Below are 72,089 nucleotides of genomic sequence, written 5' to 3' on the forward strand. Positions count from 1 at the left end.
ACAAGCAGGGGGAGCGGCAGAGGGAGAAGGAGAAACAAGCTCTCCACTGATCAGGAAACCCAATGCAGGGCTCCATCCCAGGACCCTGGGATCATTACCTGAGCTGAAGGCAGACTCTTAACCGACTCAGCCACCCAGGTGCCCTATAAGTACTTTTTAAACTTCAGTTAATAGCACAATTTTTAAGACTAGAATGGGATCTATTTGGAATGGTTAAACTCCCATATATCACATTCTACCAGTGTAATATCTTCTGGGTCAAAATAATGGGTAGTACTCAACACCCAAGCCCAAGTGTGTACCAAACCAAACAATTCTGATCCCATAACATTGCAGAGACGCTCTCCCTATCACCACTACCGTCAAGATGACATCCCTCCAGGGTAACATAGGTGAAGGAGTTTCAAATGCTTCAGGTAGAATAGCTTCTGCTCTCTGCAAGCCAGATGGAGCAGGAGTGCTGGGGTTAAAAGGAGGTCAATGTACCTAAGTGGAAAATACTCCCACAAATTCTCATTACCACAAAATACAAGATGCTATGTATAAATGACATTCTTCAATTTCAAGATTAAAAAAAAAAAATCCCCAAATACATTCTATGATGTCCCAAACTTCTCTCTTCTATCCCTCACCTGTCACCTAAAGGAGCTGGAGAAAGAACAAGAAAGAAACCCTAAGCCCAGCAGGAGAAGAGAAATCATAAAGATCAGAGCAGAAATCAATGAAATAGAAACCAAAAAAACAATAGAACAAATCAACGAAACTAGGAGCTGGTTCTTTGAAAGAATTAATAAAATTGATAAACCCCTGGCCCGACTTATCAAAAAGAAAAGAGAAAGGACCCAAATAAATAAAATCATGAATGAAAGAGGAGAGATCACAACTAACACCAAAGAAATACAAACTATTATAAGAACATACTATGAGCAACTCTACGGCAATAAATTTGACAATCTGGAAGAAATGGATGCATTCCTAGAAACATATAAACTACCACAACTGAACCAGGAAGAAATAGAAAGCCTCAACAGACCCATAACCAGTAAGGAGATTGAAACAGTCATTAAAAATCTCCAAACAAACAAAAGCCCAGGGCCAGACGGCTTCCCGGGGGAATTCTACCAAACATTTAAAGAAGAACTAATTCCTATTCTCCTGAAACTGTTCCAAAAAATAGAAATGGAAGGAAAACTTCCAAACTCATTTTATGAGGCCAGCATCACCTTGATCCCAAAACCAGACAAGGATCCCACCAAAAAAGAGAGCTATAGACCGATATCCTTGATGAACACAGATGCGAAAATACTCAACAAAATACTAGCCAATAGGATTCAACAGTACATTAAAAAGATCATTCAACACGACCAAGTGGGATTTATTCCAGGGCTGCAAGGTTGGTTCAACATCCGCAAATCAGTCAATGTGATACAACACATCAATAAAAGAAAGAACAAGAACCATATGATACTCTCAATAGATGCTGAAAAAGCATTTGACAAAGTACAGCATCCCTTCCTGATCAAAACTCTTCAAAGTGTAGGGATAGAGGGCACATACCTCAATATCATCAAAGCCATCTATGAAAAACCCACCGCAAATATCATTTTCAATGGAGAAAAACTGAAAGCTTTTCCACTAAGGTCAGGAACACGGCAAGGATGTCCATTATCACCACTGCTATTCAACATTGTACTAGAGGTCCTAGCCTCAGCAATCAGACAACAAAAGGAAATTAAAGGCATCCAAATTGGCAAAGAAGAAGTCAAATTATCACTCTTCGCAGATGATATGATACTATATGTGGAAAACCCAAAAGACTCCACTCCAAAACTGCTAGAACTTATACAGGAATTCAGTAAAGTGTCAGGATATAAAATCAATGCACAGAAATCAGTTGCATTTCTCTACACCAACAGCAAGACAGAAGAAAGAGATATTAAGGAGTCAATCCCATTTACAATTGCATCCAAAACCATAAGATACCTAGGAATAAACCTAACCAAAGAGACACAGAATCTATACTCAGAAAACTATAAAGTACTCATGAAAGAAATTGAGGAAGACACAAAGAAATGGAAAAATGTTCCATGCTCCTGGATTGGAAGAATAAATATTGTGAAAATGTCTATGCTACCTAAAGCAATCTACACATTTAATGCAATTCCTATCAAAGTACCATCCATCTTTTTCAAAGAAATGGAACAAATAATGCTAAAATTTATATGGAACCAGAAAAGACCTCGAATAGCCAAAGGGATATTGAAAAAGAAAGCCAACGTTGGTGGCATCACAATTCCGGATTTCAAGCTCTATTACAAAGCTGTCATCATCAAGACAGCATGGTACTGGCACAAAAACAGACCCATAGATCAATGGAACAGAATAGAGAGCCCAGAAATAGACCCTCAAATCTATGGTCAACTAATCTTCGACAAAGCAGGAAAGAATGTCCAATGGAAAAAAGACAGCCTCTTCAATAAATGGTGCTGGGAAAATTGGACAGCCACATGCAGAAAAATGAAATTGGACCATTTCCTTACACCACACACAAAAATAGACTCAAAATGGATGAAGGACCTCAATGTGCGAAAGGAATCCATCAAAATCCTTGTGGAGAACACGGGCAGCAACCTCTTCGACCTCTGCCGCAGCAACATCTTCCTAGGAACAACGCAAAAGGCAAGGGAAGCAAAGGAAAAAATGAACTATTGGGATTTCATCAAGATCAAAAGCTTTTGCACAGCAAAGGAAACAGTTAACAAAATCAAAAGACAACTGACAGAATGGGAGAAGATATTTGCAAACGACATATCAGATAAAGGACTAGTGTCCAGAATCTATAAAGAACTTAGCAAACTCAACACCCAAAGAACAAATAATCCAATCAAGAAATGGGCAGAGGACATGAACAGACATTTCTGCAAAGAAGACATCCAGATGGCGAACAGACACATGAAAAAGTGCTCCATATCACTCGGCATCAGGGAAATACAAATCAAAACCACAATGAGATATCACCTCACACCAGTCAGAATGGCTAAAATCAACAAGTCAGGAAATGACAGATGCTGGCGAGGATGCGGAGAAAGGGGAACCCTCCTACACTGTTGGTGGGAATGCAAGCTGGTGCAACCACTCTGGAAAACAGCATGGAGGTTCCTCAAAATGTTGAAAATAGAACTGCCCTATGACCCAGCAATTGCACTATTGGGTATTTACCCTAAAGATACAAATGTAGTGATCCAAAGGGGCACATGCACCCGAATGTTTATAGCAGCAATGTCTACAATAGCCAAACTATGGAAAGAACCTAGATGTCCATCAACAGATGAATGGATCAAGAAGATGTGGTATATATACACAATGGAATACTATGCAGCCATCAAAAGAAATGAAATCTTGCCATTTGCGACAACATGGATGGAACTAGAGCGTATCATGCTTAGCGAAATAAGTCAAGCAGAGAAAGACAACTATCATATGATCTCCCTGATATGAGGAAGTGGTGATGCAACATGGGGGCTTAAGTGGGTAGGAGAAGAATCAATGAAACAAGATGGGATTGGGAGGGAGACAAACCATAAGTGACTCTTAATCTCACAAAACAAACTGAGGGTTGCTGGGGGGAGGGGTTTAGGGAGAAGGGGGTGGGATTATGGACATTGGGGAGGGTATGTGCTTTGGTGAGTGCTGTGAAGTGTGTAAACCTGGTGATTCACAGACCTGTACCCCTGGGGATAAAAATATATGTTTATAAAAAATAAAAAATTAATTAAAAAAAAAAAAAAGAAAAAAAAAAAAAAAAAGAATTGATCGGAAGCCATTCCTACCACTACATTTCTTAGAACTAATGATACAAAATTCCTTTCAGAACACTGTCACCAAGGTGATCCAAAATTTAATTCAGCATATCTTGAATGCTTTGTGATTTAAAGCATCTCAAAACTTGCCTTCCACCCAGTAAGAGTGATAAGAAAGAAAATACATTTGCATCACCAATTACATGACTTCAGGCAGTTTTAGTTCTTAACATTTTTTTTTAAAACCTGCAGTAAAAATAAAATAAAACCACCATTTTGAAAGGACAGTTTTGGAGGCATAATATTCATAATTGGAGCTAAGTTGTCTTGAAAATTATTTTATTAACTTTTAATAATAATTAACCATAAAAGAAAATGTTTTTTAAAAAAGAAGACAAAGAAGAAAATATATACAAAAAGTTTGGGGTTCTACCCTGATGGCTTCTGTTCAAGAAAAGCGAATCCTAAGGTAGTTAGTCTTTCAGAGTCTTAAGACAGCCCAATAGAAAGGCACATAAAATGTATTTACTGGTTCATCCAGAAAGGACTGCTCCTTAGGCAATAAAAAGATAACATGTTTAGCAAAGTCACTTTCTATTATATTATAAGTTATTAAATTATTTTTCAACATATTTAGGAAATAATAATTACTTCCTTTAAGTGGACTTAAATCTCCAGAGTTATTTTATTTGTCAAACCCTTAATATCATTTACCTGTCTGGGTTTAAGATTGTTTTCCTTCTAAGACAGAAACTGGTGTTTGTGATGGGCTGCATTTGTACTTTTGAAAGACACTTCTCCTGTAATTTTCTGATTCTGATGCAGTCACCTTGCCAGCCTCACTCCTCTGTGCCTGGATTCCAGTCTGGAGCTATAGTGTAGTTCCCTCGCACCCTGTTTAACAATGAGCTAACAATGAATTTCTACTTTGGAGGTAAGGGACTAAAACATTTCTATGAGGATTCTAATAGCCACAGGGAAATACCATAGTAGGAGTAATCTGCATTTTGGGGGACACTGCTAAATTCTAACAATAAAATTCCATCTGAAAACAAAACCACAGGGAGGATAAACAATTTCACTATAATGTAAACTGTAAAGCTCAACACCTATTAGAAATAGTGAGGCATTTAATTATGAGCACCATTATCCTGAATGGGTATTCCCAAATTATACTGACAAAAACATCCATTTCCCATTTTGCTTTACCTACCATTTCGGTAGTAAACATCTATAGAAAAAATTATTGAGCCCCACATCTGAAACTAAGGATGTACTATACATTGGCTAATACTTAATTAGAAAAAAATTAGAAATATTTTCATGGTTGGAATTTGTCAAGTACAATTCTAATTTTTTAGATATTTTCTTAAGCAGTTTTGTAATGTTTACTTGGTCTCTAAAGGTAATGGAAAGAATGCACATCAGACATGATGCAGCAGAACTTTTGTATTTCTCCATCTCTGGCAAGTAAAGCACTGACTTCCCTTTGTTCTTTTGTTTTCAAGGAAGGCTATTGCATGAACAGCCTAGGAAGACAGAAATACCATCCTACTCTGAAGTAAACTTCAGGCATGCTTACCACCAATGATGTAAAAGATTCTGGTTCTTAAGCTCAGAGTTCTTTCCCAGCAACGCTACCAACTTACTGTGCAGATGGATCTTACCTGATCCTTGGGGGCTTGGAGAACCAGCTCAGAAACACTGAGATTCTGGTTACTGCTAAAGTTGTGAGGAATAAACTGTCTTTTTCTCCTGACCCAGGCGTTTCATGGCTTCTATCTGCGTTAATGAAACGTGTTGGGCAAACTGATGAGTTTACAAGTGGAGTCAAATAGCCAACACTTGACTGTTCTTGACAACCAAATGTGTCCCATTGAGGATGAATCCCAAACAACTAGTTTGATTTAGTACAAGTGAGGAAAGAAACTATCACTTGATGGGATTAAGACCAGGGGTTGGCCAATGTTTTCTTAGAGGGCCAGAGAGGAAAATATTTTGGGCTTTGCAAGCCTGACAGTATCTTTTGCTGCTGCTTACCTCTGCTGTTCTAGAACAAAGCACCATAGACAATATATAAATGAGCAAGCATGGCTGTGTTCCTATAAAGCTTTATTTATGAATAATGGATCTTGAACTTTCTTTAATTTTACATGTAATCAAATATTATTTTCTTTAATTTTTCCAATCATTTTTTAAATTAAAAAAAATAATAATTAGGAGTGCCTGGGTGGTTCAGTGGGTTAAACCTTTGCCTTCGGCTCAGGTTGTGATTTCAGGGTCCTGGGATCGAGACTCACATCGGGCTCTCTGCTCAGTGGAGAGACTGCTTCTTCCTCTCTCTCTTTCTCTCTGCCTACTTGTGATCTCTGTCTGTCAAATGAATAAAATCTTTAAAAAAAAAATTTAAACCACATCTAGTTATAGGCTATATAAAAGTTGGCCTCAGGCTGGATTTGCTTTGTGAACCTAGTTTGCCACACTCTGGAATAGGGAAAAAAAAAAAAAATTGCCAAAAAGGAAAATTAAAGATATTAGTTTACCTTTTGTTATCTTTGTTCTAATTCTTCTAGGAGAACCATAGGCACATGGAGGATTTGGGACAGGAAATCTTTTTTAAGCAGAATATAAAAATTTTCTGTGTCTTCACTCCTCACTTTTCAACCTCAGATACTTATGGTGTTCAGTTTGCCTGTCTTGTCATCTAGAGTGCTAAGGGACAGTTGCTAGAACTTAATATTTAGATTTCCTTTGAGTATCAGTAATTTTACTTATTTTTGCATAAATTCTTTGAACCTCTTTTCTTCTTATTCTTCCATGAAACCCTCTCGCAGAGAAACATCATACCTATGGATTAGTTGGTAATGTCTCACAAAGGTTGGTACACATAAGAAGTAGATTAAACAATGGACAGTTTCTTTTTTTTTAATTAACATATAATGTATTATTTGCCCCAGAGGTACAGGTCTGTGAATCATCAGGCTTACACATTTCACAGCACTCACCATAGCATATACCCTTCTCAATGTCCATCACCCAGCCACCCTATCCCTACCCCCCACACCCCAACAACCCTGTTTGTTTCCTGAGATTAAGAGTCTTTTATGACTTATCTTCCTCCCCAGTCTCATCTTGCCTCATTTTTCCCTCCCTAGCTCCCACGGCCCCCCCACCCACCTCTCAAATTCCTCATATCAGAGAGACCATATGATAATTGTCTTTCTCTAATTGACTTATTTTGCTTAGCATAATACCCTCTAGTTCCATCCATGTTGTTGCAAATGACAAGATTTTGTGGTTTTTTTGATGGCTGCATAGTATTCCAACAATGGGCGATTTCTTTGTTATCTTATATCATAATAAATTTTATGATTCACTCAAGACAAAAAATTTTTGAACCACTTTGTTAACTTAAAAAACACTTAGAACAATGTCAGACAGGTATGTTATTAATAAATGTTGGCTATTAATAATGTTGGCTATTATTGATATGATTTCTCAAAGTTTGACTCAAGCTTCCCGGAACCAAGTCATCTAGGCTTTTCCACATCTTTTATTTATTTACCCAAGCAAGAAAGTAAAGCATGCAGTAATTTGCATAATGCTTAAAGCTGAATTTGGATTCACACCTATGTGAAGTTTGCTGTGATGGAAATGGATAACTATTTTTTCTCTAGGAAGGAATTCACAAATAATTAGAAAACATAGAATGAGTGAATGAGTGAAACTGTCACAATCAACTTGACCTTCAATTCACTGGCTAAACCAGAGCACAGGCTCCAGAGGGCAGATTTCATAGGCAGTTAAGCTGGATAGCTACGTTTTACTTCTCTCTTTAAATTATCAAGCTGCTTTCTTTTCATCCTGAACACACATAGAGAATGACCCAGCAGAACAAGACCCCACAGTTTGACCCTAATCTGTTCTAGATAGTATCCCTAAGTGAATATATTACTTAATTTGCTGCATAATAGCCATTGAGCAATACCCAAATCTCAAGTAAACATTGAGCTTTGCATTCCTCACACACACATTCCCTCTTTCTAGACAGTATTTTTAGTCAGGACTTTAGATTTTCTGCAGTTCTGGAAGAAACCTTTCTTTTGTAAGTCAATGCTAGTCTAATAACATTAGCAATTTGCCAGGATAAGAGTGATAACCCTATTGTAGCTTGGTTGACAACAAACACTTCAGTAATTTCTTAAGAAAAGTATTTCCTGTTGATCATTAAAAGCCAAATTTTGAGTCACTTCCCCCTCTGGATTAAATAAATACTATTAGTTTCTCAACTGTGTACAGTAAATATAGATTTCAAGACTTGTTTGTCTGCATTTCTTAAAACATTTATGAACATCGAACAGATGAATTTGTTTTAAGCATATTTTTTCATTTGAACACTTTTCCCAATGGTTTTTAATATGGATACTGTTCATCACATATTGAATAAAGCAACTTTTACTTTATTTAATGTCTTGACCCAAATCACATTGTCTCCATAAATATTTTACAGTCTGTGTGCAACAAAAGCATGATTACCAAAGTCATGTCTGCACTTGTAGGTAATATACCATAAAAAATGGATTATATTCCCCTTCCCTTGTTTTTGAGAGAGGGAATTGGTGCTTGCATTTGCCCAAGTGGGTTTTTTTCTTTTTCTTTTTCTCTTTTTTTACACTAACTAGCTCCTTAGGGGTAAGATGTTGGAAACATGGGCCTGTGCCAAGTTACTATCTCTATAAAATTCACAAAAGAACAAGAAAACATTGCTCACTTTACTTCTTTCCAGCTGCTTTTCCCTGAAAGAAGAAATTTTGAGACTTCCATTATCCTGATAAATAAAATGAAACTACTTCATGACTGATTGGGAAGAAGTTACATTGCTATTCAAAGGAGTGATATAAAATAAAATAAAATTCAAATATTTTTTTTTCTTTTTTTTTTTTTTTTTGAGAGCTAGCAATTATCTTGCCTTCTTTTAGCAGCTGATTTGTCACACACTTTGAAATTAGAGTATTGCATATAAGCATCAATACTTTGGAAATGTATTTTAAAAGATTTTAAAAAGAGAAAATGTTTTATAAATTTCATGGGTCACCTTTTGCTTTTATAGCATAAAAAATAAAGACACACTCTGATCTCTCAGTGAAATGAAACCACCTTGGACAATTAAACAGGGTGGGTTTTTGCATTAGTTTCTCCCTCCACCCCACCCTTGCCGTGATATAATCATTTTACTCCTCCTCACTTCTTATCTACTGAGATAAACTAAAGTGTATGTATTTAATAAAGGACTTTTCTAAGTTTCTAGAGACCAAGCAATGCTTTTGGAGGGGCCCTTTCAGCATTTGTCTCTATTAATGAACGGTCGGTCCAGCCAGGAACAACCCTAAGTGGTTTTAAAAGAAATAAAGTAGTCATCAAATGAATGCATATTTATGCGTTTATGCCTTTTCTATCAGCTCAAAGAAAAGTAGCTTTGTCACATTTATGTGAGATAATGGTAACGTATGCTCCTGCAAGTATTCGTGTAAGTATGCAGAGGAAACTTGGGTATGAAATTTTATAAGTAATACAACATGGTTCTTGGAAAAGCTTCATTTAAAAAAAAAAAAATACAACAACTCAGCAGCACCTTACAACCATAATTAGATTGGTGCAGTGGTTATGGTCTATGGCCTTCTCAGCCCTTCCTCCCCACTACCTTCTTCCACTAATAGAAGGTGCCATTCTGGAATGTAGGTTGGACACATGATAAGGCAAAGTCTGGTCATAGTCAGAGCTCTAAGACCTGGGAACCAGCATCCATTCAGCTTGATGGTTCCCCAGGGGAGTTTTTACACTTGTTTTGACAGAAAAAAATAGTTTTTTGTTGTTGTTCAAGACATCATAAAGATGCAAGTTTGGAGTACCAACCACTGAATCCCTTTAGTGGTTTTGGCGGGTCTGGGAAATTGAAACTGACGGACACATAAAGGAACAAGGATGAGAGGTGAAGCAAATGAAAGCTTGATGGCATCGAGTCTCTGCTCTCATTTGTTCATGAGGCCCACTTGAATTCTGAGTGTCCCATAATCTGGTCATTTGAAGCGACAATTCCCTCACATTCTGAACAATACGGTACAGCAAATGGATGAAGAAATATAATGGCAACTGTCCGCCGGATGTCAAGCTAAAAAGATTAAAAGAGTCCCTGCCCCAAATGTCTTCCTCCCTCTGTTTTCCATGATACTAGGAAAACTCTGAGATTCCAATTCAAGTATAAATGTCTCCTACAGTGAACAAATACTAGGAAAGGATTTCTGACTTCTGGCTTGACGACCTGGGAGTAAATACAATGCTATCTTCTCCTCATGGAAATCCTCCTAAACAATTAGACGGGTTTTTTTTTTAATATGCATGTACAAAGAGATTTTTATTTCTGTAAGATTAAGGTTCTATGGAGTGGGAACAGAAAGACCTCAAAATTAAGTGTTATGTGTTGTCCCCAAATACAGTAAGTGAGAAAGGTAAATCTTAAGTAGAGGTATAGAAACACCGTGGGAATCTCTGATTTCAAATGAAGAAAAGGAGAACCCAGTTCTCCAAAAGAGTCAATGCACTCTGAAGATGAACCCAAGGAAGTAAAAGTGTTTATTGGACCAGCCATATGGTCTGAATGGATTGCAACCAGTAACTTGTTAACATTCTGCTGGTATTGAAAAGTAGCTAGGTGTACAGAATGAGGAAATGCATGGTCAGCCTATTTTCTTAGGAAGCACTCTATACATGAGTTTTCTAGAAGATTATGATTCCAAAGTACAAACAGCCCTGGAGTTACGTGTTTTTGTTGGCTGGGAATAAAGTATAAGACAGCCCCTTACCCCAACACACAGACACACACACACATATACATCAGAATCTTCAGCACAAGCCAAGAACATTAGCTCAGAACACCCCAAAGTCCAGCCCCTTCATCATGCTCCTATAAATAAAAGGTTCAGGTAGAATTCTTGCAATTCAAAAGAGACTATCTAAAATTATCAGAACAGTATCTATATAAGAATACTACAAGTAAAAGGATAAACAAATGACAAAGAACAGTCAGAAAAATATATATATGTATATACCATTGAACAGATCAAAACCATAACTAAATATACTGCCATGAACTCAGTAGAACTTAAGAAAGATAGGATAAAACAATAACTTAAGGATATATAAACAATACAACAAAGGTTAAGATAAGAAATGGAACAAAGAACTAGAACCAATGCACACATGATAAGCAACTCAAGAGAAAGCAAACACTGATGATGGTACAGTTAGATACACAGATATCAGAAATGAGAAAATTGAAGTAAGTAGAAATGAACTTGGATTTTAAAATGATTAGAGATAATAATAATAGAAATGAAATATGATAAAAGGAATTCAATATATGAATAATTCCTAAAAAATAAAATCTGAACAAATGAAATAGAAAAAGACATGTCAAAAATTTAAAACAAGAAAATATTCTAGAAAAAAAGGGTTTGAATTTTCAGACAGAAAAGGCAAACTATACTCCAGACAGGGCAGGGAAAGGTGATACAAATGGTCATTGTCTGATAAAGCTACTGGATTTCAAATATAAAGAGAGAGCCCCTTAAGGATCTTCACTAAAAGGTCAAGTCATCTATAGAGGTAGAAATTCAGGTTCGCTTTGGGTTTTTCCATAACATGTTTCTGGTAGTGAGTGGGACCATGCCTTTAAGTTTTCAGAGCAAGTATAGTTTCAGCAGCTGATGGCAGTTCTCGTAGTCTGATCTGAGGGTGGCCCCAGCAGTAGAGAGGGGAGACCAGGAGAGTTTGAAGGGTTAGCCAGGCACTGGGGAACAAAGAGTCACTTGTTGTTTCTAGATGACCTTCTTGTCATGCTTTATTTTTCTCTCTCCAGATTCTGGACCTGCCCCCTTTATATGCAAGGTTTGTGCTCCTACAAAGAGAATATTTTCCTGCATCACCACCTTTCCTTTTCTGTTCATCTATCTCTCCATCGTTAGAACGCAATCATTTTTCCCATCTGTATTTACTTGCTCACTCCTTTTCTCTCCTCCACCCACTTAAGTTAGGTTTTTCTCCCCCATACCCCAAGCAACTGAACTGTTAATGCCCTTAACCACCTTCATTTTGCCAAATACAATCAATGGTTCCTTACACTACGCCCTTATACCTAACAAACATGACTGTAGAGTCCATAGGATTTATACCTTATTTTAGATTTATTAGAATAAAGAGACTTGTCTGGGAATAACCTGGAGCAATAGCCTCTTTAAAGCCCCACAGCCTCTAAAATATTTCCTATGGGGTTTTAAAATAATCTTTCCAATACAAACTCAGCCTTGTCATTCATGTGCTTAAAACTCGTTAGCAAATTTTCAACGGCATACTGAGATAACAAAACACACGTGATCTTTTGCAATCTAAGCCTTGCTACCTAATTGTGTCATTGTTCAACACTCTGCACCGCATCACACACTTTGGCAGCACCAGGCTCCCTACAGTTCTGTGAGCACATCAAGCTGTGTCACGTCTCCACATCTTTGTGCATATCTTTAAGCTCCCTCTGCGTGGAATGCCGTTGGTCTGCCTGGAAAACTTCTGCTCATCCTTTAAAAGGAAACTTGAATGTTAGCTCTTTTTTGGAAATCCCTACATGGTAACCTCTCTCTTCTACTGCTTCTCCTTCTCACCAATGGTTGAGCAGAATTAATTAATTGCGTTCTCCTCTGCATGACACTAGGTGAACACTTAGCAGAGTGATCACCTTTAAACATGTTGCTGAACTCCGCTGAACTGTGAGGTTCCTAAGCACCCACCCTTTAAGCACTGTACTCCCAGCATACAGTTCAAGTAGGAACCCAAAGCGGGGAGCAGTGAAAGAGGGTCCAGTAAAATAAAGGTGAATGAATGAACGAACGAACAAATGAATCAATCAATGGAATTTCATCACTATTGTGTTTCGATAGAAAATATTTTTCCAACTTCCAAACCTCATATTGCACGTAGGCATTTGAAACACAACTGACTAGGAGTGGCACCAACTAGATGGCAGAGTAGGAAGTCCAAGCCCTCTTTTCATCACCCCACAGAACAGCTAATAGTGCTATGTGGACCCAATGCTTCATGAAATCCAGTTCGTGCCACAATTAAGAACTCATCTTCTATTCTTGAAATTTTTGTTGTGTGTTTCTGTGTTTAAGCCAGATGTTCTTAAGCTATAGACCCCTTAAAAATTCACAGATGGTCTTAAGACTGTGAACACCAGCACCACACCCCGTGAAGTCTTATGCAAACTTTTGTATAAATTTACATATAAGTGTTATTTTTCTGGGAAGAAGACCTACAGATTTCAAAAAATTGATTTTTATGAATTATTTTTTTAAGATTTTATTTATTTACTTGACAGGGAGAGGGAGACCACAACAAGGAGAGTGGCAGGCAGAGGGAGAGGGAGAAGCAGGCTCCCCGCGGAGCAAGGAGTGGGAAGCGGCACTCGATCCCAGAACCCTGGATCATGACCTGAGCCAAAGGCAGATGCTTCACCAACAGAGCCACTCAGGCGCCCAGACATATAGGAATGAAAGCAAGATCAGAGAGATAACACAGTGAACATGAGAATTTGTTTTTAAAAGTAAAAGAGGCTAAAAATAAATGCTCTTTCTTATAAGCTACTTTAACCCTTTCTGTTCAAAAGGAAAACTTACAGAGGGATGACTTCTATAAATGAGACCTGTTGGTGGCCTGAGAGAGTTAGGTGCGGAGGCTCAGCGGGGGACTGCGGGGTGCTGTGAATGAAAAGGCACCATTGCTCCCGGAGGGCGGGGCAGGAGCCAAGTTGGGCTGTACTGTTTCATCTCCTGCCCTGAGCCTGGAATTTGGAGATCTAGCAACAGTCCTCTGCCCCCCTCTCCTCCCTTTCCCTCTCCCTTTATCTCAAACCATTATTTGGGAAATAATAGTTATTTAGCATGAAGAATCAGCCCCACTTCCCCAATCAATCTCTTTCTCTCTCTCTCCCTCTGCCAAGAGTGGGGGAGGAATTGCTTGGTTTGGCAGCTGTCAGCCCGTCATTACGGGCTCACTGTCCCATCTGCACTGCTTAGATTGGTGCAGTCACAGGGGGGTTTACCCAAACAGGCTCTCAGGGGAACAGTAACATACCTCTTGATTTGGCTGTGAAGTTATACTTGTGATTATTAATAGACAAGATAAGAGGCTGGTGCTCTATTCATCCACGTTAGAGCTAATTACTCAGTTTGATCTAAGCTGATTAGAATACTGATAGATAACCACACCACGTTTATAGCTACAGCAAGCAGTGGCCAAGAGGCTTGACACAGGGCTGCCATTTGGGTTTATCAGATAGGAAAGAAGGGCGGGGGTGGGGCAGTGGCGGGGGCGTGGGTCGGGGGGGAGAGAAGAAGCTGCTTTGGTTGATTAGCAATGTGCTGCATGGGACCATTTATAATGAAGCATATCATTTAAATTTTCCTTTACAAATGAGTCCAACGCGCATTGCAGGCTGCAGGCTCTGTTAATTGTCACAAACATTGCTTTTTTTTTTTTCTTTTTTTTTTTTTTTAAACATTATTAGCTCTTTGGCAGGATCTCCATTGTTGACTAAAAACTTGGCATGATCAAGGCTTGCTGAATAATTTAGGTGGTTGGCAGCTGGAGAAGGAGAACGCACACATCGAGGCAGACAGACGTGCTGCTTGAGCTCTTTATATAATAGGATTGTATACAAAGCAGAGTACAGTCGGCAGTGACTTCTGTGTCTGTTTATAGGTAAACACTGATGTTAGTTTTATAGGAAAACTGGAGGGCTACTTCTCACAGATCGTAGGCAGCATATGAGACAGAGGCCCTGGAGGACTGTTGGGATGACTCGGATCATCTCTCTGGCTCTCCCGGAGCGTGACTGCGGCAGCTTCCGCACACCGGTACTTTCGCCGCCTGTGTAGGGGGGTCGATGAGGTCTCGGTGGCGGGCAGTGGCAGCTGTCCTAGGACGGAGAGCCACCTGAGGCTCTGAAAGCTTCCGAGCAGCAGACCAGCAAGACCAGTGAGTCATACAGTCCATGAAACACCTTCATTTGGGAAGTTGGTGTATCTGATTATGGTTGGGGGGAGGGGATTATCACTGCCGTGGGTGGAAGAACACGGAGAAGGTCCCAGTTGAGACAGCAAATTCTTAGCGCATGCGCAGGATGCTTTCAGACAAGAACCAGACCCACGATTCTCCTTCAGTTGGGCAATCGGCACCTCTACAAGCAGACTCCTTGGGACAAAAACTCAACCCGAACTTTAAGTCAACAGGATTTATCAACCCACGTAAGAACAAGCACAGGGGTAGAACTGGCTACATGCAGATTTAAATGGGGTCACAGGGATACCATTTCCACCATGGGACTTTCTTCTGATGCGCTGGCTTTGTTCTCAAAAAAGCTCAAGTCCCCTTGACAAGTTAGTTGGCCAGAGGCTGCTCCAGCCTCGCATCCCCCTGCTCTCGCCCCCCAGCAAGAAAGAGTGAGTGAGAGACTGCCAGCCAAAGCTCTGAGATTGGGCATCGAAGTCCCAGCAAGAGCACAGAGCATGGACTTTTTTTCTAAAGCAATCACCACAGAGCTGGGGGCAAGACTAGGAGTGAGGAGGATGATACCCCCCCATAAAAATTGGGACAACCCAGCTGAAATAAAAATATAATAGTACAGTGACCCTTGGCTGGCTTTATCCTAGACACTGAGGTCGGTTTCTGTTTATCTGTCCTATTCACTGGCTCAGGAATAATTTTGAAGCAGTAAAATATATTAAATATATATATTAAAATATGTTAATAAAATATATTAATGAAAGACCTGGACAGGTGTATAGCCATAGTGCAGTCTACCTCAGCACAAGCAGTGGAGTGAGAACTGACCCCAGAAGTCTATAGCAGCATGCGGTAACAATTATCTTCTAGAGTACTGACTTGAGCCCCTAGTGGACTGACACGGCTATACCCCCAGTCTACAGGGAGTCAAGTCAGACATGCTTTGATCTGGTGCTTTGATCCCCAGCAACAGAGCAAATTCCTCTCTGCTAAATACACTGATCACTGATTTTAGGTGCTCTTTCAAGAGAAGAAAAGCTATGTCCCTTCTTGTGTATCTTTTCTTCCCCCTTCAGTCTGCTTGTTTACTAGGTTAGCAATAAACTGAAGTGGAACAATGTTTGTCTGGGTCTGAGTCTACTGATGTCAACCTTGATATTAGGACTGTCCTTTCTGGTCTGTCTAGCACATGCAAAATATCACAACAAAACGGCCAGATGACCCTCATCAGGTAGAAGCCAGTCATGGTTCTACCCAAAAGCATGAATCCGCCACTTGTGGCGCTTTCATAGTGCATCACACAAGCATATTCAAGTTATGTGACTTCTAATAAACAGATCTGTTGCACATTCTTATCAGCAGGATCTTTCTTGATCCTAGCTTTTCAACAGCCTGTTTTTTAGAGGACAATCTTTGGTGAACATGTGCATAGTACTGTCACTTACCTCTCAGTGATATCTCTCTCTTTTTGGCCCCTCTGTCTACTTTTTCACAGCCAGCTGACTCCACGATAGAATTTTCCCAGGAAAGATTTGATAATTTGAAAAATAATTTTATACTAAGATTCATGTAGACCAACAAAGTGATGTGTAGGTATTGTAGAATGCTGACAGAAGATAAAAGTGAGTAATACTGTTTGCTGCCTCTTTAATTACCTCAATAATAGTTTGAGCCCCATATCTGGATCAGCCCACCCATAAACATGACACAGTGGTATACCGGTTTATTGCAAGGTCCTGTATTTTCTGTTTTGAAATAATCTGGAAACTTGACTATATATGCTTCGTCCTGAGCTAAGACATAATGGAAGTCCTAGGATATTAATATGAATCGGAAAAATTATTTCAGAAGAAAACAATGAATCAATGCGACTGTTATCATGCTCATAGAATAAGTCTCTGATAACAAATACATATATATATATACTATATAAAATATAGTCTAGAAAGCAAAGAAGGGGGAAAAGGGCTAGTTTTGGTAATCTCAAACTGGTAAAGGACATCTAGGCAATATATATGCTTTACTATGTTTTTTACCAGCTTGAAACCAGGAGAAGGATATTGTAGTTGGCATGGCAGAATAAAAATATTAAGAAATTCCAACCTAAGAAATTTAGGGGAGGGGCGCCTGGGTAGCTCAGTCAGTTAAGCATCTGCCTTTGGCTCAAGTCATGATCACAGGCTCCTTGTTCGAGGGGAAATCTTCTCTCTCTAACTCTTCCTCTGTGCTTTCTCTCTCTTTCTCTCTCAAATAAATAAATAAAATCTTAAAAATGAAAGAGAAGAACTTGAGGGGAAAATTAAATCTTAAAAATAAACCTATTCCTTCAAACGTGTGCACTTACTCTCTCCTGCTCTCTTTCTCTCTCCCACTTCTCTCACACCTTCCAGAACCTTCCTATTCCTGCCTGGTTCCTTCATCTACTCTTTATTTATTTATTTATTCACTCACCTGCTCATTCATTCTACACATAACTTCAAAGCAATTAATAGATGTCAAGCTCTATTTGAGATCCTGGTAATACAAGATGAAAAAAACACAATCCAAGTCTTCAAGAGATTAAATCTTGTAAGGTATGACACACCAGTGAATAGATGACTAAAACATCCATTAGCAAATATTACACTAAGGTTGTACAGAGCTCTTACTGGAGGAATGGGAACACTTCCTGGAGGAAGTGAGGTCAAAACCACGTCTCAACGTTCTAGTCTTATTAACTAAGGATAAGGAGTCTGCAAGACTGGGAAGAAGGAGGATTATCAGTGTTAGGAAAAAGTCCAAATAAGTACTCCTGAAGCCTAGAATGCCAGGAGCAAAAGAAGCTATAAAAGTAACCAGACCCAGATCATAAAGGAACCTCCGTGCACACCTAATGTATTGGGATTTTATTCTAGAGGATAACTCTGGAAATAGAGTGTGGGGCAAATAAGATTGATTTAATACTGGAGTCTGCAAGAACAATTATACAATCAATAAATATATGGAAGAACTAAAGTAGTAGCAGCAGGAGGTATGAGAGGAAACACACAGAGTCAAGAGATTTAAGGAGATAGAATTGATAAGGCTTAATTCAGTCTTCTTCCTCTTGTCAGTTTCCAGCACAAAACATTCTTTTCCTTTGACTGTCTTTTCCATTTATTTTTCTAAAACCTACCAGCCTCTCTATTATCAAGTATGTCTCTTTAACACTTTCTCCAGTTAAACGGAGGAAATTTGGTTCATAGATTTACCTGATAGCCAATTGAGTACGGTACAACATTTAAAAATACATTAAAACCCACTCAGAAGGAGTGTGAAAATCTCATAGGTTGGAATATATCATAGAAATCAAATGTTCTTGTGTAAGTAACATCATTGTGTGGCAGAAATGGGGGCATCTTTCAATCACAGTTCATTGGAGTTCTTTGATGCAACAGCCCACACTTAGGTTCAGGTTGCTAGAACAGTAAGTAGGCATTATCATGACTTGCTTGGGCTTCTCTATTGAATGTCACTCTGACTTCTCAGAACCCCAGGAAGAAGTTTAAGTAGAAAGACACAGAAAAACAAGATATGCTCTTCCAAATATTCTGGACTGTGGTGTGGTTCTGTATCAGGAAAAACAACAAGCTGAGGGAAACATTTAAATATCATTTCCAACAATATCATTTCTGTCCCTGTATTTCCAGAATGAACATCTGATTACTATTAAACTTTATTCTCCTGGAAAAATAATCCTTCCAATCGTATAAGCATTTCTGAATTATAGCCAAAGAAATACATTTCAGTAGTTCCTTGCAATGTAGATTTCATTATGTATTAATGAATCAAGCAAATCAATGTTCTAATAGACCATTAGATGATTTTTTTCATGCATGCATCCATTCTTCTAAACATGCAATCAAATAAAGTCGGATCCACATCATGGCTGCAGATCAAAAGCATCACAATTCATAACTTTATCCAGATATAGTTTTAAATAACATCCAGGAAATGTACATACCAAAATGATACTGACAAATCCCCCAAATCCCACACTTTTACCACACTTATGTTACTCTATTTTATCATCTTATCTTTGTAGTAACTAAGTGATGACATTGAGGCCATATGATAAATTAACCAATGGACTTGGAAAACTATGTATAAAGAGTCAAGTAAAAAGGAAGTGTGGGTTCGTAGCCCTTAGTTAATAACTGAGGGCAGATACCAGAAATATTCTACTAGCAAAATGGGTGATAAAAGGATTGGTATCTGTAGTTCAAGTGATTAAAAAAAATTCACTCTGGATATTTGAGACCCCTTTTCCTTACGCTGAAAAATTAATGTGAAGACCACATTATGCAAATTTCAAATTATGGCATTTATTTGAAATGAGGCACGAGTCCTTCAAAAATCTCTTTTTAATATCCCACTCATTATAAAATTGAAAAAGGATTGCACTCAATAATCTGAATAAATGCCTTGTTAAACTCAGTTTTACTTTAAGTAGCAGTTCTGAATGTGGGAAAATTGGCCTGAAATCAGGACCCTGCTTCTTCTCTACTGTGCCCATATCTTACCCTCTCCCTCTTGACCACAATAGCCCAACCTCCTGATCTCCTTTTCAGACCCTCCAAAGTAGTCAGCTCCTTCTGTATCAGGGTCTTCATCTTTGCCCAGATGATTCTGATGTAATTGCCGGGTGTGTGCCTTTAATAAACATATCCCCATTGATTCTAATGTTTGGCCCACTTTGAGAACCATTAATAGCATGTGAAGGGCAGAGACTTTCCCAGTTTTATTGACCTCTCTAGCAAGACCTAGGACATTATAACATTCAAGAAATACTCGTTGAATGAATAAATGAAATTGATTAAAGAAATGAAACAAAAAGAAAGAATTCTAAGAAAAAACTGGAATGACCCAACCAATTGATAAACTTCCTATGTCTTCTTTAGTTCTCATGAATAAACATGCATTTCTTCTAATGCAGTAATGGCAACTCTTAGCTCTTTGAGCTCATAAGAGCCTCTGGAGCACAAGAACCTTTTAATAAAGTACCTCCTCTTTGTTATAAATCATTCATGGAGTAAGAGACTCTTACAGAACTAGCAGTGTTACTCACTTTGATAAATCTCATAAAGATAAAGAGTTTAACAACAGACTCATAAAAAGGTCGCTTATGATAAAGTCCAAAGGCCTACAGCTACTAGTTCACACTGCTCTAGGATGTTGAAGATGAAGAAATAAAGAAACTGATGAGGTTGATTATAATGTTCAAATCATCTGATAAGTTGAGACCCAATAATACCCCTGAGAATGGAAGGTTGCTCTCTATATAGCCATGAGCTCCCTGGAACAATATTAGTGTAAAAAGACAAAGGTCTCAGATGGAAAGAGAAACTTTAAAAAGCATAATTGTATATTCTATTCCGTTTGTGCTCCCTCCAGAAAAGCAAGTTGTTGCCTCCAGGAAGGAGCCCAATAAAGGAAAAAAAGGACTAATAATCATGCTGAGAGTCAAACCATCTCTTGAGTGTTTATCACCTGCCAGGGACCTTGCTAAGAATGTCCACGTGTAATCTCACTGGATTCTCAAAATAACTCTCTGAGATAAATGCTACTATTCATCTTTGGGAGGTTAATTGGTCTGCTGAAAGCTTTATAGCAGTAAGTGGTAGAAGTGGCTCTCAACCCAAGCCTGCTGAAAACAGGACCGCACCATCTACCTCTCTGCTCTCTGTGCAGCGATGTGTGCACCTTACAGACTACAACACAAATCCCAAATGCATTGTCCCTTTCTTGTAGGAATTTTCCTCACATTCCTCTCTTCATGGACATGGGCCTGCTTGGTCATGAGGGCTAATTCTTTAGCAATAGCTTCAGTGCACACACAATCAAAAATTTTTTATAGAGTTGATAATAGGTATGTCTAGCGCAATCTGCTTTCCGATTTCACGTAGATAAACTTGCTCCTCTGAGTAACTCAAGTGTTTTGATGACATTTGTTTTGTGTTCTTTTACCGTGAACTTAAAATGCTCTCACAAGCACCTGCGGCTCCACCGAGTGTCTGTTATTCCAGGTACTTAACGAGAGATTCTGTAGGTCTTGTTTCTCATTTTGTTTTCAGAATTGTTCTTTTAATTATTACCACTTCCCCGATAAGGAAGCTCGGCCACGGAAGGGCTGTGTAACTGGCTCAAGGTAAAAGAGTTAGTAAGTGGCAGAGCTAGAATTCAAATACACATTTGTCCTCCCCTAAACCACCTGCCTCCCAGGGAAATAACTGGTATTTCTGCCCTGGATAATAGTGTATTCAACTCTTTTCTTGGACTTGATTAGTTATTTAATAATCTTCTTTTATTCCCGTAATGGGTTCTTACAAACACTGCTCTTGACCCAAACAAGTAAAAAGTGTTATAATGGATGTTTAAGTTTCCAAAGAAGAATAAAATAATGGTAAGGAGCTGGGCGGGGGGGTACTTCTGTTTTAAAAATACTGATTAAATAGGGAGATGCCAAGGTGCTTGCACGGAAGATGATACTGTTCACGACCACTTGGCTCTGCCTGGAGATGCTTTTCAGAGAAAAGCCAGTACTGGAGTAAAACATTTTTCATCTGATCACAGCCAAGCGTTTTATTTTTTCAAGCAAAACCAAGTGCAAATTGTGTTTGTTTTTGAAATTATGATCTCTACTTTACAAGTGAAATTCCACACACCAAAGTGTGAGTTTATTTTGATAAAACCACATTTCAGATTCCACATGCAACTATAAAATCAGGACATGTGGTGTGGGGTTTTCATAAAAGTCAAAATCTGGTAATTAGCACCAAAACTGTCTTTGAAATCTGAAAGTATTGGAGATAATAGAAATAAAAGCGCATGGAAATGCCAAGAATCTCTGTTTGTGCTAAATCCTACCCAAATACCACAAAGCACCAAGGTGATACACATTTTGAATCTGTTATATCCTGCTTATTAAGGGGGGGTGGGGAATGGGCATATTTTTACAACATTTTTTCTTTCCTTTTTTTAAAAGATTGATTTTATTTATTTGAGAGAGTGAGAACAGCGTGTGCACAAGCGCAGGGTGTGGGGTAGAAGGAGAGAGAGAGGGAGAGAGAATCTCAAGCAGACTCCCCACTGAGTTCGAAGTCCAATGTGGGGCTTGATCTCGTGACCCTGAGATCGTAACCTGAGCAGAAGTCAAGAGTCAGCTCCTCAACTGACTGAGCCGCCCAGGCACCCCAACGTTTTTTATTTCTAGAAAGATTTCTCCTGGTTTTAAATTGTTCAAATTTCAAGTGGAGCTTTACCAACTGGGTAACTGCACTACAGACCTGAGCATATATAATGACTTTTAGCCCGGAAAAGAAACATTGCATAAAATCTTTAAAAGTAGTTCCTTCCATCGCCTTCAAATGGGTATCTTCGTATGAATACAGAGAAATGATCCAAAGGGTAGTTGAGGACAGATTATATGAGGAAAAAAACAGAAATGCGAAAGTTCATAACCCCCCGACTGACATTCATTTTTGTCCCAACCGGTAGGGTGCATGTGTGCGGGTGTGTGCATACATTTTAATTCTGCCAGCTTTAACAGTAGTTAAAGAAATAAAAATAAAATCTACCTTGGCAAGGTTCCAGCCCAAATTGGTGACTGGATGCCTGACTCTGTTGATTTCAATAGCTGCATCACCTCCTGTTCTCCCGCGCACCTCCGGCCTATGTTATTATATAGTAGAGAAGTAGTAGGATTTCATGTTTCAAGAATTGGCAGCAGATTGCACCAGCAGTCCTTAAACAGCAGCATACTGTATTTATTTGTATACTGCATTTAATCCAATGTATGTAATTCTATCTCCAAATTCAACATTTGTTGGCCATTAAATAGGGAATGATTCTGTTTAAGTCAAAACAGCAGTCAAAACAGGAACAATGCTGTATTATAGCTTGGATGTGAACTAAAGAGTTGATACCAATTTTTTGGAAAACAACCAACGTCTTTTATTTTGAATAATACGCTCTGTTTTTATAGAAAGTAAATCAAACCTTTAGTTATGTAGGAAAACCATTTTACATATTCAAGGGGAGTAAACTTGTAATGAAATAACCCCAGAATAATTTCTTAGAGGATAGTGTCACCTGTAAGATTAAGATTAACAATATAATGGCATTCGAATATATGTATGAGGATCCTCTAACTAATCACATAGCTTTTAAAACAGTTAACATTATTAAAACAATTAAATTTTTGTATGTGTGTGTGTATGTATGTATTTACGATGTACAAACAGGGAACGGACAGAATTTTACTGAAGAAAGAAAAAAGGTTTTCAATACTGTTAAATACCCAAAGGTTTTAAATTGTTAAAAAGTTACTTAGATTTGAAGATATAGAAATACAAAGTTGTTCTGCACTGAGCCTTTGTATAGCAAGACACAAATGTATTTCATTAATTAAAGGATCCCGGATTATTTATGTTGAAAGTTCCAAATTATTTGTTCCACCCAAATTGCATCACTTTAACTTCATGATACTGAGTTTGGACAAAATGACAGAGCCAGGCACTGGGCATGTGAAATCATACTACCATCTGGGACTAGGAGAACAAAGTGTGGAGAGCCAAGGATCACCAGCCAAATGATGGTCCCACTGCCCAAAATCTCCTGTGATGTCTCCAAGTGGCCTCATATGGTTAATGTGTTCTTCTCTGGCTGAGTGTGCATAGCACTGAGTGAGCAAATAGTCTGTGGTAGAAAAAAAGAAAATAAAAGCTGTTTTTTAAAATTCTTCTGCAGAGGAGAAGGACATTATCACTGACTATCTTGGAAAACTTGGGCAAATCACTTTACCCTCTGGGTCTGTTTCCTTCTCTAGGAAAATACAGAAGTGGGGTCAGATCATCTCCTTGGGTTCTAGGAGCATTTCTCCATCACTTATTAGACAAGGCACTGAGGGTACAAAGATAAATAAGACCTAGTCTGGTCCTGGAGGAATTTATAGTCTAAAAGGGAAGTGATACATAAATACATAAGTACATAAGTCATTGTTAGATAATATAAGGCTAAGGGAAACATATTCACAAAGCTTTATAGGAATAAGGTTTCTTTTATGAATCTTTGCTAATCATTTTTCTTGAGTACTTTTTCCTCAATAAGAAGAGAACTGTGTGCTTACCACAGGCAGGAGGAGAGAATGTTAAAAAGGGTTGGGGGAAGGACACGGGACAAGAGCCATGGTTTTTGCTTCCAAAAAGAGACAAGGGAAAAAATGGGAGAGAGAAGCCAGGAAATCTCACATTCAAATGACTTAATTATCTCTCAGCTGGCTTGTACGATACTGAAGTGATCTATCTGTCCAACTTGGCCTCTGAGCAGCCCAAGAAACGCTCTGTCCCCTCTTCTAATAAATACAGCTTATGCACTCAACAAACGATCAGATGATTTTGGCAATCATGAAAGTGGTCAAAAAAACCCAAAAAGGTGTGCTTAACTCTGTTCCAGCCAAAATGCAATGGATGTTATTGATGATTTTGTATGTTTAGTAAATGTTTCCCTTGCCAATCATTTCATTTTTAAAATTAACAAACCCTTGAGGTTGAAATGCTAGTGAAATGCAGCTTTTAATATTCTGTAATTTAAAATTGCTGCATCTGACTCCTTTTTTTTTTTTTTTTTACAAAACTTCAAATAACTGTGAAGGACTACTGTCCTAGCTGTCCATGCATATACGTTTTCACTCCTTTGCGTTACTCCAAACAGTGATGTACTCAGTGATCATTTATGCTGCCAAGATTTTGAAGGTAAAAATAATACTTTGAATAAGAAGATTGGAGGTGTTTCTGAAAATGGATTGGAATATAGCCTTTGTGATTTTCAATACTCTTTTCTTGCTGTATGTTGGGTTCAGCTCTTCCAAATGGGAAAATACATATTTGTGAGTTGAAGGGAGAAAAGTCTTTGCCAAGCAGATGTTGGTAAATTGCCCGCTGAAACGAAGTTGTGATGTTGGTGACAACAAGATTGGTTTCTAGAGGATATTTAGAAAGCAGAGAGTCTGGCTTTGCTATCATTTCCCTCAGGAAGGGCCTGGATGATGGGCTACAGCACATTACCAGCTAGTATCTTGCTTCCAAACATCTGGATTCTGAGTCTCATCCATTTATAAATGATTTACTCATTGTAGCTTGTTGCTTGTTGAGAGCTTGGCCAAGTGAGAAAACATTCAGCCACCTCTTCTCCAGACATCTATTTCTTAGTTTGCTCTACCACAATCCTTTAAACAAAAAATTCAGGGATCTTACCTTTAAATTCTATTTCTTAGGGCACCCTGGGTGGCTTAGTAGGCTAAGCACCGCCTTCAGATCAGGTCATGATCCCAGGGTCCTAAGATCGAGCCCGTATCGGCCTCGCAGCTCAACAGAGAGCGTGCTTCTCCCTGGCCTCTGTCTGCTGCTCTGTCTACTTGTGCTCTCTCTGTATCTCTATGTCAAATAAATAAATAGAAATTATTGAAAGAAAGAAAGGAAGAAAGGAAGAAAGAAAGAAAGTTCTATTTTTCCTTACAAGCAAACCTACCACTTAAATTTCTTTCAAAGTTTGTTGCCGTTGTTGTTGTTTCAAGTGTACCTTTCTCAAATCAAGGGTGAAAAGGAAATTGGAGCAAGAAATGTTTTTGCCTCAGTTCCTCTCAGACAGTTAAGAGCAAAACACATTTAGGGCTTGATTTATACAAAAACTTGATTTGTATTTCACACCATTTCACTGGTATAGAACAGTGGCTCAAGCCAGGCTTTTCCATCAGAATTATTTGGAAAATCCTTCAGAATAAAAGTGCTCAAGCCCTAGTCCAAACCTCTGGAGCAGGTGAGACACGGGAATGGTTTTATATTTAATATTTACTATTAGGCATTGAACACGTGGTGTAAGTTAACCTGCGGCCAAATTCTGTGTGTATGACAAGGGAAGGAGATGCAGATTGTGCACCTGAAGAATACAAAAGAATTTACGGGTAAATTATTAAAACAATTGTCTGAATTTAGTAAAATTACTAGACACAGTTTAGTATAAAAAACCAATAGTATTTCTACATACTAGCCAAGAGGGTTAGAATATGAGATTTTTGAAAATTATAAATTAAAGAGCACCAAAAATGTCAAATACCAAATACCAAGGAATAAATCTACCAAGGATTTGAAAAAAAAACACTTAAAGTATTATTTCTTTTTGCCTATTTTTATTTTTACAATTTATTTATTTATTTTAGAGACACAGAGAGAGAGAGAGAGAGATGGAGGGAAGGAGGGACAGAAGGAGAGGGAGAGAAGAATCTCAGGCAGACCCCCTGTTAAGTGGGGGTCCTACATGGGGATCGATCTGATGACTCTGAGATCATGACCTGAGCCAAAATCAACAGGTGGACACTTAACCGACTGAGCTCCCCAGGTGCCCCTCTTTTTGCCTATTTTAAAAACTTGTTCAATTTATTTAAACAAATGCAAAAACATCTTACTTATTTCTCTGACCCCCCACACCACATGCTTTTGGCAAAACTATCTGTTCTCTGCATCCATGAGTTTGGAGATTATACATACACACACACACACACACACACACACACACACATAAATACACATTATATATTCATTCCACATATAACAGAGATCATACTGTATTTGTCTTGCTCTGTCTGACTTCTTTCACTTAGTGTAAGGCCTCCAAGGTCTACCCATGGTGTCACAAATGGCAAGATTTCACACACACACATACATATACATATCTCAATTTTATATATAAAATGTCATAAATAGCAAGATTCATTATGTTTTATGGCTGAATTATATCTATATATATATATCTATATCTATGTACATATCTCAATTTCAGCAGTGGACACTTAGGTTGTTTCCATATCTTGGCTACTGTAAAATAATGCTGCAATCAATATGAGGGTGCATGTATCATTTTGAGTTAGTTTTTTCATTTTCTTCAAATAAATACCTAGAAAAGGAATTGCTGGATCATATGGTAGTTCTTTTTTTAATTCTTTGAGGAACCTCCATTTCCACAGTGGTTGCACCAATTTACATTCACAACAGTGCTCAAGGGCTCCCTTTCTCCACAGCCTTGCCAACAATTTTATTTCTTGATTCTTTGAATAGCCATGCTAATAGGTGTGAAGTGATATCTCACAGTGGTTTTAATTTACATTTCCTGATGATTAGTGATTTGAAACATGTTTTCATGTGAGCATTGGCAATCTGTATGCCTTCTTTGGAAAATGTCTATGCAGATCTTCTGCCCATTTTTTAGTTGAATTTGTTATTTTTTCCTATTGAGTTGTACACAATCTTTGTTTATTTTGTATATTGGCCCCTTATCAGATATATGATTGCAAATATTTCCTCTCATTTAGTAGTTTGCTTTTTCATTTTGTAGATGATTTTCTTTGTTGTGTAGAAGTTTTTTGTTTGGTATAGTCCCATTTGCTTATTTTTACCTTTGTTGGTTTTGCTTTTGATGTTGGATTCAAAGAATTATCACCAAGACCCATGTCAAGAAGATTACCTATGTTTTTTTTCTAGGAGTATTTTGGTTTCAAGTCTTATATTCAAGTCTTTAATCCATTTTGAGTTAATTTTTGTGGATGGTATAACATGGTGGTCCATTTTCATTCTTTTACATGTGGGCTGTCCAATTTTCTCAAAATCGTTTATTGAAATAACTGTTATTTTTCCATTGTATACTCTTGTCTCCTTTGGTGTAGGTTAATTGATCATATATGTGTGGGTTTATTTCTTGGGTCTCTATTCTGTTTCATTGATCTGTTTATTTTTATGCCAATACCATATTATTTTAATTACTACAGCTCTGTAATATAGGCTGAAATTAAGGACCATGATTCTCCACCTTTGTTCTTCTTTCTCAAGATTGCTTTGACTACTCAGGGTCTCTTACAGTTCCATATAAATTTTAGGATTGTTTGTTCTGTCTGTGAAAAATGGCATTGGAATTTTGATAGGGATTACATTGAATCTGTATATTTCTTTGGGTAGTATGGACATTTTTATACTATTAATTCTTCTAATCCATGAGCATGGATTTTCTAGTTCCTTTAGAGGTAAAGTTAGGCTTTTTATTTGAAACTTTTCTTGTTTCTTGAGTTAGACTCAAGTACCTCCAAGAACTGCTTTTCCTGAACCCCATAAATTTTGGTGCATTACATTTCTGTTTTCATTTGTCTCCAGGTATTTTTTATTTATCTTTTGCTTTCTTCTTTGATCCATTGATTGTTCAGTAGTATATTGTTTAATCTCAATATATTTATGCATTTTTCAGTTTTTTGTGCAATTAGTTTCTAGTTTCATACCATTTTGGTCAGAAAGATGCTTGATATGAATTCAATCCTCTTAAGTATTTAAGACCTGTTCAGAAGCTTACCATATAAATCTACCCTGGAAAATTTTCTATATGCCCTTGAGAAGACTGTGTATCTGTTGCTTGTGAATAAAATGTTCTGTAAATATCTGTTAAGTCTATCTGGCTTAACATGTCATTGAAGACCAATGTTTCCTTATTGATTTTTTTGCCAGGATGATCCATCCATTGATGTATGTGTGGTATTAAAGTTCCCTATGATTATTGTATTTCTGTCTATTTTTCTCTTTAGTTCTGTTAATATTTGTTTTATATATTTAGGTCTCCCTATGTTAGGTGCATAAATATTTACATATGCTATATCTTCTTAGGTTAGGTTGACCCCTTTATCATTATGTGACACTCTTTCTTTTATTGTAGTCTTTGCTTTAAAGCATATTTTCTGATGTGAATACAGTTACTTCAGCTTTTTTTGTTGTTGTTGCTATTTCTATTTGCACGAAATTTCTGTCCCTTCACTTTCTGTATGTTTATGTCCTTCCATCTAAAATGAGTTTTTTGTAGGCAGCATGTAGATGGGTCTTGCTTTTTAACCATGTAGTCATTCTATGTCTTTCAATTGGAGAGTTTAGTCCATTCACATTTAAAATAATTATTAATAGGTATTTTGTTATTTATTTTTTGGCCGTTTTTATAACTCTTCTCTGTTCCTTTCTTTTCTTCTCTTTCTCTCTTCCTTTGTAGTTTGGTAATTTTTTTCAATGGTACACTATATTCCTTTATCTTTTGTGTATTTACTATAGATATCTGCCTTGTGATTATCACAAGGCTTAAATATAGTAACAGATATATCATAGTCAATTTTAAATGGATAACAACTTAAATTTGAGCCCATTGTAAAGCTCAACGTTACTATTCTCTCCCCACCATGTTTTATTTTTTGGATATTACATTTTATATCTTTTTACCTTGTGTAGCCCTTAACTAATTGTTGTAATCATAGTTATTTTTACTACTTTTGTCTTTTAATCTTCATCCTAACTTTATAAATAATCAACCCAATCCTTTTACCATATATGCACCTTCATAGTGAGATTTATTCTTTCATATGTGTTCTTGTAATTAATGACTGCCCCTTCTTTTCATCTACAAAAAAAAAAAAAAAAAAAATCTCTTTAACATTCCTGTTAAGGCCAGCTTAGTGGTGATGACCTCCTTTAGCTTCTGCTTGTTGGGAAAACTCTTTGTCTCCCCTTCTGAATGATAACTTTGCTGAGTAGAGTACTCTTGGTATTTTTTTTCCCCAGCACTTTGTATATATTGTGCCACTCTTCCAGCCTGCAAAGTTTCTGCTGAAAAATGTGCTGATAGTCTTATAGGGGTTCCTTTATACAAGCTGTTCTTTTTCTTGCTGCTTTTAATATTATTTCCTTGTCTTTAACTTTTGAAATTTTCACTATAATGTGCCTTGGCTTGGGTTTTTGGGTTCCTCTTATTTGGAACTCTCTGGGCTTCCTGAATCTGGATGTCTGTGTCCTTCCCCACGTTAAGGAAGAGTTTAGCAAATATTTTCTTCAAATAAGATTTCTGCTCCTTTCTCTCATATATCACAAAGATAGTAAGTACCTGCCTTCCAAGTTTCTGGAAAAGATTACAGTTGGCGCCAAGATGTACATTTAATTAGGAGTCTGACCCTCAGGCTGCATTCACAATAATTAGCTAACAGGCCTCCTTCACTGAAAAACTGGGCTCTGGGTCTATTTCCTCTTATTGTACTCGGGGAGGGGGTGGTGGTGGTAGCTGTTTAAAACTCTTTCTCCAATAGTTACAGTCCTAGGGGACCCGCAAGCATAAAACTTACTGACCCAGAGCTAGGCAATGTAGAGGTGTCCCCTGGCAGCAATTGCAAAATTTGGGGTGCCAGACAAGGGTATGAGCTCCTTTCTTGGTTATTACAGTCCCTTGAGACTGATTATTACAGTCACTTGAGACCAGTAATGCAAATTCTCCTGGTCTCCAGAACCAGGTGATCAAGAAACATCCCCTAGGTGGTAGCCACAAAAATTAGGGCACCAAAGGGGAGTAAAAGATCCCTTCTGGAGGATATTGGTGCTCTGGAGTATAGGAGAGAAAGAACTCAAAATTTGCACCTGTAGTGTCTGTTCCCCAGAAGAGTGTTGCAGCAGTCTCCTATATGCATATATTACATTAGGGGTCTTGTCCCTCAGGACCACACTTAATATAAGCAGGTAAGTCCTCTTCACTCTAAGTTTAGGCCTGATCACTGCCCCTGAGCTGGGCCCTGAGTCAGGTTCATCCAAACATATTTTAAAACTGGTTTCTCAGATCATAACAGACTTGTGGGTCTTGGGTCATGAGCCCCATTGGTTTTCAAAGTTAGATGTTTGGGCGACTCATCTCTATGTGTTAAAATGTGGGTTACCACGAGAAGTGTGGGATTCAAACACATTTCTCCTCAGGAAGAAGCTCCAGGTTTCGAGTTCCAGCCTGACTGTGGGACACTGTGCCCAGGGTGGACTTTATGGTGATATTATGTCCTCTTTTATCACTCTGATGTGTTATTTTTTTGTCATTTTCTCCATTTGTAGTTGTTTCAGGTTTTTTAAGCAGAAAAATTTTCCATATGTACCTAGAGATTCATTGTGTCCTTGGGACGAGGTGAGTTCAGGATATTTCTATGTCACCATCTTGAACTATAATAGTCTATAAAGCATTATTGAGATTAATTAAAGAGATTCAAGTGATGGAGAAGAGAACATCATATTCAGAGCCTGAACTCAATATTGGGAAAATGTCAAATCTCTGCAATCTGATAAATAAATATATAATCCCAAAGAATCCCAATAGGTTTGTTTCTTTTTGAAATTTGACAAGTTGTTTCTAAAATATACAAGAAAATGCAAAGGTCCAAGAATAACTAAGGTATTTTAGAAAAAGAATAAAAAGATGGGAAGACTTTCTTTTAAAAATATCAACTTATTATAACGGTATAATATTTAAGATATGTGTATGTGTGTGTGCATCCTTTATCAACCAATGGAACAGAACTGATATCCAAATAACAGACATTTGATTTATGATGAAATGCCACTGCAGAGTCACAGAGGAAAGAGAGTTGCTCTTGAGTTGTTGTTTTTTTCCCCAAGAAATGATACTAGATAATTTTGCATTCATATGGAGATGATGAAATTGAACATACTTAAAGCTCAACTCCAAGAGGACTAGATCTAAATATGAAAAAACAAAACAATAAAGTTTTACAAAACAGCATAAAAGAGTATTTTCATGATTTCAAGGTCAGGAACTTTTTTAAAAATTATAACTATAAAAATTGATAAGCTCGATTACATTGAAGTTAAAAATGTCTGTTCATCTAAAGCATCATTGAAAGAATGGAAAGGCCCGCTGAAGAGTGGAGAAAGGTATATGCAACGTAAAGTTTTCACAAGCAACTTGTCCAACAAAGTAAGATTTTCTTTAAATCATTTTTAAGAAAAAGGCATTTCTGTTTGAAGACAAACAGGCCACTGGAAATCCATAAGGTTGATCAAAATATGTGAATGTGCTAAACTTCACTGATAACCATTGAAATGCAAACAAAGTGCTATGACATACCATGATATATCCACCAGGAAAGCTCACCCTGAGAAAGAAAACAAAAAACTAATCATAAAAAGTGTTGGAGAGGAGCACCTGCATGGCTCAGTGGGTTAAGCCTCTGCCTTCGGCTCAGGTCATGATCCCAGAGTCCTGGGATTGAGACCCACATAGGGCTCTCTGCTCAACAGGGAGCCTGCTTCCCCCTCTCACTCTGCCTGCCTCTCTGACTACTTGTGATCTCTCTGTGTGTCAAATAAATAAATAAAATCTTAAAAAAAAAAAAAAAGTGTTGGAGAAAACCTGCAGTTACAGGAGTTTTTATACCTTACAGGTGGAAGTATAAATTGCTGCAACTACAACTTCTTTGGAAAAGAGTCTGACATTATCTGCTAAAGTTGAATATATGCAAAACTTATGAACCAGTGGTTCTACCCTAAGTACTTATACAAAGGAACGTGCGCACGTGAACCAAGAGGAATTTACAGAAATGTTCCTGTTGGCCTTATTCATAATAGTTACATGTCCATCAAGCAATATAATGGTGATCTACTGGTGCAATGGAATACTGCCCAGCACAAAAAATTAACTACATCAACACGGAACAGCATGGGTGAATCTCATAAAAATGATAGTGAGCAGGAGAAGCCAAACATATAAGATCACATTATTCTATTTCTGTAGGGTTTTAAAACAATCAAAACTAAAGTATAGTGTTTAAAGATGCATGTTTTGGCATTTAAAAATGTAACAAAAAGTAAAGGAGCAATTATCATAAATGTCAGGATAGGGGATGCATCCAGGACTGGAAGGTGTATGATGTGACTAGAAGAGCTCTCAAGGACCTTCTGGAATGTTTTCAGTGCCATACCTGACCTGGCTAGTGGCTACATGGCTGTTCACTTTATAATACCTTAGCAAATTTTACATGCTGTGTTTTGTACATTTCCGTGTACCTGTCATATTTCACAATTTTTAAGTATAAGATATCCTGCAAAGATTGGTGCTCTTGGCCACTAACCACACCATCATTTATTAAACTCTGTAAACAAAAGAGAATATATTATAGTTAATAAACACTTGTGGGTTTTTTTAAATTGATTTATTTATTTTAGAGAGAGAGAGAGAGAGAACGTGTGGATGGGGGAGCCAGAGAGGAAGAAAGAGAAAGAGAGACTTGAGCAGACTCCCCACTGAGTGCAGAGTTGGATACAGAGACCCCGGACTCCATCTCAGGACCCTGAGATCATGACCTGAGCCATGGGGAGGCAGACAAGGGGATACACAACAGCCCCTGCACCCACCCCAACCCAGGGCGGGTGGGAGAGCAGCCGGGGCCCAGGAAGACCCAGGAAGATGGTGGGGAAGGACGACAGTGGGGTTGGAGCCCCTGGGCTGTGGGGCTCAGGGGCTTGTAAACATTGACCACTCTCAGAAGGGGATGGGGGTGGGAGACGGCTCCCCCTACACTTCCTCACAGGGTTAAGGCCTCTCCAGGCTCAAGGGCCCCCTAAGTTCAAAGTCTCTTTAGCTGGGAGGAAGGGGAAGGGAGAGACAGCAACTTAACCAACTGTACCACCCAAGCACCCAGTTAATAAACACTTGTAAAGAGGTTGATCACCAGTAGTAATCAGAGAAATGCAAATAAAATTATGCTAATAAAATATCAGACTTCCTTGGTGTTCTTCCTCTTAATCCAGTTGTTTGTTTTTTTTTTCCTCAACCTCCTTCACCCTCCTTAAATTTTTTTGAGCCTCAGATTTTACCTTTGTACCATATGAACTCATTATTTTCCACCTCCAATCTTCTCCCTCTTCCTGTACACCCTCTGTCATTGGACTTGCTCATTAATAAACTTATGGAGTCTTATATTTTAAGTATATCCTCAGAGTGTTTTGCTAGACTATTAAGAAATAAAGACGCACAATACACACTTCCCTTCACCTAAGAATGTACTGTAGGTACCTAACAAAAACTAAGTGAATTCACTCATTATTATATCCTCAAAGAATTTACAGTCTAATGGGTCTATTAGCTCATAGTTCAGAGCACAGCTCCAAAACTTGGGCAAGAATCCCCAAGATATAATTAAACAAATCTCATGTAGGTAGAATGAAATGGTCTAAGTCACTTTAGGCCAAACATTACTCCTGTGATCTGAACTTTGGATCGATCTAGGTTGTTGATTCTGTCAATGGAACCAAAAAATCCCGAGGCCCTCCCTCCCTCTCTGCTTGACTACCCAAGATATAGGAAGTGAATTTCCACTTTTATATGATCTTAATATTCTACTCAGCCAACAGATATTTATTAACAGGCTCTGGAACCAGCCTGCATGAGTGCGAATTCCAACACCACCACTCACCAGCAAGTGATCTTGGTAAGTCACCCCACTCCGTGCCTCACGGCTGGATTCCAATCTCGCATGGAGATCATGAGTAGCAGCCGTGGAGACTACATAAGGACTGAACAGGCTCCTGTGCGCCGAAGTTCCTACAGCCACACCCAACACGGAATCATTGATGGAGAGATGTGAACATCTCTCATCAGCAAATACATACTACTTGGTAGGAACTAGGAAAACACAAATGAATGAAACGAACATGATTGCTATCATCATGAAGTTGCCAGTATAAAAGAACAAGGCAAAGAAATAAGCAAGCAAAATATATTCCTAAATAAATTATTAGTTTTTATTTTTGTTTTTGTTTTTGTTTTAGTTTTAGTTGGGGAGCTAATTCATTTCTCTAGACATCATATGACCGCCTTCCTCCTCCACCTCCTATGGGAGTATCTGAGCTGGCAACCAGAGGGGACCTCCCCCAGTGGTATTCTGGCCCCCAGTCTGGAGCTCAGAGTTAGAAATGACTCTGAAAAGAAGGCAAATATTTTCCAAGTTCTATTTGGAAGCTAAGCTAATGCTACCCTGTCCTACCTTTTCTATCCCATGTATTTTTTCCTCTATTTTTGTAAACAACAAATACATGGAAGACAGGAGAGAAGGATGGAAAGCTGTTTCTGAGAGAGACAGGGAGAATGACAGAAGGAAAGAGAGAGAAGCTGTCCAGAGTTGAGCCAGAATATCCACGGCATAGATTTGTTTTAAATTCTGAATAAATCTGAATTTTAATTACCTTAACATATAGACCTCATTTTTCTTTTAAAGAAAATCACGTCAAACTACAATGTCTCTTCGGATGCACTGGTGAAATAAAAATGTTACTGTTTTTAAGACAATAAATATTTCAGCAGAAAAAAAGAAGAAAGGGAAGGAGGAGGTGAAGGAGAAAGAAGGGGAGTGGGAGGGGGAGGAGGAGGAAGAGAGGAAGAAGGAGAAGAGGAGGTAGAAGAAGAAGAGAAGGAGGAAGGAGAAAAGGAAGCAGCAGCTGCAGCAATAGAAATGTGAAAACCAGCAGTGGGCTTTGATTATCTTGGGTCTCCAGGATTCTTTCTTCACCGAGAGTATTACAAAAAGAAAAGGAGCATTCTCTTACACTAGTCATTTATTATTTATTCTTGTGCTTTAATTATTTGTGGAAATTCCTGACAGCTTCTTATTCCGCTGGTTCTACTGACAGTCAAGTCTGCACATGAAGGAGGAGAACGAAACACCGGCTCGAGAGGAGAAAACTTAGCCAGCTGCCAAGTGGTTATGAAGTGCGTCGCTGCAAATTTAGAAATCATTTGATTTAAGAAGGATGATAGAAAAGAAAAAAGAAACAATGATGCTAATGACACAATTTGACCTCTTTTCTAAATGTTGTGAAAGTATTTTCTCTAACACTGCAACTCGGGTCTGTTCCTTCACTCTGCTCCAAGGGCCAAGCCCCAGCTGGCCAACTGTGATGACAGGGGACACCTGGGTCTCCCTGGAGAGAGACAGCACGTGGTTCTAGAGCAAGGGCATGGCCGTGGGATAATAATAATGAGGAAAATGAATCTCCTAGCATGAGGAATTTTTGGAGTCCATTCATTCATTCTCATATTCCTTCATTCATTCACAAATATATAGAGTGTCAAGCACTCAATTAAGGATTAGATTAGGAGACTATCTGAGTAATTTGTTTTGCAAGAGTGAACATTTGAACCAGAAGAATGGCTCTACAACCTTCCTCATTCCTATAAATGTGTTTGTCTAGATCAGAAAGAGTTTGTGTGTGTATGTTTGTTTGCTTCAATCCTGCCTTTAGTTTGGGCTTATTAAAGTGGTTTCCATCTTTGCTGTTTGTCTCTGTGTTTTTGTTTGTTTCTTTGCTTCTCAGGTACGGTTGATGATGTTCACCTATCTGTATATGAAGACTCATCCTTTCAACTTAAAGATCAATAGAACTCGGGGCGCCTGGGTGGCTCAGTGGGTTAGGCCGCTGCCTTCGGCTCAGGTCATGATCTCAGGGTCCTGGGATCGAGTCCCGCATCGGGCTCTCTGCTCAGCAGGGAGCCTGCTTCCCTCTCTCTCTCTCTCTGCCTGCCTCTCCGACTACTTGTGATTTCTCTCTGTCAAATAAATAAATAAAATCTAAAAAAAAAAAAAAAAAGATCAATAGAACTCATTTGAGTCTTTGGTTGTTCAAGGTAAGACCTATTTTGAAGAACTCATCAAGGATTTTATGCTTCTGTTGTTATTTCTAGCAACCAAATGATATCTACCATTGCTGGAGGCCTATTCTGTTCCTGACTGTCCTAGCCAGTAGGTACTTTAAAGCCAGGATCATCACTCCTTGTAACAGAATAAAAAAGGGATTATTGTTATTCCCATTTGACAGATTTAAAAATTGAGGCTCAGTGAGATTAACAATCTCTCCCTCACAGGTTAACCACGGTGCAGGGTCTTAACATGTAGGACTCAACACATTCTTCAGAGTTTTCCCTATTTTGCTCTTCCCTTTCATAAAAACTTGACCTTAAGCACAATCGCAATTACAATTCCTCTAAATTTATACCAAAATGGGAAACCACTCTTGGTTTTGCCTTCTTTCATAGCAGCTCCCTAGAGGGTTTATTCCAGCAGCTTCTGACAATGCAATAAGCACAGGAGACAGGCATTATCTGCTCCCTGTGCGCATGCCCCGAGAACCTGAGTTTCCTCATTGCCTTGCATATCACACTCTCTTCTTTGAAGGGAATCCCATTTTCCCACCTGCATCCATCATTCATCTGTCATTCCATTCAACTGGTGAGGTTTTTAACTAGATGATTTTTTTCTTTCTTTCTTTCTTGGCTAACCTTGTCTCTCAAGGTCTTTGCTCTGACTACAGTTTTAAAGCTCAGCTCATTTTCTTGCCCCCAGCTCACCCCCTTGGGAGTAGCAATTAACACAGGCACCTGTTTTGTTGGGTTTTGCTTTTTACATATTAAAGGGCAAAGGCAACCTGCTTGGGTTGGTCTGAGTTTCCTTTTGATCTTACACGGAAGCCACACAACAATATCCATCTGCACAACCGGAGCAGAGTAATTTAGGGATGGTGCATGGAGGAAGCGTGGAGGTGCTATTGCTTGGGTTTGAAGAGGGACTCATACAGTAAGAGCATGACCCCTCCTCAGACACCTCTAGGAGCAGCAGATGTACTGTGCTGGGATCTCACCTCCCTCTTCTGATGCAGAGGATGAAAGTGCCTCTGAAGAGGAACAAAGACCTGTGCTATCACAAAGCCTCGCATTTTCCCATTGTATTTGAGCTGAGTATATTGCTCTTTCGGTTTTGCTAAGATTACACAAAAATGTAATTACCACGACACTATTCACCTGGGAACTTAAGAAATGAATGCCAGTGCAGCTGCATTGGGGGAGGAAAGCTTCCAAACAAGACAGACACTTCCCCCCCTTAAACCAGAAATTCCACCTCTGTCAGCTGAGACCAAGCCAGGCAGAGCAGGGAAGGGTTGTGCAGTTTGCTCTGTTCTAGAACCCCACAGATGCTCCATACAGATGCACGTGTGGGTACATTTTATAGTGTGGGTTTTTGTGAACTCGGTGTTTTCCTTTCTACTTACACCCTATTTAGTCTGCCAGAAACCTTGTGAATACCCATGTATTTTTTGCACATACAATTTGGTTTAGGGCTAGGTTTCTTTTAAAATAGAAGTTGAATCAATGTGAGTTTGGTCCCAAATGAGAACTTAATATTTTGATTAATATGTCCTGCTTCCTATTGTGGCTCCATGCCTCAAACATTTCTTAAATGCTTCAGGCATACAAGAGATATTGTGGGGGGGGGGGGTTGTTTGTTATTATTATTATTATTATTATTTTAGTGAAGAAATACAATTAGAGTATGTATAACTCTAGTTATTTAACACCTGACTTTACCTCAATACCCATATCTAAACACTGGAAAGTTACGTGTGTTAGAAAAAAATCAAGACCTTTATGTGGCTTGTTCTAAAAAAAAAACAAAACAAAAACAAAGCTTATACTTGAGATTGGCAAGAGCAACAATGGGGATAGAGAATGAGGGGGAAAGAAAATAAAATGGGAATATTTTAACAAACATTAGAGATGATGTCTAGCAAGCCGAGATTATAGAACCAGGCACGTAAGTTCTAGTTTAGGAGAGAAGAGAGAAGGGGTATTGCCATCACCTCCATCATTCATTGTGTATCCAAATTGCAAGACACTTGAAGGTATGATATGTCACTGCATTTGAGGCTAATAACATACTCCATAGCTATGTAGGGGAGGTGATGATAATATTCTAGGGAATGGGGTTTGGGGTCAACAAAGCCTCTATTGAGAGCCAGCTATGTACCAGGCACCACACTAGGTGCTGGAGATGCAGTGTTCAGAGGAAAAATCCCCAGGTCTGGGCTGTGAAGGCAGTTTGAAAAATACATGCCTCCAGTCTCACTCAAACCATAGCAAGGAGGCTTTTCTATAAACAGACGTAAGTCACAAAAATGCAGGGACCTAGAGAGAAGAGATGAGCAGTACAATGTGGGAAGCCAGGAAGAATGTAGACCAGCAGTCTGTGATCTAAGAGACAGACAGCCAAGTCCTTACCTGAGAGTGGGCAACTGACATTTATCGTTCAAATGGGGCATGAACACACAAATCCATAGGCTTATGAGAAAGAGAAGACATCTCTTTTTCTATGGAACAAAGAAGTCCTGGCCCTGGAGGGTAGCTTGCAGCTTCCAGAGTCACCACTGGAGCTGCCCGAGGGCTCACTGTTCTTTAGTGAGCTGAACCAGTCCCATTGGACCAACCCCTTGCCTAGGGCCTGGAAATGGAAAGGAAAAGGAGCCAGAGAGAGACCAAAAAAATCTATCCCTCCTTTTGAAGATTGCCAAAAGTTTTAGAGAAATTGTTAGATTCTTCTTACAAGATGGCCACCCCCAAAATACTGGAATTTTACTCTCTGAGGGAGTAGAGTATCTCTATCAGAGTGCAGCAGATAGTGGCCATACTGAAAAAAGAGAAATTAAGTGCCCATATAAATGTTGGACACTTAATGAAGCCCTCTTCCTCTGCTTGGCTGCTAGATCATTTGCATCTAGCCTTTCACTCTCTAAGCAGGAAAGAGGTTACTTCTTTGGAAGTTCTAACCACCTCCCCCCCCCCCCCCCCCCCCGACCCCACAGAACGAAAGTTATTGAAGCTGTGAATTCTTCAAGCGGTATCTTACTCGCATTATCTGGCAATAAAGCTCAAAGCCAGAAAGCTCTCCTCATGTCCTCAGGGCTTCCAGACAGCTCATTAATGCTCCATTCTTAATCATGAGCAGACAATCAAGAATAACCAGATAGTTGAAAGAAACATAAAACTAAAACAAACAAAAAGAAAAGTAAACAAACAAAAAAGCTACTTGGAGAAAACAGAGACTATGCAGGGAGAAAAATGCCAAGAATAACAATAATGACTATTATTAATACCCTTTGAGAGACAAGAGAATATATCTTGAAACAAGAAGTGGATGTTATAAGAAAGGACTTGGGGGGGACTATTAGAATTTAACATCACAGCAAAAACAAAGCAAAACAAGAAACTTAATAGGGGGCTGAAAGAAAATGTTGGATAATTGTCACAAAAGTAAATTGAAAACTTCAAAGAGATTGAAAACAGTAGACAAAAGCTATGAATATTATTTTAAGAGTCTTCAAATAATTGGTTTTCAGAATGAAGTACAATGAAAACTGGGGAGAAATAGCATCAAAGAGAAAATTCAGGAAAATTTTTCCACAACTGTAAACCATATACCTTTGGAGTGAGAAGGCCCATGAAGGGCTCAAAAAAATAAAATGAAAATAGATCCATACCAAGCCAAATTACTGTAAAATTGCAGAACATTGGGAAACGAAGAGACAGTTCTCCAAACTTATCAAAAGAAAAATCAGGACACATATAAAGGACTGGTAATCTGGTTGGCATACTGGAAGTAGAAAACAGTAGAGCAATACATTCGAAAGTCTGAAGTAAAGTGATTTCTAACCTAAAATCCTATGCCTAGCCAACCATTCAGTCAAGTCTCAGGGTAGAATAAAGACATTTTTAGACATGCAATACGGGAAAAAAAAAATGTACCCCCCTTGCAAAGAGTGAAAACTGTCAACGAATCTGGGAAGAAAAGGAAATCAGAAACAGAGAAAGAGAGAGACTCCAAAACTGGATGGAAAAAAAGATTATCTGTAGGGAAGAGAGAAACCACAGGAACCACTCATTCATGCCACCATAGTGTAATTCAAGAGGATTTGAGGGCTGTCACCCTACTTTTATCATCCTGCTATCTTTTTAATCTGACTAAACTACTGAAGCATGTGCTATTTTGAACAAGGGAGTAAAACCAAGAAGGTGAAAGGCCTAAGTCTAAGAAACAGGCCAGGAAACTTAGAAGGAAAGTAAAGGGAGTTCCAAGTATCAAAGAAAAATAGAGAAGAAAAATTTCAAAATATTATGTGGGTAGTTCAGATGAAAGAATCTCTTAAAGAAGGATTTCTATAAAAGAAAAAAATGTAACTCTAAGTGTCCTAACATTAAAGGAAATGATGCTTAGAGGCTAATAAAAAGTAGGGAAAGAATAATTGCAAATGGAGAAATTATTAACCTTAGTAACAATAAAAAAAATTAGAAAGGAAATATAATCATATCACCATGCTCATTTGTGAATAATATTTGCATAGACATAATAATGAATAATAAACAATGGATAATGATGTAATCAAAATTATAACATTACTATATGGGGAGGATGGGGTTGCAGGGTGGCTAGTCTGAGAAAATTAAATCTAGGATTCCGTAGAAAATATGTGGAACAAAGATAGCAATAGACACATGTTATTTAGAAATACAAGGCTGTGTAAATGCCAACAGAAACAGCTGAAAAAGACAAATCCAGCTGCCAGTCAGAAAGGGTCTGGGTGATAATAAGGCACGGTACCTGGGGAACCCCTGTACTTTATTGGGAACCTTGAAGTATTAGTTAGATTTTTAAACCATGGGTATATATTATGCAGATGAGAATGTTTTAAATCATTTAATATCTAGCTTAATCACCATTGTATCTCCAGCACCCAGTACTTTCCTAAGTATTTCCTGAAAATGAAAACAAGGACAAGTCCCAGTCCTATCCTGAAGGAGTCTTCATCAGAAGAAATGATTCCCATGGAGAAAAATTGACAGAAAGTGGCATACTTGTAGCCACCTCCTCTGAGAACCATCAGGACCACTGGCTGAGTAGAGCTGAACCCTTTCCTTACCTGCCTTGAGTTTCCGAGGCTCTAGAAACAGCCACTTTAGTAGAGAGGTAAGAAGTCATCCCAGTCACGGCAGGGGCCAGAGGGCATATCATCCAAATGCTGACCAGCTTTATGTGTCCTGCCCATCAGCACACTATTAGAAACCACAGTGTGTGAAGACATACCCTAGATTTCTCTAGGGCCATAGAATGAAGGGGGAGGAATGGAGCTTTGAAGCAAGACAGACCTGCATCATCATGGGAAAGCCATTCAACCTCTTTTTGCTCATTTTCTCAACTTTGGAATGAGAATAATAATAGCCCCTGCCTGGCAAGAGGTTCTAAAAGAGAAAATCTGTGAAAACACCTTGGTGTAGAGCAAGAATTCGGGGTTGGTGAGCTGTTATCACTCCGGTTCGACCGGAATGAAAGCTCCCCGAGATAGACAGTTTTGTCTGTTTTGTTCTCCAGGACCTAGTACGGAGCCTGGCACATAGTTGCAAGACAGTGAGTATTGGCTCAATGAGTGGATGAACTATTGCTTCCAAAGGAACAGCATTGTTGGACAGTGGACACACAGCTCCACCATCTAATACAGCATCCTAAGTAAACACAGTTTGGGGGGAGTCAATTTTCCTCCAAGAATCACACTGGGTATCTGCAGAGAAATGCCTTGTCCAATTATAAAGCAACTCATTGCGAACATTCCAACTTTGAGGGCCTCTGACTTGCAGCATGGTAGGGGCTGAGGCAAAATGAAGAGCTCACCAAACCGCCATCTCAATCGTGTCCCACATGTCCTGGTGTTCTGTTTTTCAGGTCTGTCCCCTTTGCCCTCCAAAGCAGTCTTCACAATCTTTAATGACAATCCTCTCTTATTAGTAAGATGTTTCTTATCCTTGATACATTTTTTTTTCCCTCAGCATCAATGTGAAGATACACATTGACTTCTACAATTACGCCTGCCAAGCTTGTTGTCGCTCTAACAGGACCCATGTCCCTGTGTTTCCTCCTCCTGCGGCAGGTGTCTGTGCCAGGAAAGCATCCTTTTTGACGAGGAAACCATTCAAGATGTTTAGGCACCTTTAAAAGAGTGGAAAGCATTCTTCTCTGGAACAGTTACTGTATTACTCTACCCACAAAATCAGATTTTAATAAAGAAAAGACCAAAGCAGCTTAGCTACTTTTCTAACTCTTTTCTGATCCCCCTCTGTATTCCTTCCTTTTAAATGTATCCTTTCTGCAGTCCATGACCATCTGGAGAACATAAACAACCATTTTAGAACCCAGATGCCCAGCCACTGAGAATTCCCTAATTGAGTTATGCTGCAGTCAGCTGCGCGGAACCACACCCACAGCCTTGGCACGCTCCAGAGGCCTGCTGTAGAAACTCACAAAGATTCTGAGGTTTCCAACTGGGAGGTGTGCTGCTTCAGGAAATATCTGTTCTACCCTCCCTCCAATTTCCCATTTGCTGGCATTTTTCATTGATCTTGGAAAACACATGGCCAGCATCTGTCTGTGAATAACTATTTGTCATTGTGTAAAACATCTACGAGACGTTCTGCTTATAGAGATTTCTGCAAAACAAAACACAGACTATGCCTTTTTGGTGGAATCGTTTTTTCGAGCCAAGTTGTGAAGCAACTACCATGATATTAGGGCGGAGATAGGTATCTTGATCTCACCCAGCGTAGAAATGTTCTTTGTAAATAAACCTAAATGCGGAAATAATTATTTCTAGCTTGTCGTGGTCGTTGTTACTCACAGAGAGAATTCTCGAGCACTGCCTCATTACGTTCTCATTCTAACCTTTAGATCTGGGCATTATTATCCCACTTTACTGTTGAAGAAACTGAGGTCTTGTGGGGGGTGGGTAAGAGAATGAGTCTGTAATTAAAATATTCTAAATCCAAATACATAATTCACTATTTTTATTTTTTTTTATTTTTTTTTAAAGATTTTATTTATTTATTTGAGGGAGAATGAGTGAAAGAGAGCATGAGAAAGGAGAAGGTCAGAGGGAGAAGCAGACTCCCCAAGGAGCTGGGAGTCCGATGTGGGACTCGATCCTGGAAGTCCAGGATCATGACCTGAGCTGAAGGCAGTTGCTCAACCAAGTGAGCCACACAGGTGCCCCACTATTTTTATTTTTTTTTAAAGATTTTGTTTATTTACTTGACAGAGAGAGAGAGCATGAGCACAAGCAGGGGCAGGGCTGGCAGAGGGAGAGGGAGAAGCAGGCTCCCTGCTGAGCAGGGCTCTATCCCAGGACCCTGGGATCATGACCTGAGCCAAAGGTAGGTGCTTAATGGACTGAGCCACACAGTGCCCCTAATTTACTATTTTTAAATTGAAGCCACACACTTTCAATAACTTGTTTCTTTTTTATACATATGTCTATTCATTCAACAAACCTATCCCATAGAATGATGTTAATAGAATCAAATTTCACAGTGAGGCTTTCTGGTAATTGTAATCACAATAGGTGAATTCTCAGAATATTTTATGTATGATCAATTTTGAGGGCAAAGATGAAGAGAAATAATAGCAATACATCATTTAATGATCATTTAGAAATAGCTCACAAATATTCTTTCTTTTAGTGCGTTCAATAAGCATTTTTAAGTGCCTAACAGGTATTTGATGGTGGTTCTAGATGACCATATAAGAAACAGATTGGCCCTTGTCTATGAGGACTTGTTGGAGTTGAATTGTGATAATAACAAATACAGACTGGGTCTTCATCCACTGTTTCTGGCACATTAGCTCCTAAAGCCCTAGCCATTTCATATGTAAGAACCATAAAGGCATCTTTTGTTATAATATTTGGTCTTTTGTCATCAGTTCCTGAAATAGCTACAGGGCCAGCAAAGTGAAAGGAACGTCTTCTTATTCACACCAAACCCCTTTCAAACACACCTGAGTTTATGTTAATAAGGCAACTTTTGCAAATCTCCTAAGGATGGGGGGCTGCTTTGCCAGGGAACCAACCATGATTAGAAGACTGGGACTCTCCGTCCCACCCCAACCCCCCTACCCTCCTACCACCTCTCATCCCAGCCTTCCCAGCTCAGAGGGAGGGAAGAGGAGCTTGAGATCCAGTCAGTTGCCAATGACCAGTGATTTAATGAACCATATCTATGTAATGGAGCCTCCATAAGAACCCAAAAGGAAGGAGTTTGGAGAGTTTATGGGTTGGTGAACATGTGGAAGTTCTAGGAAAATAGTGTGCCCAGAGAGGGCATGGAAGCTGTGTGCCTCTCCCCATATTCCTTGTCCCATACATTTCTTCCATCTGTTATTTCTGAGGTATATCCCTTTATAGTAAATCCCTAATCTAGTAAGTAAGGTTTCGTTTTGTTTTAAGATTTATTTATCTGAGAGAGAGGGAGAGAAGAGGAAGACAGCGAGCAGGGGGAGGGGGGCAAGAGAAGAGAAAATCCTAAAGCAGACTCCTGCCAAACACAGAGCCCAACTTGGGGCTCAATCCCAAGACACGGAGATCATGGCCTGAAATCAACAGTGGGACGCTTAACCAATTGAGCCACCCAGACACCCCTAGTAAGGAAATTTCTTTCCTGAGTTCTGTGAGTTGCTCTAGCAAATTATTTGTACCTGAGGTGACATGTGTTGGTCAGACACACAGGTGACAACTTGCAGTTGGCATCTGAAATGGGGAGGTGTTAGATAACCTGAGTATTCAAATATTTAAGAGTTTATTGGACAAAAATCAATCCCAGCTGGGCAGTACCCATCCAGAAGTGGTTAGAAGACTCATGAACAGGAGATAGTGGGAAGACTTACACAGAGAAGGTGTGGAAGAAAAGAAAGGAAATTATTTGATTGGCTATAGTTTAAATCTTAGTTGGCTGCTGATGATTGGTTGCCTGTAGGTTTCAATTTCATAACCTTGAGGCATTTACAGGCTTAGATGTTGATTTGCTTACAGGTCACGACCGCATTATGACCCTTTATTTAATTAATTTAATGGGGACAGGGGGCAGTCTTGTTGGAGTGAGTCCTTACCTGCAGGGAGACAGTGTCACATCTGAGCTAAGTGGTAGGACACCTCGTCAGTATCCGCTGAGAATCATGTGGTGGTGTTGGAAAACATACTGGACTAGAATAAGAGATGGACAGGCAAGAAAACCGGGATACACACCCTGTAAATATTCCGACAAAGTATCAGAGACCAGAAGTGGAAGGAACCAGCTGCCCCCGCAATAGGGAAAGCTTCACAGAGGAGGTAAGACCCGAATGGCTTTTCAAGGGGTGGTTAAAAGTTCTGCACACTCAGAAAAGTCAAAGGATCTCCAAGGATAGAAAAGAGTTTGTACAAAGGTGCAGAGACACAGAGGAACCTGGTGTTTGAGGCAGGGTGAGAAGTCTGATGGAGCAAAGGTTCTGGGGTGTGGGGGCAGATTCTGGCAGATTAGGTCGGATGAATCACCTGGAGGTTATGTTCTATGCCATGAAGGCTGGACAACCCTAGGCAAAACAGAGAGCCACACACAGGTTGTAACAGAGAGGTGCCACAATCAGGTGCATTGTTCCAGAGCTACAACCCAATGAGAGAAGGAGGCAAAGACAAGACAGAAACGAGGAAGATGGAAATAGAGAAACTACTTTGATGAAAGATACAGCTTTGGCAGTTGTCATGGAATAAGTAAAGAAAGAAGGTGCTAGTCATTTTCCCTGGTTACTTACTGTGGTCTGTAAAGTCAATGTGAACACAAAATTAGCAAAAACTGAGACGTTGCTCCTAGGGGAGACATGTGGTTAGATTCCTTCGAGCCTCTTGTTATAACATTTTTGTCAACGAATCAATACATAACCTTGTTTAATGTGTGTTTCTAGTAGAGGTACCTTATTTAATATATCCTAATGATTTATTAACATCAAGCAGCCAACAGCATTATGCTCCATGCCTGAATGAAGCTTATCTAATACACGTATTTTCTCTGTGAGGCACATGACAGCCTTCTTGTCTAGAAATACTAGACAGAACTTGAGCACTCAGCACTGTGCTTGGGACCATTATACACAGACAACTTGCCAACAGAAAGCACAAAAATAGGGGCGCCTGGGTGTCTCACTAGGTTAAAGCCTCTGCCTTCAGCTCAGGTCATGATCCCAGGGTCTTGGGATGGGGCTCTCTGCTCAACAGGGAGCCTGCTTCCTCCTCTCTCTCTGCCTGCCTCTCTGCTTGTGATCTCTGTCTGTCAAATAAATAAATAAAATCTTTAAAAAAAAAAGGCACAAAAATACAAAAAGCAACACTAAATAGACTGTGGAAAGGACACTTGCACACAATTCAAGAACCGAAACGGGAAGAGAGAGCATTGCTTTGTTCCACCTCGGCTGGAAACATAGGCAGGCATGTGGGTGACTCACATTTTTTGCCACTCCACCATGCATGTCTGTCATTAACCCTGAAAGCACCACAAGCATGTATTCGGTGGGGCAGGAGTGGGGGCAATTATAAATAAATTCTAGCAAGAAGGTAAATTCGCAAATATGAAATCGGTGAGTAATCCATTGTACTTTAAGTCACCCAAAAGTGTGAGAAAGCCAGAAGCGTAAGCAGAGAATGCTGAAGGAGAGGGAGGGGGACTAGGTGATGAATGGCCAGGAACAGGTAGAGAGGGGAAAATGCCAAAGTTTTAGAGACCAGGCAGGAGAAAAGACTTGAGAAGGGCTACAAACTGTATGATAAGGCCAGAAAATGGGATTCAAATGTGTCTCTTCTACCATGGCAAACTTCGTGGGGGTGGTTCCAATTAAAGGAACAGGAGCCAGGGTAACGGGATCCTTGAAACGGGATCCCTGCTTGGAGCTGGTCATAGAAAGAGTGGTAAGACATCCACATTTTTAAGAGGGTTTCTGACTCTGGAGACACTAGGCGCGCAGGAAGAGTCATTCACTCCCTCAAAAATATTAATTGAGCATCTCCATGTGCCAGACATTACTAAAACACTGGGAACAGAATAATATGCAAAATAGGCAAAATCCTTGCCTGCATGGAGCCCTCATTCCAGTGTGGGAGATGGTCAACAGAGATACAAATAGATAATCTACTGTCCAATGCTCTAAGTGCTATAAAGAAAAAGAGAGTAATATAAAGGGAGAGATATTAGTAGAGCTTGCTATTTTAGCTAAAATGGTGAGGGATGAAAGCTGGGCAGAAACCCGAAGGCAGTGTGGGAGCGAATTACACACAGACCCCGAGGAGGAACACACCAGGTTGAGGGCGCCATGAGGGTGAAAGCCCTCCCTCCTGCAGGAAGTTCCTCCACGTGCTCCAGTAACAGCCAGGACACTGGGGTGGCTAGATGAGCTGAGCAGAGAGGAAGGTGGTAGAATCGAGAGTCAAGTAGATAAGCTATAACTACAGTAATTTAGTAAGCTCTGGTGGCTACAACAACATACCATAGACTGGGTGGCTTAAACGGCAGACATTTATTTCCCACAGTTCTGGAGGGTAGAGGTTCAAGATCAAGGCGCAGGCAAATTCAGTTCCTGGTGACAGCCACTTCCGGGCTTGCAGACAACCACTTCTCTCTGTGTCTTCACACAGACTTTCTTCTATGCATGCAAATGGAGAGAAGAAGATCTCTCTCTCTCCCTACCCCCACCATCCCTCCTTATAAAGGCATTAATCTTTTATAGACTCACTGTCATGACTTAATCTAAACAAAATTACTTTCTGAAGATCCTTGCTCCAAATACCATCACACTAAAGCTAGGCTTTCAGCCTATGAATCTGGAGGCAAGGCAGGGACAGAGACATTTCGTCCATAACATGCAGCAATGCAAAGAAAGGCAAGTGCTCCAGGAGTCTGGGTAGTAGAGGAATCGCAGAGAGCTGACACAGTTGGGAAGATTTCAGAGAACAAGTCAGATTTGAGCCAAGCTTTCTAAGAAGGATCTAAGCTATGTGCATAGGAGTGAATGCGCAAACAACTGGACAGGGGGACAGGAGGGCTCATGAAGAGAAAAAGCAAAAGTAAGAACGTGCATAAAGCCAGTCAGCTGGCACAGACCATCAGTGCAGGGTGATTGGGCAGGAAACTTTGGGGGTGAGGTGGTCTGAATATGGAAAACCTTGAAAGTCGATCTAAAGGGCATCCAGAGTTTTGGGAATCGTGCCATGTTAGATGGCAAGCCGCTTTGGAAAGTTGAAGATGGTAGGGGCATGCGTCCAGGGTGAATGGACGAGAAGATACTCAAGAGGCAGGGAGACAAATTAAGAGATTATTACAGTAACCCAGTGACGAGCTGCTAAATTCTGTGACTAAGGTCCTGCCCCAGGAGTGGAAAGAGAGCTTCTTCCATTACAAGAGGACCATGGCCAAGTTTAAAGACTTGCCAACAGGGCTGGCTGACTGAAAGGACGGTGGCATCACTGACACAAAGCCAGAAAACCAGTGGCAAGAATCAGCTTAGGGAATGGGTGAGGGCGACAGTTATGGCAATATGAGAAAATTCTAGGACATGGAGGTGGAGATGCCTGCTGCAGGAGAAGGGGCAGCATGGAAGTTCAGGACCTAGTTAGAGATCAGAAGATAGGGTGAACATCTGGTCTGATTCACTTGAAATAAAATCCCACCCCGAGCATAGTAACTGAAACTCTACAATAAATGACTGCCAAATGAATCAGAAGAAATCCCACCACGAGCTGGTGCTTACTGTGAGGAAGAGAAGTGGGGGCAGGGGGAGTCCTGAACTTCGGAACGTGACAGTATTTGGTAGAAGTAGAAACAGAAAACCAAAGGAACAATCACAAGGTTGTCTAGACATTTCACAATATTAGGCTAAGCTCATTTTAGAAAAGTACCAAGAGGACAGGAATTCCCAGTGGAAATGGAAACTTACAAGTATAGAAGCTACACCTGGGTCCACAGAGAACACGTCCCATTCACCACCTGGCTGCTTGGGACCCACGAGTACAGGTTGAGGAGAGGTCACAGTGGGAACACAGGAGGCTTTGCAGCTCCCGGGAACAGGTGAAAGGGGTGAATTCTTCTTAAGAAGGGAGTCTCTAAATAGCACCAGAAGAACCGCAAGCTGTCTGCCCCGCCTCCCCCCCCGTGAATGCAGGGAGAATTCTACATAGCTCTTACACAGCTTTATTTAGGACTGGAGGGGAGCCAACTGTCTATTGTTCAAGTTCACATTTTAGCTGATGATGGAAATTCACACATTCTGTACGAGGCCATCCTGAGGAGCAGTCCTCAGTGTGGGACTTTGGCAAAAATACTACATTCTAGGACAAACATGCTTTCCAGAGAGGCAAAGATTTTTAAAAACAAACAAACAAATCAGCCAGCCAGAAAATGGATCTTTGTTTTAAGTGTTTACCACAGGGAAGATGTCTGCTGAAAAGTTTGAGAGTAGCGATAAGCATCATTTCTCCCATTAATTATTGTGTTAGATTAAAAGAGAAAACCCACCACACTCTCCCGGCATTTTCCTATGATTATAGGAGGGGTCCCACCTTGCTCTCCATAAGCTGTGATTTCTTTAAAACCTCAGAATCTTGAAAAGAAAAAAGAGAAATCTCCACTATCAAAGTGTACTAAAACATCTTGAAGTCCAACATGAATTTGGGAAGGAAAAGGTAATAGCTATATGACCTTTGACAGGTGCTTAACCTCACACAGCTGTGTGAAATAAGGCCCTCATTACCTCCAGGGGTATGGCAAAGATAAAATAAAAGGTTGTACACTGTCATCTCCATAGGGAAACTATCCCTCCCTATCCCATCTGCAATAGATGGCTAGCCACTCTGTATAAATCATTCCGCTTCAAGTCTTTACCGAGCATTTATTACAATTGATTACTATTACTATTTATTATCTTTGCTGACTTATCTGCTTAACATGTGCATCATCTGAGCAGATATTCCATGAGAACAATGACTGCGTCTTTCCACTGTTCTATCCCTAGTGCCTACAACAGTGCCTAGCATAGAGTAAGTGTTCAATAGATATCCAGTGAATAAATGAAAATGGGTGGCTCGTTAAATACTGGTTCTCTTCTTTGCCCCCCTCCAACCCCTCCCAAACTCACATGGAAAATATACAGTTTATTTTCAGAAAAACAGATCTAACCTTCCAAATGGGATCATTACATAACTGGGAGACACAGAGGAGGATCCAGGGGCTGGACCCTTGCCACCAACGTTGAATTTACTGTCTTACATTTGCCTTATGTATCATTTGAGTTGCTGGAGCAACTCCTCCCCTATTTATATTAAATGAGATAATACTTGCACCCAGGATGATCTGGATCCATAATATATTTTGTATTTGAAATAAGAAGCTAATAAGAAAAACACCCAGAGGAATCTCAAAAACTCTTGATTCCCACAAAAATAAAATAAGAAAAAGGAGCCAGAACATTCCAGTGGACTTCAGGGCTGATGCCTGATTTCATTAAGCATGACCTGATTTCTCTGAGTTCCTAGAAAATTACTATTGTCATAGTACTTCTAATATCTTTTAGTTCATTCTAAGAAAACCTCCATAGAATTCTACCATAGATTTTTTAAAAGTTAGTCTTTGAGATGACAGCTCATAGGGTATTGAATTCAAAATACTCTAATCTTTTCCCAAACTCTGCTTTGTGTGAAGGGGTGTGGGAAGCAAAACCTTAGACTCCCAATTCAGTATATAAAATTTCCCAGCACTTCATTCTGAGAGGATAATTTACTAAAACTCATTAGCTTTTAAAATATTATACTTGTTCTAATTTCTATGCAACATACTGAACTATGAGCCAGTTCAAATAAGATTTAAAATAGGACTCCATTTTCTTTGCACATAACTACTCTTAATTGTGTAGAACAAATTTTACTGCTTTTGCCCAATTAAGACAAAAGGTAGAAAGGATAATTAAAAATAAATCAAAACAATCAAGTGTTACATTTGTAATTTCCCTTTACATGGTGTTTGGGGTTCACTTTTGTCTTGTTTTGTTCTTGTTTTTAATTCAGTTTTGGAGGAATTATGAATTTAAAGGAACACTCTCAGGTTAAGAAATGTTACACAGGTTTCTCCAGAGAAGAGAGACTGGTTTGTCTCAGAGAGTGAACCCTGCCCGCTGGGAGGAGAGGAAATCTGCTTCTCTTTTCAGCTCAATTTACAAGTAGCTGGGGTTGTTTCCTCACCGGTAAAAGGAGTTATGTAGACAATCACAAAATTCCTTATACTTTCTAAATGCTATGAGTCTACATATAAGGATTTTTAGTTAGCCTCAGTTGGAACTGTAATTTTGATTTGTAACAAATTCTTCTATGGGATTATTACTTTGGGTCATTTCAATATTGAGAAACATAGTCTGAAACCTATCAGCCATTAAGACTTTGGAGTACAACCAGAGTTAGACTGTTTCCTTTAAACAAAGTTAAATCTGCTTTTCTATTAAAGAATAATGAGAGACTGGGAGATTTGAGAATTCACTTATTAAGTAACCACTCTCAATAATATTATATGCTGGTTTGAGTCTTTACATTTCTACTTACTAAAATTACTCTCCCATGTTAACAAAATATCTTCATAATATTTTCTAATGATGACTTAAAGTCTTTATGGACTCTCCCTTTTCCAAATCTGATATTTAGAATGATCCTTCTTTTTAAATCTTATAAACAATACAGCAAAGAACATCTTTCCCACAAATTTTTAGCTTGCATTTCCATTTATTTCCATGTAATGACAAGCATGAGGGGCAGTTACAAAGTCTTATGTAAAAAATCTATTTTCACTACTACTCTTTGGAATGAATAGCATTAAAAACATATTAGAAATGGAAAAAGACAGTATGAATTACAAGTAGATTTCATTAATATAATAATTATTTAGAGGAGGACCCATCACATGTAAGACATATTTTATCTCAGTCTGTGCTTCACTCAGATGCCCAAAGGATAGAAGCCTGCCCATCCCCTTGTCTGTTTTACTCTCTCTGGATTTTTCAAGATGACAAAATAAGTCTTGGATCAAAACATAATATTTTGAAAGAATTGTGTTCTGAGCAGAGCCGATGACAAATACATTGGATTCTATAACTATGTGAAAATGGTTTTTGAAAATGTGTGTGTGTGTGTGTGTGTGTGTGTATATCCATATCCACTGAATAAATACCCTGAGTAAATTAAATTAGGCTAGAAGCAAATACTACAGAGGCTCAAGTATATTTTTTATAAGTGGTTAAATATGTATGTCCCTGCTTCATAGTTAATATTTCAGAAAGGATCGGATGACATTTATTCACAAAACAATTGCACAAAGTAATAAACACATGTTAAGAGAGAACTTTTACACAATTCCTAATTGTTGGTAAATAGATACTAGAAATGGCCTTGAAGAAGGTTATAATAAGCAAGACACCCAAAAGACCCAGAGGCTACCTACATATAGCTTCTATTTTCCATTGAATGGATTCATCTTTCAGGGTTTTGCTTGGCCATATATCTGAATACTATTGTTGTGACCATCAATAACATCAGTAATCATTTCCAAAAATAAAATGTCAGAACTCATATTTAATATCTCTTTCTGGACTCTAACAATTTCTATTGAAATTGCAATTCACTTTTTTACACTAAAGGTTTTTTCTGATGATAAAAGGAGTAAACCCACATTTAAAAATTTGTAAATTATAAAAATGCATAAAGAAGAAAGAATGGGTCACCCACAATAGCACTGCATAGCGATACCCTTATAAATGTTGTTTCATAATTACTTCTTGTCTTTTTTCTCCAGGTTTCTTCTTTTGCTATTTATATGGCAGCATGTCTTCTGATTTCTTTACCATCTATTCTTCTTTTAATATTTATAATCACACTGTACATACAATCTTGTGTGCTGCATGTTGCTTAATGTTACTGATTATTAAAAGCATTTTCATGTCATTAAAGCACTCTTCATTTTTAATTACTACATAAATATTCCATTGTGCAACTGTACCATAATTTACTTCCTCCAATTCAGGATATTTAAGGAGATTTTATTTTTCACTGCATAAATAATTCTGCAATAAACAATCTTGCTTCCAATTTTTTTCTTTTGCAGTTCTTATTTCCTAATGATAGATTCCTATAAGTGGAATTAATGGTCATAAGGTATAAATGTTTTAAGCCTTCTCAAACAAATTGTGGTAGCTACTAATTTACATGATTAAATTTTAATGAAAATATTGATTATAAAATCTATACTAAATATAAAAAATAGTAAATGTTAACAGATGTCATTTAGTAGTTTGTGCAGTAAGGAATCCCTCGATATCAAATTTACAGAAAATTTCAAATATTCCTCCAATTTGCATCCCGATAAAATACCTCGTGAGTGACAGCTTTCATCTTAAATAAGAGATCTCATACCCATGGATGGCCCAGGTTGATATAATATGTCCTATACATACAATATGTCCAATAAGTTGGTTGCTTGGAGTCCCTTGAAAGATTAGAAAAAAATAAAAAACAAAGACTTGCCATATCTCATCATTAAACTGTTATATTTCTATGAAGGCATACTTATCGTTTTGGAGAGATATATTAGACACATTCAATAAAGTCAATTGTTTCAAGATGTAAAAAACAAAAAAAAACCTTCCAGTTTTCTTGTGTTTCTCCTCAAGCAGCACAGAGCTGAGCATGGAGGACAGAACAAGAGTGCACTTTTATGGAGGAGCTGGAGGGCTAAGGTAAGCAGTGATGCTAGGTACTAGAGTCACCTGGATATTAATTCAAGTCCAGATAAAATTTTATACAAATAGATGCATCTTTATTCTTTTAAGAAAACAAAATGATGCTCATCCCTAAAATTTTATCTATGAAGAAATGCCTTTTTTGACTTAAGTTTGACCTATTTTAGAGTGGCTCATCTTCTCATCCTGCAAAAAATATTCAGCTCATAATTATAAAATTATATGCCCTTTTCTTCAGTAATCATCAGCATTGTGTATTACTTAAGTGGACGGGAGTCAAATTACCTGGGTTCAAATCTCAACTCCAACATTTACGATGTGGGTGAGTCACAAAGTGAGTCACTAACTACTCTCTGCCTCAGTTTTGCCATCTTTTAAACAGATATAATAATGGCACCTACCTCTCAGATTACTGTGAGAATTAAATGACTTAATAATTATAAGGTGCTTAGACCACTTTGTTCACCTGGCACATGGCACTTGGTGTTAGCAATCATCATCAATGCCACCAGATGTTACAGAGTATAGGGTTCTAGGGATACAACACATGTGATATACACAGAACATGGAAGCACAGTGGTTAAGGCATATAATAATATGGTACGGCATGTACTAGGTAAGAAATGAATATTAGAGGTAAAGGAAATTACAGGATTGCCGTGGAGGAAGCGATTATTAAAGTAGAGTGTCGAATGAGTGGTCTCAGAGAAAAGGTAGGACCCATGCAGTACTTCCAAGAAGAGGGAGGACTTGGCAGAAGAGTGGAGGAGCCTTTTACACAAAAGATAAGTTGAGAATCTGTTGATATATTCTGGGAACAGTTCTGGGAACAGTCAAGCTATCATAAAAATGGTTCTTCTAGAAAGGAACCAGGAAGTGAAGGGTCTTAAGTAGTAACCTCCTCAGAAATTTGATTGCCTGTAAGAACCTGGAAACTACTGAGGATTCAGAGAAGGACAAATGAAAGCAAAATGAGAGATTAGTCCATCCCCAGTTTTCAAGATGATTTATATTGGGAGATATCAGAGATTAAAAAAAATAAAATAAAAACTTCATCATGAGGCTATTAAAATAGTCCCCCCAAAAAAAAAAATTCTAGGATATTGCATACTAATAGAGATCTGGTAATTCATACTCTTCCTTTCCAGTAATTCTTTTTTCTCTTTTTGAATTGAAACATAGAAATAACCTTGCCTGGCCTAGTCAGTTGAGTTTAGTTTTAAATTTTATTGTTTTTGTTGAGAGTAGAGTTCCAAAAACTTGATTAACTCTTCATATAAATGAAGAGCCCTTATTCTACCAAGAGAGAATAAGAACTTAAGGGTCTTGACATGTGTAATTTAAGAATTCAGATATCTAACAATAGATATCTGGTGTGGTTCATCACATCAGATGATTTGTGGTTCAGTAGTTATTGGCACAAATACACTGAGTCTAGAGTTATAAGAGTTCTTTCTAGGCTTGTCAAAATTTGGGGGGGGGGTAGATAAACAGAGTCTACTATTTGGTTAGCAGATGATCCACAATGTTAAGATGTTGGAGGTTGATTTTGAATTTTCAGATGTCCTTGGGAAATTTGAAACATATCTCATGGTATTAAAACACATCCAATGAAGAGATAGTTCCAGGAGACTATGGAGCATTTGTCTTTGCAGATCTGAAGGAAACAATTAGCAATCAATCATCTTTTTCTAAATATTTATATATTTATTTTAAGGAAAGAGAGAGCATAAGCAGGAAGGCAAAGGGAGAGGGAGAATCTGAGGCAGTCTCCTTGCTCTGCTGTGGGACTTGACCTCATGACCCTGATATCAGGACCTGAGCCAAGACCAAGAGTTGGCCGCTTAACCGACCACACCACCCCAGTTTCCCCACAGTTTTCTCTTTCTGATACAGAGGATGTGGTAGGGGAATGTAACCTTTTATGACAATTCTGAAAATAAACCCTGGCCAATGTACCTAAACAGAAAAAATAAAGTAAAATATTTATGGACATAAGAATATTAATTAAAATATATACAATATGCTCTGCTTGTTTTTATTGGGGTTGCATAACAGAAATTGCCTTTTATAAAATATTTTTTCCCTGAAAAGTCTATCATCTTAAAAATATAAAGAGATCAGCATAGAGGAGGTAGGGAGATATGTCTATTTTCAAGCCAAAAAGAAGCCTGTAGGTACAATTCATTCTGTAAATGAAATGAAAGGTTATTTTTAAAAACTTCTGTTATTGTGCATTCAAATGCTCTACCACTGAGCTATACCCCCGAAAATCTTCTGTTATTGTGATTGTGCCATATTATGAGAACTAGCTGCTGAATTACCAAGTGACCCTGGCAAGCCTCTTCAAGCCACTGAACCTCAGTTTCCTAATTTATAAATGAAGTTTAAAAACAACAGGAGTGTGGATGAGGGCACCTTCCCTCAAATGCTTATAAGGCTTTTTGCAAAATATAAAATGTTGGTAATCCCTTCCCTAGCAAGGACTCACTTGTTATAAAATGATGTGGCTTGCTCAGTTCTTGGGAAAGCTCTCCGGCCAAGTGGTATTCTCTTCCCTGAAAGCACTGTGTGTTGAACAGCATCCTCCCTTCAACTAGTAGAGTCTGAAACCAAACGCAAAGGTTCAATTACTGTGAGACTTCTCTTCCAGGGTGAGCCTGTATTGGCTCCGATAATAGGAGCCCCAATTAAGCTGCAATCCTGAGGATATATTTATGTTTTGCTAATATGGAAAAGTCTGTGAGGGGCTGTGGATGCCAGCCATTGCCTGAGTCTGAGAGGACTTAATCTCTTAGATCATTCTCTTTATTTTCCATTTCCTTTTCTCCCCATCTAGCATTTTTCATCATTCTGCGAAGCCCCCCTCGACTCTACAAACTAACACCAAGCCCCAGAGTTTCCTCTTGATGAAAGCCCTGATTGTCCAACCTCGCTCTACATTTTCAGTCTGCCAGTTGCTAACATATTACATGACCAGCTGAGCCTCTGAGCTAGAATAAACAGAATGCACTTTAGCATACAGGGATATTTTGCAAGAGATATATTCTCAAGTCTTGGAAACTTAACTGTGTGTTACCATATTGTCTTCCTTATGCTCCTTCTGTTTCTTAATTTCACACATCACTCCATTCTTTGAAGAAATTTTCCCCCAATGTGTTAAGAAACTGAGTCATGTCCTAAATTCTGTGAAAAAAAAAAAAAAAAAAAAAATCAGGAGGGTGGGAGGCGGTTTCTATCTGCAAAGAGCAATCTTGTTTTCTCTCGGTAAGTTAGTCGACCTGGTCATTTCACATACGGGTTCGTGGACATAAAAGTGCTTTGAAAATTCCAGAGCCTCACAAATAATGTGTTATTCCAGTATTCCTTTTCAGTTAGCGGGCTAGAAATGGGTCATACGCCAGTCACGCCAGTCCCTTTGTACTCACCAGTCTCGTTTTAGGTGAAGTGGTTTCTCTGAAGTTCTCCAGCCGAAGACATTTCAGCTTTAATAGGTCACTTTTTGCTTCAAGTGGCACGGAAGTCCTCGTTTGCGGGGAGATGACCCTCTCGAGCCTTGTTCAAACTGCAGGAGTAGGGGACGATCCACTCATCGGTGGATCACAAAATGCATCTTAACATACATTTGCTTATGCTAAATCAGTGGCTTTGCTAGTCACATGGCAGGCTGACCTTTCGGACTAATAGTCTCTCTCACTGGAATGGCTTTTTTTTTCCTTCTTTTCTTTCTTTCTTTTTTTTTTTTTTTAAAGAATGAAGTCTGTCTGATCTCACAAGTAGAGAACTGAGCGATCACTAAAAACTGTTGTGGAAGCCGGTGATTTTTTTTTCACCTTCATAATTCTGTGTTTCTCAGCTACACTCAGTGCTGTCCTGACATATGTTAATCAATGCATTTGTTACCACACAGCTTGACTATTGCATTTCTCTGGTAGTTGGCTTATCATCGGCTATAATTATTTCAACTCCAATTAATTCTGAACTTCTTTGCAAGGTTATTTACTTGCTTTAAGCAATAAGACAACATGACACCTCTTTGATTTCTAAGCATCTGGTCAACTACAAATTGAATTCAGTGCCCTCTTCTTTGCTTGAACAGTCTATTTTGGTGACCCTTCTCATTAGATCCTGGTATTAGTGGTCATTGACCGGCTTGCTTGAAAAACAAGTGCTAGTGAGAGAAATCTTCTCAACATGAGGGTGTTGAGGCTTGTAGAAGCAACATTTGAAATAATGCTAGAGTGCATGAGGGGAACAGAGGAAACCCGCTGTGGTGGTGTGGTTATCCACGAGTATGAGAAGAGAACCAGTCAGTCTTGGTGCTGGACCCTGCTGAGGGAAAGAAGAGACACCTGTTACATTCCAGGTATTATTTTAGGTGCCCTATTACCATTTAGATCCTTTGCTAGTCACTACAAGTCTTTTTTTCTTTCTTTCTTTTTTTTTTTTTTTTTTTTTTTGACAGAGAGATCACAAGTGGGCAGAGAGGCAGCCAGAGAGAGAGGGGGAAGCAGGCTCCCTGCTGAGCAGAGAGCCCTGATGCGGGGCTCCATCCCAGGACCCTGGGATCATGACTTAAGCTGAAGGCAGAGGCCTAACCCTCTGTGCCACTCAGGCGCCCCAAGTCACTATAAATCTTAAGAAGGAAGAATGATTAGCCTTCCGAAACAGATGGGCAAAAGGAGCCTCAAAAAAGTTAAGGATAGTCTGGCTCAAGGCCACACAATTAGGAGGTGGCAGGACCCAGCATGGAATTTCGGCTTTCTAACCACAATACCACTACAGAAAGAGCTGGAAGGAGCAAGCCAAATTTTAGAACTTATGTGTATGGCAAAGTGGGAATAGCGCACCCAAGAGGTGGGAAATGCAAGGAGTCCGAATCAAGAAGAAACGAGCCCTAAAACACAAATCCTAAAGCAAGAGTGTTAATTGATAGGCAGAATGATATATGAAGATGGATCAAGATGGGCCCAGAGTCTTTTTCTGCAAAGAACCAGATTGTAAATATTTTCAGCTTTGCACCCTGTACAGTCTCCGTCTTAACTGCTCAACTCTGTTTTTGCAGTGCAAAAGCAGCCATGAACAATATGTAAACAAATGGGCATGGCGATGTTACAAGAAAGCTTTATTTACAAAAACAGGATGTGGCTTTGGGGCTCTCGTTTGCAGACCTCCTCGTCCATAGATCAATGTCTCCAAATGCAGCCTGGTGCCATCCCCCAATGAGTTATTTGAAAATGAAGGGGAGCGCTTTTGATTATCACAGTCGTAGGAGCTCAGAGCTACTGACAATTAGTAGATTCTGGCCAGGGACCCTGAAGATCCTGCACAGATCCTGGGGCAGCCTCATCTGAGCTAGGATTTTCCCCACCCTAATGACAATAGCATCTCCCTCAAGAAACACTAGATTAGGCAGAGGTGACCACAGGTGCATTCAAAGTCAAAACTCTTATTTTTCATTCCACTTCATAGGGATCAGTAATAGGACATGGAAGACATAAGATCTTCTGGGAAGAAGAGGGCCTTTGGAATGAAACCAATCTGCTCTATCTACAGTTTTCCTCCCTAGTACCTGTATGTATTAAGCAAGTTCCCTGATGTGTGTGATGCGTGGCTCCTGTCAATAAAGAGGGAATAGTCATAACTCCCTCATCAAGGTGCTATAAAGATATAAAGAAAAAACACTTGTGAAAGGACTGACATAGGGTAAGGATTGGGTAGGCTCATGCTATCCAGTAGAAATATAATGTGAGGCACATAGATAATTTTAAATTGTCCAGAGACTATATTTTAAAAAAGGAGAAAGAAACAAGTAACAATTATTTTAAAGATTTTATTTTTTATTTATTCATTTGACAGAGAAGGAGAGATCACAAGTAGGCAGAAAAGCAGGCGGGGGGGGGGGGGGAAGCAGGCTCCCCACTGAGCAAAGAGCCTCATGCAGGTCTCGATCCCAGGACCCTGAGACCATGACCCGAGCTGAAGGCAGAGGCCCAACCCATAGCACAGTGTATTTAGCCCAATATATGAAAAATGTTATTATTTCAACATATCATCAATATCAAAAATTATTCATGAGATATTCTGTATTGTTTTTTTCTATTTAAGTTTTCAAAATATAGTATGTACTTTGCAATTACAGCATTTCTCAGTTCAGAAAAGTCATGTTTTAGATGCTAGCCACACGTGACTGGTGGCCTCTGTCTTGGTTAGCTCAGGTGGAAGGACAGCGTTCAGGTTACGTCCCCTCCTTTCCTTCTATTTTCAAAAAAGCCACTGACTCCTAGTCAATGTGGAGAGTCTTCATTGTCACATACCCCTTTCCCAAACCTACAGTTGGAGAGTAGCCCCCAGCCCTTGTAGAACAACAGGTCTTCCCAGATTTTATGGATGAAGCACTTCCCAGACCAGAGTGCCCACATTTAACTGAAGGCAAAATTAAAATAGCCATACCTGCTTACCATTAAAATCCCCTGATGTCCTAGAAACAAATACCACCACAAGGCCTATATTTGGTGGTGCCTCTCTTGCAATCTCTATCTTGGGCAATTTTCTTAATGGCAATGTAATCAATTCTGGTTACCCAGGAGTATCCTATAACTTCAACATTCCAACTCCAAATAAAGCCAGGCCTCCAAGAAGTCTAGCAGAAGAGTAATCACAAAGTCACACAATGGGTTCAGCATGATTCAATAAAGCCTATTGGTGGCCCAGCGAGGTTTATGATTAATCTAGGTCTCTTCATCAGCACACTATAAGGATTCAGCTCTTCCATTTTCCCTTACTGAATTAAATGAATTCCTTCCCTGTTAGTGTTTTGAATAGTACCAGTCCAAAAATGTCAGGGAAAGAATATACACATCTATGGGTCCATGTATATTCTTAATGTCTATATCACGCAAATGTACCCCCCTTATGCTCCCGTGACCCATGCTTCCTTAGGCATAGATGGTTCAAGACTAAAAGAGGGAAACCCAGAAGCTCTCCCCCTCTTTCTTCCTCTAATTATTTGGAGCTGTCCACCAAGAAGGAATAGGACTTCCTTTCTAGCCTGTTGTATTATGAAGGTACCTACAGCTTGCCTCGCCAGAACTTTCATTAAAGCAGAGGCTCTCACCCTAGCGGCTTTCAAGCCACCTGACTGAAGCTGGCCCCACTCGGAGAGACTCAGGTCTTTTGGGGATCAGCAGTTCAGCAAAAATGTTGTTTTGTTTAATTCACTTTTCGATCCTAGTAAAATCCTGCCTCCGCCTCCCCCACCCCCTCCACCCCCCAGCCCTGAAGACCTTCCTTTTTATCTCTGTGTCTGTTTGTTTGTTTGGAACAAAAGGCAGGATGAGAAAGGATACTATTTGCTTAGTTAAAAGGATCTTTGTTCAAAACCTTGCTCCTCCCAATATAATGGTGATAGTACCACTTGAAGCAATTGGGTCCGACTCTATCAAGGTCCCCCCCAGCCCTCGTCCTGAAACTGTCTTTGTCACACAGGCGCACACACACACAGACACCCCAACAACCATTGGTCGGGAGATCTAAGAAACGAACATATTTCTAAACAATGTACTTTGGGACAGTTCCCGGAAATATTGATCTGGCAAAAGGCAGGAGAGGCTAATGAATTTCAATCCATATGGTCTGCTAATTAGGGTCTTGTGAAGGCTGGAACACCTATCGATTAACCTGTTTAATATCTTAAAGCCAGTGCCTCAACACGGATAATGCCCGCCCCGCTGCTCTCCAGAAGAATAATGTCATTGTTTGTTTTGCACATGCCAGGAGGAAGTCTCTGCTGATTCCCTAGACGACAAAGGTGCAGCAAGGGCTTTCTCTTTCCTTCTTTGGCAACAAGAAAGCTGCCCCTCCAGATGATAGGGTCCTTCCCCTTTCCTGCAGGTAACTGTCAGTCAGGCGGGGTGTGAGGTATGATAATTCCATCTGTGCCATTGGGATTGTCAGCTGCATTGTTCTGCTCAGTGTGCTGTGGATTGTGAAAAACAACCAGGACGGATGATTTTAAGTAATTGCTCTGACAGAGACTGATTACTACAGTAACAACAGTCAGTTATAGTTAAGGAGTAGCCTTGGCATATGGTCTACATTTGATGTGGGAAGGAGAGTGGGGGAGAGGAAGGAAAAAGCTTTATAATTTTACAGATTGCTTTATGTTTTATAATGACTGAGTTTTCTTTTCCTTTACTTGATTTGGAAAATATCACCAACAGAAGCCTGAAAAAAAAAATCTAAATATTGTTACAGATAAAGGAATTCAAAGAACATATTTAGCTGCTATTAAGATAAACCATAAAATGATTAGAATTTATAAGACCAATAATTATTCACTGCCACAGCATTTATTGTTCTGTGTATTGGGGTTTGTTTTCAACTTTGTGCATTCAGTGATCACCCTTTGTGGAAGCTTGGCCATTCACTGATTGCATAAAACCATTGCATTCATTTTGAAAGATGAATCATTAACATCAGTGGCTAACCTCCAAACTAGTCTGATATTTCATTCATGAAAAATACTTGAACAAAACATACTATTTGATTTACATATCTTTTACAAAATACTGTATATCCAATACTTAATGTAATAAAATAGACTTATCTGGTTTTGCTTAATAAAAGAATAGTAAAAACAATCACAAACATATTTCACGTCCACGCAAAATTATATACATTTGCCCTAAACAAACTTGAAAAGCGAGATCTATTTACTTTACCTTTGTAGCTACACATAGAGAAACAAAGAAATTAATAGGTTTCCGTCGAGCTGGGTTTTTAATTTTTATACCATTCTTATTTTAAATTTTTTATAATACCCGAGAAGTGGCACATGAGATTATATGCAGAGCAATGAACTAGAAAGCTCCTTCAAAAATAATAGAAATGATAGTGATTTTTTAAAATAAATGGTAATATGCTCAATAAAATAATTCAATACCAGATAAATAAGAAAGTCTTTGGAATAAAAATTAGGGTAATAATTTAACACTGTGAAAAGTAAGTATGATAAAGTACATCTGAAGGACATTAATTACTTATACGTGTGTGAGCTATTGTTGGGCACATAATGGCAGATCTATTTGCCAGCAGAGTCACGCTGCTCCCAGTATTTTAACTCATTACTTTGTAAATCTCTTCTGTGATACCTTGAGGAGAAAAGGTGCTATTTTAAATCCACTCCTATTTAATATTAATTAGTGTTAAGCCAAATAATTTTCACACCAATTATTACTTAAACAAAGGAAAATGCTGGACTAACTAATATTTTCTAATATGTTCAGGACTAGCTTGTGTTTGAGATTTTCCAATAGGGTTGTGAATATCACCTTCATTTCCAAAGGAGAAAATGAGAGGCTATGATTGGACTGCTCATACAGTCAGGCTTTCCAAGCTATTTCCATGTATTAAGAAGTCTGTGAGTCTCAGGAAGTTTAGAAAAATAGAGTCTTTTCTTTTTTCTTTCTTTTTTTTTTTTTCCCCCTTCAGTGATTTGGATCATGACCTACCTATGAAAAAATGCAAGTCACATTGCAAGTTGAACTTCCAGCTATTACAAACCATTCATACTAAATAAAATTCTCTGCTGGGAAAACTGGTTATTGCTCAGGAACACTGTGGCAATTGGTTCTAAATAGCGCAGTTACTTGGGATTTTTTGCTTCCTAAAAATCACTCTTGGGGCGCCTAGGCGACTCAGTGGGTTAAAGCCTCTGCCTTCAGCTCAGGTCATGATCCCGGGGTCCTGGGATCGAGCCCCACATCGGGCTCTCTGCTCCGCAGGGAGCCTGCTTCCCCCTCTCTCTCTGCCTGCCTATCTGTCTACTTGTGATCTCTGTCTGTCAAATAAATAAATAAAATCTTTTAAAAAAAAAATCACTCTTCTCAAATATGCTTGTCATCCTCTAAACACGCATGCTTCAAAGAGCTGACTGCTTATCCATTCAGTTGAATAAGCAAATTGGTCATAATAAATTCAAATTAAATTTCTTCCTTTAAGACTTTTGGAAGATCTTTTTGAAATAATAGAGTGCAGAGATTTTTTTAATGGAAATTCTCTTAATGAATTAGGAACTAAGTAAACATTTTTATACCAAGGATAACATTTTACAAACTCAATCTAAAACCTGATTATTTTGTCCTGGACATTAAAGGTCATAGTCTATTTTTTAAATGTTTCAAAAAAAATTTAACATTTTAATAAGTATTTCTAATGTTTTCTCAGGTTTCACTCTTTACTTTCTATTAAAGTCCAGTCTTTTCCTATTTTTTTTTAATCTAAACTTCCATTTTTGGATAAAAGCAGGGAATTAAAAAGTAATTTGAGAAGCAGGTAACACCTTTGGTAACCTGAATTTTGATAAATTGTATTTTAATCTCTTTGAGGATCTTAAATACATATACAGATCTGCAGAATGTAGTTAAGAATTTAAATCATTCTATATTCTTTAATTATTTTACCTCGGCCTTTTTTTTTCCCCCAATTATCTATGACTTTGTAATTCATGCCAAAACTTAGAGGTTTTAGACAATAAGAGTGGATTCTTTCTTATGATTCTGTGGGTCCAGAATTTGGGCAGGACTCAGTTCTTCTGCTCTATCTGAGTTCACTAACTCAGCTGGCTTTTAGCTGCCACTGGGCTGAGTTGCAACATCTAAGAAGGCTTCACTCACACTGGCATTTCATTGCCCATTTACTTGTCCCCCCCACCCCGTGTAATATTTCTTCATTCAGTAGTTTTGTTCAACTTTCTTTTTTTTTTTTAAAGATTTTATTTATTTATTTGACAGATAAAGATCACAAGTAGGCAGAGAGGCAGGCAGGGAGAGAGGGGGAAGCAGGCTCCCCGCCAAGCAGAGAGCCTGATGCGGGGTTCGATCCCAGGACCCTGGGACCATGACCTGAGCTGAAGGCAGAGGCTTTAACCCACTGAGCCACCCAGGTGCCCCTCAACTTTCTTTATATCATGGTGGTTGAATTCCCCAGAAAGATGTTGTTGGTCCTCTTAGAGGTTAGACCCAGACCTACCCCAGTGTCACTTTTGGTACATTCTGTTTAGCAAAGCAAGTCTAAAAGCCATCCCAAATTCAAGAGGAGAAATAGTCTACCCAAATGAGAAGCATGGCCTGCACATATAGGGAAGGGACAAATTAATAGAAGACAACTTTAGAAATCATCTCCAAACCTCCTAAGAAACCATTGTTAATTTGATCAAGATGAGAAAATAATTCAGCCACACAAAATAAAACTGATTTCCTTAATTTCATTAGTTACCTATCATAGAGAAAGATGGGCTAAAAAAAATCTGCTTTATTTAGTAAATTTTGGTCCCTTTATACATATCTATCTATATTTCTTAATGGTTTTTTTAAATTATCAACTTTACAAGATGTTTCATGTTGCAAAACACATTCTTCTCTAAGACTGTTCATTGTGTGGGTTGATAAGACCAGAGTGCATTTGTTTTCTAAAAACATACTTGACCTCATCCTGTTCTCATTATTTCTCAAAAATACAGATTTGAAAGTTATTATTCTAGCATTAGGTCTAGTCAGTGAAATCTCAGAACATATTATACAGGTTAGGTTCAAAATACATTTTCTAAATACATTAGTAAATAAATGATTTGTTTACAAGTTCTCTGAAACAATTTTTGGTGCTTGTTCAAATAAATGAAACCATAGAAGAGAGTATTTCTTTGACACTAGACTGATTTGTGTTTAAATTTTCCTTTGAACAGTTATAAGGTTAATGGTTTTATTCATTTTTAGAATGAAGATGTGCTCACCTACTATGCAGGCATGTGGGAAGGATCAAAAGATGGTATCTGTGAAATTCTTAGCTCAGTCAGTGGACATAACCCTCATCTAGTGGTAGCTTTTAATATTAAACTCTTTCAAGTCAAAAATTTTGAAAAAATGACCTATTTTTAATTGGTTTGCTTGCCAAATATGTGGATCTTTAAAAGATGATTGTTTCAATTTTTCTGAACCTCAAGAAAATAGGAGCTTTGATTAATTTTATTTTTCATTGAAATGGATATGTTCCTGATCACAAGTCTCCCCAAAAGGGTTATTATTGGGGTGCCTGGGTGGCTCATTCGAGAGCCAAAGAAAGCTCTTGCTTTTGGCTCAGACCATGAACTCACTCCCCCACCCCCAGTTGGGCTTCACGCTCAGTGGGGAGTTTGCTTGCAGCTTCTCCCCCTCTGCACTTCCCGCTGCTCGTGTTCACACAAGCACGAGCTCTCTCTCTATCTCTCTCAAATAAATAAATCTTTAAAAAGATAAAAAATAAAAATAAAAAGGTATTATGATCAAATATATTTGAGAAATATTATATACTCTTAAGTGTCTCTTAGAGAACAATAATATATATGAAAGGATACAGAATATTTCATGTTGGCGGTTCCATGGTGTAATGGTGAGCACTCTGGACTCTGAATCCAGAATATTTCATGTAAAATTGAAAATATCCTTAAGCTTTTTAATTCACCATTACTACAACCTTTTGTAAAATCTAAATACATAATAGTTTAACCAAATCATGAAATTGAAAATTATCAACCCACTGTACAGGGAGATATTACCTCGGAGATATTGTAGCTTCAGCTCCAGACCAGCACGATAAAGCAAATATTGCAATAATGTGAGTAAAATGATTTTTTTGGTTTCCCAGGGCATATAAGTTATGTGTACACTACACTATTGTCTATTAATTGTGCAATAGCATTATGTCTAAAAAATATACATACCTTAATTATAAAATACTTCATTGCTAAAAAATACTAACCATCATCTGAGCTTTCAGCAAGTCATAATCTTTTTGCTGGTGGAGTTTCTTGCTTCGAGGTTGATGGTTGCTGACTGATCAGGGTGGTGGTTGCTGAAGGTTTGGGCAGCTGTGGCAATTTCTCAAAATAAGAGAACAGTGAAGTTTGCCACATAGATTGACTTTTTCTTTCACAAACCATTTCTCTGTAGTATGTGATGCTATTTGATAGAATTTTGCCCACAGTAGAACTTCTTTCAAAATTGAAGTCAGTCCTCTCCAACCCTGCCATTGCTTTACCAACTAAGTTTATATAATATTCTAAATCCTTTGTTATCATTGCAATGAACTTCACAGCATCTTTACCAGGAGAAACCACTAGCTATCCCAAGAAACCACTTGCTTTGTTCACTGGTAAGAAGCAATTCCTCATCCATTAAAGTTGTATCATGAGAGGGAGGCGATTCATGGCCATCTTCAGGCTCCACTTCTGATTCTAGTTCTCTTGCTATTTCCTACGTCTGCAGATACTTCCTACATGGAAGACTTGAATCTCTCAAAGTCATCCATTAAAGCTAGAATCTACTTCTTCCAAATTCCTCTTCATGTTGCTGTATCGACTTCTTCCTATAAATCATGAATGCTCTTAATGACATCTAGAATGATGAATCCTTTCCAGATTTTCATTTACTTTGTCCAGATACGCCAGAAGAATCACTATATACAGTAAGGCAGTGATAGCCTTACAAAATATATTTCTTAAATGATAAGACTTGAAAGTCAAAATCACTCCTGGATCCACGTGCTGCAGAATGGATGCTATATAAGTAGGCATAAAAACAGCATTAACCTCATGATGCTTCTCCATAAGAGTTCTTGGATGACCAGTGAGCAACCACATTTTGAAAGGAATCTTTTTTTCTGAGCAATGGGTCTGAACAATGGGTTTAAAATATTCAGTAAACCATGTTGCAAATAGATGTGCTGTCATCCAGGCCTTGTTGTTCCATTTATAAGGCACAGGCAGAGTAGATTTAGCATAATTCATAAGGATTATCAGCCCTAGGACTTTTTGGAATGGACAATGAGAGTTGGCTTTAAGTTCAAGTCACTAACTGCACTAGGCCCTAACAAGAGAGTCAGCCTACCTTTCGAAGCCAGGCACTGATTTCTCTTTAGCTATGAAAGTCCTAGATGACATCTTTTTCCAATATATGACTGCTTCATCTACATCAAAAATCTGTTGTTTAGTGTCGTCCTCTTCATTAATGATCATAGACCTTCTGGAGAATTTGTTTCAGCTTCTGTATCAGCACTTGCTGGTTACCTTGTACTTTCTGTTGTGGAGATGGCTTCTCTCCTTAAGTCCTCATGAACCAACCACTGCTAGCTTCACACTTTCCTTCTGCAGCTTCCTCACCTCTGTCAGCCTCCAGAGAATTGAAGAGTGTTAGGGCCTTGCTCTGGATTAAGCATTGGCTTAAGGGAGTGTTGTGGCTGGTTTGATCCTCTATCTAGACCACTCTTTCTCCCTGTCAGCAAATAGGCTGTTTCTCTTTCTTATATGTATGTGTTCCCTGAGTAGCACTTTTAGTTTCCTTCAGGAACTCTTCCTTTGCATTCCCAAGTTGCCCAACAGTTTCGTGCAAAAGGCCTAGATTTCAGCCTATCTCAACTTTCTACAGGTCTTCCTCAGTAAGCTTAATCTTTTCCAGCTTTTGATTTAAAACGAGAGATATAAGACTCTTTCTTTCATATGAACACTCAGGGGACATTGTATGATTCCTAACTGCCTTATTTCAATATTGTACCTTAGGGAATAGGGAGGCCCATAGAGAAGGAGGAGAAGTCCTAACACAGGAAAATAGCCAATCTGTGGAGCAGTCAGGACACACACATTAATTAAGTTCACCATCTTGTATGGGCACAGCTCATGGTGCCCCCAAAACAATTGCAATAGCAACATCAAAGAGCACTGGCCGCAGACCGCCCTAACAAATACAATAATCATGAAAAAAATAGAAATATTGTGAGAATTACCAAAATGTGGCACAGAGACAGGTAGGGAGCAAATGCTGTTGGAAAAATGGTGCCCACAGACTTGTTCTACACAGGGTTTTCACAAACCTTGAATTTGGTTAAAAAAAAAAAAAAAAAATGGACATCATGTGAAGCCCAGTAAAGTGAAGTACAGTATAATGAGGTATGCCTGGATGGTCTCTGCACTTTGAGGACAGTTTGATTTTGCTTAAGAGTAACAGTTCAATTTGGAGATACCCAATAAACTTAAGCTTATACTAAATAATCAATGAAATCTTATATATTTTAAGAGGTTCGTAAGAACTCCGGGTCATCGCTAAGAACATCAATTCTTGTATTCTTCTAACAAACTTTAATGCATTGTGTAGAATTGTATGCCCTTAGACTAATAGGTCCCAGACTACTATGTTTTAATAGTTGAGGTATATCTATATCTATATCCATATCTATATCTATACCTATATATCTCACTTTAATGCAGAATATATAGATATATAGATAGATGGGCTTCCTCTTCAGTTCCTTCCTGGAATTACTGAAATTTAAGTAAAGAGACAAGATTTACAGGGGAATCCAATGATCAATTTTGTTAAATCAGTAATTTCGATTTTATCCTCAAAATACTCCTATAAATTCTGCCCAGGGTGTAGTTGTCTAACCCATAGAACAAAATCCTGATGTTTTATGACAGTTGTTTACTTTAATTTTACATTCTCTTTCCCACCACCCACTCATTAATTTGTAACTGCAAAGGCACAATGCCTTTATATTCCAACATATATCACAATACGTATCACAGAAGAGCTACCATAGAATTGGACAGAGAGATGGGTAACAGTAGCTGGTGGATGGTAGATAAACAGAAGGAAGCGAAAGGGGGCAGAGCAAGGAAGGAAAGCAAGGAGAAAGAAAGAGAAAGGAAAGGAGGAAAAAGGACAAATGTACACATTGATAATTGTTCCAAAGAATCATGTACAAGTCTACACAAAATTAACCAATAGTCCTTTTAAGTTAAGGACCAAACACAAAATCCTGTGATGAAAACTAATATGCATAAATAAGAACGAAAGATACACACATTAATTAGTTATTTGTTTGCTTCTCTCACTAGAAAGAAACTCTTTGCTAGTGGGATCAACGTCTTCATATAATGCCTGGCACGAAGGAAGTTACTCTTCATATGTTCGTTCAAAGGATAACTTTATTAAGCATGTATTATAAAACGTATGGTGTCATCTGAAAAAGGTTTGTCAAGCAATCCAAAAAAACATTTGACACAGTTCTTATGTAAAGAACAAACTTCACATATGGCTGATGCTTTAGGACCCCATGAAGCTCTGTTATCTTGAATTCCCCGTCCATGCTTCTACGGATGGAGCAGCGCCAGAATGGGGAAGTCCTTTAGGAGCGAGTCTCAAACATTGCGACATTTTGCTCCCTGGAGCAAACAAACTTTTCTTTCAGGATGACAGAAGACATCAGTTTTAAGGAAATATTTGGGTGAAACATTTCATCCAAGGAATCAATTTAGCTGTGTAGAAATAACTACCCGTAAATGCACGCATCCATTTACTCTTTTTGGAGACATTTGTCTAACACAGGTTAAGTCAGAATAAGTCAATGAGGGGGCATGTAAATTTGAATGACAAATAGAATACATGTCTCATTTTGTCGAGATTTTTCCAGAAGGATAATATTTAGAAAAACAATAACCTATACTATCCACTTCTACACAAAGACTATAGCTGCCTCACAAACTTCATGCATTAATTCTGCAGGATTTCTTGTGAGATAAAGCAAGATCCAAACAGCATAAAAGGGAAGCAGTAGGAGCAACATGATTTTTTCAGATTTCCTTAAAAAAAAATTTTTTTTTCAGTTTTTCAGAGATGAAAGTGTTGTCTTCCTTAGAGAATGGGATGCTTAATACCACTTTTGAAATACTATAATTTAGCTAAAATAGGGAAACAAAGGGGAAATGATTGAAAACTTCTGCATGGTAAAAGAGAGGAGAGGAAGAGAAAAATCACAGGCAGTATACTAGTTACAAGTTAAGTCCTCTTAACTGATTTATTTTACCATTTTTTGTTCAAGTAACCTATTTAAAAACTCATCCATGCATAGATTGCCCCTATTATTAATAGTAAATGTACATTTCAACCTGTCAAGTTTTTCTAGCCCCACTTCTGCAAGGTTTTTTCTGGTTTTTTTTTTTTTTTTTTAGGGAAAAAAAAAAATTTAAAAAGCAAAGGCATTTCCTAGGGCACATGCTGCCAGACACCCAGCATTTATCTTATCTCAGTTGATGACTTTCCTTTTATCCTGAAATGATTTGACAATGACTCTATGATTTCCTGTACAAATTACCCTTTGAAAGTGGCAGTGGCGCTTGGCAGCGATCTTCACTTAATTACTGAGTGGATTATTAGCATACGGCTCCCCCCCCCCTTCATTTCTTTATATCTTCTAGATTGCGTTGACAGTTCCCTTTCATTGCCTGCTTTAACTCACTGAATACTAAACATTATGCAGATTGCAGCTGAGAAGTACCCAGGCTACTCCAAAACCCTAGTCTGCACCAAAACCTTTTTGATGGAGAGTAATTTACAGGTCAGAAATCAATAGTGTGTCTGGGAAGTACATTTGTGGGTTTTCTTAATTTAGATTAGGGTGGGGTGGCGCAAAGCACTAATGTTCAAAAGTGAATATTGCCTGTGATCTTTCTGAAAAACAATTAGTTTTGTTCCTTCCTTTAATATCCTTGTCTTTAAATAGACTGAGATCTTGAGATTCTATTTCTCTTCTACTCATTACTGCTACCTGACTGGGGAGGGGATTAAGGAGACCCTGTTTTGAGAAATGGTAAGTTTCACTCCTATCAGTCTCTGAAGTCAGCAGTCTGATAAGCTGACCTCCTCAGCAAGTGTGAAGTGTTATTTATTGTTTGCCAGGCAAGACAAATGCAAATGATAAATTGCAAAGATCTCTTCGGCACTCTCAGAAGGAACCTTCTCTTCTGT

The 72,089-nt window shown here is 38.7% G+C and overlaps 1 long non-coding RNA gene across 1 annotated transcript; it reads right to left on the reverse strand.

Moving 5' to 3' along the window:
- Nucleotides 1-23,058: 23,058 nt before the first annotated feature.
- On the reverse strand, nt 23,059-57,928 carry LOC131828030 (uncharacterized). The gene is made up of 4 exons (XR_009352197.1): nt 57,684-57,928; nt 57,335-57,441; nt 56,747-56,861; nt 23,059-23,627 (listed from the first exon to the last, which is right to left on the reverse strand). It is a non-coding gene; the product is annotated as an uncharacterized LOC131828030 (long non-coding RNA).
- Nucleotides 57,929-72,089: the final 14,161 nt, after the last annotated feature.

Source organism: Mustela lutreola, chromosome 3, assembly GCF_030435805.1.
Source record: "Mustela lutreola isolate mMusLut2 chromosome 3, mMusLut2.pri, whole genome shotgun sequence".
NCBI classification, from domain to species: Eukaryota; Metazoa; Chordata; class Mammalia; order Carnivora; family Mustelidae; genus Mustela; species Mustela lutreola.